The 62,148-nt window shown below is 44.3% G+C and overlaps 2 protein-coding genes across 2 annotated transcripts; both read right to left on the bottom strand.

The window, feature by feature from the left end:
* Window positions 1-3,089: 3,089 nt before the first annotated feature.
* On the bottom strand, window positions 3,090-5,681 carry LOC140722045 (nuclear factor 7, brain-like). Its single transcript, XM_073036861.1, has 3 exons — window positions 5,260-5,681; window positions 5,085-5,180; window positions 3,090-3,284 (listed from the first exon to the last, which is right to left on the bottom strand). The coding sequence occupies exons 1-3, from the start codon at window positions 5,668-5,670 to the stop codon at window positions 3,090-3,092; spliced, it is 702 nt and encodes a 233-aa protein (XP_072892962.1). The 5' UTR covers window positions 5,671-5,681.
* A 5,439-nt stretch (window positions 5,682-11,120) lies between these two features.
* On the bottom strand, window positions 11,121-48,447 carry LOC140720062 (nuclear factor 7, brain-like). The gene is given in 7 exon segments (XM_073034965.1): window positions 11,121-11,776; window positions 40,511-40,629; window positions 40,726-40,748; window positions 47,193-47,426; window positions 47,835-47,930; window positions 48,059-48,201; window positions 48,204-48,447. Coding segments are annotated over 7 exon segments (1,392 nt in total). The 3' UTR covers window positions 11,121-11,243.
* Between the last annotated feature and the right edge of the window lie 13,701 nt (window positions 48,448-62,148).

The following is a 62,148-nucleotide window of genomic DNA, read 5'->3' as shown; positions in this document are numbered from 1 at the left end:
GGACCCAAAGTGTTCCCCAACACATACCTCCGTCACCTGACCTATTTCATTCCTTAACAGGAGATCCAACACTGCCCCTTCTCTAGTTGGAACCTCTATGTATTGCTGCAAAAAACTATCCTGCACACATTTTACAAACTCCAAACCATCCAGCACTTTTACAGAATGGGCTTCCCAGTCTATGTGTGGAAAATTAAAATCTCCCACAATCACAACCTTGTGCTTACTACAAATATCTGCTATCTCCTTGCAAATTTGCTCCTCCAATTCTCGCTTCCCATTAGGTGGTTTATAATACAGCCCTATAAGTGTTACTACACCTTTCCCATTCCTCAATTCCACCCAAATAGTCTCCCTAGACGAGCCGTCTAATCTATCCTGCCAGAGCACCGCTGTAATATTTTCTCTGACAAGCAACGCAACACCTCCCCCTCTTGCCCCTCTGATTCTATCACACCTGAAGCAACGAAATCCAGGAATATTTAGTTGCCAATCACACCCCTCCTGCAACCATGTTTCACTAATAGCTACAACATCATATTTCCAGGTATTAATCCATGCTCTAAGCTCATCCACCTTTCTTACAATGCTCCTAGCATTAAAATAAATGCATTTAAGATATTCTGCACCTCTTCCTCTCTGTTTATCTCTAACAGTACAAAGAACTTTACTGTCTTCTTTTTCTTCCTTCTCCCATACATCTGTTCCTATACTCTGGTTCACTTCCCCCCTTGTATCTAGTTTAAATCCACTGGAGCCTCTCTAACAAACCTACCTGCAAGAATATTTGTCCCCCTCCAGTTCAGATGTAAACCGTCCCACCGGAACAGGTCCCACCTTCCCTGGAAAACTGCCCAATTATCTCTCTGTCCTGCACCATGTCTTCAGCCACATGTTTATCTGCACTATCTTACTATTTCTAAACCCACCTGCACGTGGCACTGGTAGCAATCCTGAGATTGCTATCCTGGAGGTCCTGTCCTTTAATTTGGCACCTAGCTCCCTAAACTCACCTTTCAGGACCTCCTCACTCTTCCTACCCACGTCATTGGTCTCTACATGGACCACGACATCCGGCTGCTCACCCTCCCTCTTGAGAATACTGAGAAATCGATCCGAGACATCACGGACCCTGGCAACAGGGAGGCAACAGACCATCCGGGATTCTCGATCTCTTCCACAGAACCTCCTATCTATTCCCCTAACTATCGAATCCCCTATCACTACTGCTCTCCTCTTTTCCCTCCTTCCCTTCTGAGCTGAGGGTCCAGTCTCAGTGCCAGAGACGCAACCACTGCAACTTGTCCCTGGTAGGTCATCCCCACCAACAGTATCCAAAACGATATACTTATTGTTGATGGGAATGGCCACAGGGGTGTTCTGCTCTTCCTGTCTATTCCCCTTCCCTCTCCTGACAGTCACCCAACTACCTGTCTCCTGACTCCTAGGGGTGACAATCTCCCTGAAACTCCTGTCTATTTCTGCCTCTGCCTCCCGAATGATCCGAAGTTCATCCAGCTCCTGCTCCAGTTCCCTAACTCGGTTTGTCAGGAGCTGCAGCTGGATGCACCTTTTGCAGGTGTAGTCATCAGGGACAGCTGTGCTCGCCCTGACTTCCCACATACGGCAAACGGAGCACTCAACTGCCCTAACTGCTGCCTCCATTACCTACTCCTAAGCTAATTAGATTAATTAAAGGAGTTTACCTGGTCTTACCTCACCTGGAGTGAAGCTCGTACTCAGCCTTTCGTCGCTATTTAAATTCTCCCGCTGCCTCACGGGCAGACTTTCACACGCTTGCGCAGTCGTGCCCCATTCAAACCTCACCTCTGCCTGTTCTCGCCGAAGCCTGATTGAGCCAAAGCCGTCCCACTCTGCCTCAGTCCACTCCGACAATGGCCGCTGTATATGGTGGTCTTTCTTTTAAACCTTTGGCGCGCTATGTCACGTGCCTGCGCAGTCTAGCCTCTTTTCTGCGATCAGTTAAAAAAAAAGCTTCTCTCCGAGCTTCTTTTCCCTCTTTTCCCTCTCCGCCTCTTGCTTCGATTTAAATGGTGAAATAATTAAGGGTGAAAGGTGAGATGAAAAACGGCAAGTGGAATATAATGCAAACAAGAGTGAGGTCAATCCAGTGAACGGAGGGGCATGAGGGAGTACAGTAGAACAGAGGGATTCGAGAATACAGATCCATGGTTCATTGAAAGTGGCATCACAGGTAGACAGGTTCATAATGAGAGCTTTAGGCACACTGGCCTTCATACATCAAAGTACTGAGTACAGGAGATGGGATGTTTTGTTCAAGTTGGATGAGACGTTGGTGAAGCTGAATTCTGAGTATTGTGACAGTTCTGGTTACGACCTACAGAAAAGCTGTCAGTAAGATTGAAAGAGTGCAGGAAAAATTTACAAGATGTTGCCAGGACTTGAAGACCTGAGTTATATGGAAAGATTGAATAGGTTAGGAATTTATTTCCTGGAGCAGATGACAATGAGGGGAGATTTGATAGAGGTATACAAAATTATGATGGGTAAAGATCGGGTAAATCTTATTCCACTTTTAGGGTGAAACTAGAAGTATAGGTCATGAATTAAGGGTGGAAGGTGAAATGTTTCAGGGGAACGTGAGGGAGAACGTCTTCACTCAGAGGGTGGGGAGAGTGTGGAACAAGCTGCCAGTGGAAGTGGTGTACATGGGTTCGATTTTATCATTTTATAGAACTTTTGACAAGTACATGGATGGAAGGCGTATGCAGGGCTATGGCCCAGGTGTGGTCAATGGGACTAGACAAAAGAATAGTTTGGCATGGACTAGATGGGCTGTGGGTCTGTCTTTGTGCTATCGTATTCCATTACTCTATGAATCCATGTACCGTGAAGATTTTGCACATTAAAGTGTATAATAGTTCTCAGAGCAATCCCTGCGATCCCATTTCCTCTCATCTCCATGAAACATATTCTCCCTCACTGGCACATTATCTCCCACTTGATTCACAATCAACCCATCTGTGCAAGGTTAATTAAAGTTGTTATTTATTTACTGTTAACAAGGATTTCTTTGGAATATCATTGAAAATCATCTAGGAGTTAGGTCAAATGAGGTGCTTGAGGAGCATAAGAAATGCAGGAGAACACTTAATGGAGAAACCAAGAGAGCTGAACGAGTAGCTGATGTTTCGCTGGCAGACGATGTGCAGGAGAATTCCAAAGGCTTCTGTATGTATGTTAAGAGCAAAAGGAATGTGAAGGAAAACATTGAAGATCAGTGTGGTCATCTGTCTATTGAGCTTAAAGAAATTGTGGAGATCTTAAAGTATTTTTTTACTTCTCTGGAGACAGACACGGAAACTATAGACCTGAAGCAGAACTGCAGGAAGATCATAGACTGTATCCAAATTACAGAAGAGGAGGTGCTTGCAGGCTTGAGCCAAATTAGGGTGGAGAAGTCCCCAGGGACTGAGCAGGTGTCCAACGGACCTTGTGGCAGGGTAGTGCAGACATTGCAAGGGCTCTGGCAGAGATATTGAAAACATAACATAGTCATGGGTGAGGTGCTGGAAGACTGGATGAAAGCTAATGATGTTCTGTTGTTTAAGAATGGCTCTAACAATAAGCTGGGAAAATTATAAGCCAGTGAGCCTGAAATCAGTAGTGGGTAAGAGCTGGGATACATATTTGGGTAAATAGGACCCGATTAGGAACAGACAGCATGGTTTTGTGCATGCTGGGTCATGCCCAATCAAACTTCTCGAGGTTTTTGAACAGGTTACAAAGATGGTTGATGAAGCAAAGGTGGTGGACGTCGTTCATATGGACTTTAGCAAGGCCTTCAATGCCTGTATGGGAGACTGATCTGGAAAGTCAATGAACTTGGCGTTCAGGGTGAAGTAGTTAATTAGATTCAACACCAGCTTAGCAGAAAGCAAAGAGTGGTGGTAGATGGTCACCTCTCTGATTGGAGTCCTGTGACTAGTGGTGTGCTCTGGGACCGATGTTTGTTGTTTGCCATCTATATTAATGGTTTTGATGATAACGGGGTAAACGGGATCCACAAATGTGGGGATGACACCAGGACCGGAGCAGCAGGGCAGTCTATCAAAGCGTGCAGCAGGATCTGGACCAGTGGAAAAGTCGGCTGAATTGGCAAATAGAATTGAATGTAGACAGTGTCAGGTGTTGCATGGTGACAGGACAGACTTGGAGAAGATCGGTGTAGTGAATGGTAGGGCACTGAAGTGTGCAACAGAACAAAAGGATTTGGGAATACAGATCCAAAATTCCATGAAATCAGCATCAACAGTTGTTTTTGGAACTTTGGTTATAAATCAGGGCACTGAATACAGGAGTTAGAATGTTATGTTGAGGTTGTACAAGATGTTGGTGAGACTAAATCTGGAGTATTTTGTGTAGGTCTGGTCATCTGCCTACTGGAAAGCTTGAAGGCGTGCAGAGAAACTTACACAGATGCGGCTTGGTTAGGACTTCATTCACTGGAACACAAGAGATGGAGGAGATCTTCCAGAGAGCCATATACATTATAAGGGGCTTACATTGATAGAATGCTTGTAGATTTTACCCCAGCAGCTGGCTGAGACTAGAGCTAGTGAGTTAAATCTTTAGGGCTGAGCTACCCAACCTGAGATCCACAGACCCCTCTGTTAATGGTAGGAGTCCATGGCATAAAAAAGATTGGGACCCCCGGGTTTAGGGTGAAGGTTGAAATATTTAACGGGAAACAGAGGCAATTTCTTCCCTCGAGGGTGGTGAAGAGTGGATCGAGGTTCAAGCAGAAGTGGTAGATGCGGCTTCGATTGTAACAATTAAGAGAATTTTGATGAGGGACACGGATCAGAAATGCATGAAAGGCTCTGGGTATGGTTAAGTGGGACTCATCAAGAGACAATGCCAGCACAGACTAGATGGGCTGAAGGACCTCTTTCTGTACTGTAGCTGACTATGAATGTATGTATTCTCCACGCAGACAACACCAGTGGACTAGATTGAAACCAGTTCACTGGTGCTATGATACTCTGCTATTGTATTTTAAATGAAATAAAATTACACAACAGCATCGGAAAATGCCTCACCCGAACTCCAGAGATCTTCTCTTTCTGTTGCTGCTCCATTTTCTCGAAGTCGGATTTCTTTTTTGTGAGAGAGCCCAAGGAAGATTTAATACGATCCTGGAAATCACAGAGTGAAAGAATTAGACAATAAAGATGCGACAGAGTAAAGACGCGATCTAAAGCGGGGTACCTCTACCTTGTAGATTTTAACAGCTTCTTGAATCGACAGGAATCGGTGCTCCCTGTGTTCCTGCGCAGCGGCGCACATCACACAGATCAGTTTCTTGTCCGCTTCACAAAACAGCTTCAGTTCTTCCTCATGTTCCTCACAGTAAAATTTAATTTCCTTCTCCTTCGGAATTAGGGTTAGTCCTTGAAATTTTTCGGACAGACTTGCTAAGGCCCGATTTACCCTGAGGGTGCGGTCTGCAAACTCCTCTTTACACTGCGGGCAGGTGTTTCTCTCCTCCTTTTCCCAACATCGAGTGATGCAGGAGCGGCAGAAGTTGTGTCCGCATTCCGGTGAGACAGGATCGGTGAAGAAATCCAGGCAGATGGGACAAATTGTCTCTTCGGTTAAACTCTCGATCCGTCCTTTCGAAGCCATGTTAACTCCCTCTCCACTTCCTGATTCAGAGGAGCAGGTGAATCCCTGCAGTACCGCGATTGTCCACTACTCGCGCTGCAGTCTCACGGAATGACGAACACGAGGAAATCTTCAGAGGCTGCAAATCCAAAGCCTCACACACAAAATGCTGGAGGAACTCAGCAGACCAGGCAGCATCTATGGAAACGAGTAAACAGCTGACGTTTCGGGCCGAGACTCTTCATCAGGACGGGGAGAAGTCAGAATAAGAAGGTTGGGGGGAGAGTGTGTGATGTGTCTTGGATGTCGGTTGGAAGGGACTGAACCAGGCGGTAAATCAATATCCGTTCACAAGTTCAGTGGGTCAGGAGCAGGGAATGAATGTTATGTTGCTGCAAGTGTTCAGTGGGAAAGAATCGCCACCATTTCCACATCAGGGTGGGATCAGAGACACATTGAACTGGTCGGAACATAAAAAAGCCGGGGAGAAGAGCCTTTTTCAGTCTGAGGCAGGACTGAAAGGGACATGTCCTGAAAAGCAAGACTGACAATCGATGTTCAAGAATTGTGTTGACACAAAGGTTGGGGGCGTTGTGGATAGTGTCATGGCACAAAGGTTGGGATGGTTGGGGTGTTGTGGATAGTGTGGAGGACTGTCAGAGGTTAAAACGGGACATTGATAGGATGCAAAACTGGGCTGAGAAAAGGAAGATAGAATTCAACCCAGATAAGTGTGAGGTGGTTCATTTTGATAGGTCAAATATGATGGCAGAATATAGTATTAATGGTAAGACTCTTGGCAGTGTGGAGGATCAGAGGGATCTTGGGGTCCGAGTCCATAGGATGCTCAAAGCAGCTGCGCAGGTTGACTCTGTGGTTAAGAAGACATACAATGCATTGGCCTTCATCAATCGTGGGATTGAGTTTAAGAGCCAAGAGGTAATGTTGCAGTTATATAGGACCCTGGTCAGACCCCACTTGGAGTACTGTGCTCAGTTCTGGTTCCTTCACTATAGGAAGAATGTGGAAACCATAGAAAGGGTGCAGAGGAGATTTACAGGATGTTGTCTGGACTGGGGAGCATGCCTTATGAGAACAGGTTGAGTGAACTCGGCCTTTTCTCTTTGGAGCGCCAGAGGATGAGAGGTGACTTGATAGAGGTGTACAAGATAATGAGAGGCATTGATTGTGTGGATAGTCAGAGGCTTTTCTGCAGGGCTAAATTGGCTAGCACGAGGGGGCATAGTTTTAAGGTATTTGGAAGTAGGTACAGAGGAGATGTCAGGGGGGAGTTTTTCACACAGAGAGTAGTGAGTGTGTGGAATGGGCTGCCGATAATGGTGGTGGAAGCAGAAACGATAGGGTCTTTTAAAAGATTCCTGGATGGGTACATGGAGCTTAGAAAAATAGAGGGCTATAGGTAAAGCCTAGGTAGTTCTAAGGCAGGGACATGTTTGGCATAGCTTTGTGGGCTGAAGGGCCTGTATTGTGCTGTAGGTTTTCTATGTTTCTAATCTTGCCCTGAAATGTCCACTGTGCATTCCCCTCCACAGATGCTGCCTGTCCAACTGAGTCCCTCCAGCAGCTCAGATTCTGTTTTGCTCGAGAGCAGGCTACGGTGTGAAATGGTGGTTAAATGTAAATATAAATACAGTATCAACTACTAAATTATTTAATGCCATGAAACTGGGGATGTGAAGAGAATATTGTGTTGCGAGGTGACAGATGCTATGGCGATGACCAAGATGAATTTGCTAGAGAAAGCACATGACTGGACGTTATCCATCATAGGGGAAAACTATCAGCTTTCTGGCAAAGTTCTGATTTCCACTGCCCTTCGTGTGAAGTAGTTTCCCAACTCCACCCGTGTGTGGAGTGGTTCCAACTGAAGATTCAGTCTCTGTTATTCAGGGCTGGTTCCATAAGCGGAACCTCTTTCCCTCTACATGTCCTCTGAACCCCTCCAGCTCCGGAGAGCCGGCACGTGGCACTGGAATCTCCATTTGCTGCCCAGCATCACACTGTCCATCAGGCAGTTTGCAGAACAGCGGCTCAATCCAGGAGGTGTTTTGTGAGGTCCAGTCTCCTGCTTAAATACGGGCCAGCACTGAAGGAACATCGCGTCACCAACATTCAGGATCTGAACCATAGAACCATAGAACACTACGGCTCAACACAGACCCTTCAGCCCGCCATGTTGTACTGACCCATATAATCCTTTAAAAAAGTACTAAACCTACACTACCCCATAACCCTCCATTTTTCTTTCATCCATGTGCCTGTCCAAGAGGCTCTTAAATACCCCTAATATTTTAGCCTCCACCACCATCCCTGGCAAGTCATTCCAGGCACTCACAAACCTCTGTGTAAAAAAACTTACCCCTGATGTCTCCCCTAAACTTCCCTCCCTTAATTTTGTACCTATGCCCTCTGGTGTTTGCTATTGGTGCCCTGGGAAACAGGTACTGACTATCCACCCTATCTATACTTCTCATAATCTTGTAGACCTCTATCAAGTCCCCTCTTATTCTTCTACGCTCCAAAGAGAAAAGTCCCAGCTCTGCTAACCTTGCTTCATATGACTTGTTCTCCAATCCAGGCAACATCCTGGTAAATCCCCTCTGCACCCTCTCCATAGCTTCCACATCCTTCCTATAATGAAGTGACCAGAATTGAACACAATACTCTAAGTGCAGTCTCACCAGAGATTTGTAGAGTTGCAACATGACCTCTCTACTCTTGAACTCAATCCCTCTGTTAATGAAGCCTAGCAACCTATAGGCCTTCTTAACTACCCTATCAACCTGTGCAGTGACCTTGAGGGATGTATGGATTTGAACCCCAAGGTCCCTTTGTTCATCCACACTCTTAAGTACCTGACCATTAATCCTGTACTCAGTCTTCTGGTTTGTCCTTCCAAAATGCATCACCTCACATTTGTCCAGATTGAACTCCATCTACCATTTTTCTGCCCAACTCTGCAGCCTGTCTGTATCCTCTTGTAACCTTCGACAACCTGCAGCTCCATCCACAACTCCTCCAATCTTCATGTCATCTGCAAACTTACTCACCCATCCTTCCACCTCTACATCCAGGTCATTTATAAAAATCACAAATAGCAGGGGTCCCAGGACAGATCCCTGCGGCACTCCACTAGTCACCGACCTCCAGGCAGAATACTTTCCTTCCACAACTACCCTCTGCTTTCTTCCTTTAAGCCATTTTTTTTTATCCAAACAGCCAAAGTTCCACTTATCCCATGCCTCATGACTTTCTGGATGAGTCTCTTATGCGGGACCTTGTCAAATGCTTTGCTAAAGTCCATGTAGACCACATCCACTGCCCTACCCTCATCAACTTCTTTTGTTACCTCTTCAAAAAACTCAATCAGGCTCGATCTTCCCTTCACAAAGTCATGTTGACTATCCATGAGTAGCCTGTACTTCTGCAAATGCTCGTAGATCTGATCCTTAAGAATCCTTTCCAGTAGTCTGCATACCACTGACGTAAGACTCACTGGTCTATAGTTCCCAGGTTTCTCCCTATTACTGTTTTTTAAACAAGGGAACTACATTTGCCATTCTCCAGTCCTCCGGCACTTCCCCTGCAGCCAAAGAGGATTCAAAGATCATAGCTAATGCTCCTGCGATCTCTTCTCTCAATTCCCACAACAACCTGGGGTGTATCATATCCGGCCCTGGGGATTTATCAATCTTAATGTTTTTAAGAAGATCCAGCACTTCTTCTTCCTTAATCTCCACATTGTCCAGCACACAGGCCCACTCTACTTCGACCTCATCCTGATCAAGATCCTTTTCACTTATGAATACTGAAGCAAAGTATTCATTTAGGACCTCCCCAACCTCTTCCACCTCCAGGCATATGTTGCTCTCTTTATCCTTTAGCGGTCCCACCTTTGTTCTCGTCATCCTCCTGTTCTTCACATATGCATAGAATGCCTTGGGGTTCTCCTTAATCCTACATGCCAAGGCCTTCTCATGCCCCCCAATTTACTCTCGCTAGTTCCTGCCTCATCCCTTCAAAGTTAGCCCTTCCTCCGTTAAGCACTTTACCATTTCATCTGATTTTATCCCTTTCCATAGCTATGCTGAAGCTAAGGGAGTTGTGGTCACTCTCACCAAAATGCTCCCCCACCAAGAGGTCTATCACCTGACCAGGTTCATTACCCAGAACTAGATCCAGTATAACCTCTCCTCTCGTCAGCCGGTCCACATACTGTGTCAGGAATCCTTCTTGAACACACCTGACAAATTCAGCCCTATCTATCCCCCTTGCACTCAGGAGGTGCCAGTCAATATGAGGGAAGTTGAAATCACCCATAACTACTACCCTGTATTTCCTGCACCATTCTAAAATCTGCCTGCTTATCTGTTCTTCTGTGTCCCAAGGGCTATTTGAGGTCTATAGACTACTCCCAGCACAGTGAGTGATCCCTTCCTATTTCTGACTTCCACCCAGACTGACTCCGTGGACACTCCTTCTGCAGCGTCCTCCCTTTCTATAGCCGGGATACTATCCCTGACCAGCAATGCCACTCCCCCCACTTTTCTACCCCCCTTCCTATTTCTTTTAAAACACCTGAACCCCGGGACATGCATCATCTAATCCTGCCCTTCATCCAACCAAGTTTCAGTAACGGCCACAACATCGTAGTTCCACGTACTAATCCATGCTATAAGTTCATCCTCCTTGTTCCTAATACTCCTAGCATTGAAATAGACACATTTCAACCCCTTTAACTGGCTACAATTATGTTCTGTCCCCTGCCTGTCCTTCCTCATCAACTCAGAACTCTTAGCACCATGCCCTTGTCCTTCTACCTTAATCCCTGCACTCACATTCTGATTCCCACCCCCCTACCAAACTGTTCTCTGGATAGTTCTCGGGCGTCGGAGGCCAGACGACAGATGAGATCCATAAGACCAGAAGACAGAGGAGCAGAATTAGTCCATTTAACCCATCGAGTCTGATACTCCATTCTATCATGGCTGATCCCAGATCTCACTCAACCCCACACTCCTGTCTGCTCCCCATTTCCTTTGATGCCCTGACCGATCAAGAAACTATCACTTTCCACCTTAAATATATCACTACCCCATGTGCCTATCACCCCCTCACTGGCCAGCTCTTATCCTAGCTTTCCTTCCAAATCCTACACCGGTCATCTCCGCTCTCACTTTCAGTCCAGTGGGAGGACATTGAGCAAAAACATCAATTATCCATTTCCCTCTATAGATGCTGCCTGACATGCTGAGATTCTCCAGCCTGTTACCATCACATGTCCCACCTCCCCAAGATTCACCTTGACCTCCCTCTCCTGGTCAGCATCACCACCACTTGTCCCACTTCACCTGTCTCAGTGCGGGTGGACTTTAGCACCCAGGGGAGCCGGGGAGCTCAGGACCCGCCGCCCGCGGCTGCTGCTGAATCCGCAGTGTTTCTGTTCTGTTGACGGATGCGGTGAACGGGTTAAAATTAATGGATCGATAATTCTCACAACGTGTTTATTTCACTCTCCGCACATTTATATTTACACTGACTTACTCCTGACTCCAGTCCCGGATCCGACCCGCTTACAGACGCGGAGCGGAACCGGAGCAGATTCTCAGCCACCGGTTTGTATCCGCAACCCCGAGTAAAGGATAAAGTTTCTCCGTGAATTTATTCCCAGTGAAGGTGTGGAGATGGGAATTGGTCTCCGCGTTGTAAAATGAAACTGTCCCGGACTCGTAACTGAGATAAACTCCCACCCTCCCGGGGATGGGATCGGCAGGGAGACGGGATTCAGGGGAGATGAAAGCCTTCATTTTGCCATTATGCCGCTCGATGATCCAGAATCCAGTCTCCGGACTCAGTCTGACTGCTCTCTTCCTCTCCACAGACTCTGCGGCGACTCCCAGACCCCACCACCGATTCCCTGTCACCTCCACCTCCCAGTAATGTCTCCCCGATGTGAATCCCTCCGATCCCAGCAGACAAATCCAGTATGTGAATCTCTTCCTGGTATCAGGGAGATCCCTGCAAGTCCCGGTGTTTCTCACACTTTTCTGATCCTCAGAAACCTCGAGCCACGGATTCGCCGTTTCCACATCCAGGGTGACAGAGACTGGGGGGAGAAGCAGAGAATTAGAGAGTCCCCGGGGATCAGGGGGAGAGGCTGCAGGGCCTCAGGCACAGTCAGGTGGGCGACAGGAACCTTTCCCGGGGATTTACACAACTGCCGCGGATGGACAACCAGTATCTTCCCCAGGTTTTCCCTCCGTGATGAAGAGCGGAGTTTCAACAGTGCTTTGATACTGATCACAATTCTATCTGCTTTACCATAGCATTGGAGAGAGATAGGAGCAGATAAGTTAGGGAAACGTTTAATTAGAGTAAGGGGACTCGTAATATGAGGCTATCAGGCAGGAACTTGGAAGCATAAATTGGAAACAGTTGTACTCAGGGAAATGTATGGAAAAAATGTGGCAAATGTTCAGGGGATATTTGCATGAGGTTCAGCATAGGTATGTTCCAATGTGACAGGGAAAGGATGGTCAGGTACAGGAACTGTGGTGTATAAAGGCTGTTGAAAATCTAGTCAAAAATAAAAGCTTGTGAGGTTCAAAAAACTAGGTAATGATTGCGATCGAAACGATTATAAGACTCGCAGAAAGGAGCTTAAAAATGCAATTAGGAGAGCCAGAAGGAGCCATGAGAAGGCCTTAGCGGACAGGATTAAGGAAAATCCCAAGGCATTCGACAAGTATATGAACAGCAAGAGGATAAGATGTGAGAGAGTAGGACCAATCAGGTGTGACAGTGGAAAAGTGTGTATGGAACCGGAGGAGATAGCAGAGGTACTTAATGAATACTTTGCTTCAGTATTCACTACGGAAAAGGATCTTGGTGATCGTAGGGATGATTTGCAGTTGACTGAAAAGCTTGAGCATGTAGATATTAAGGAAGAGGATGTACAGGAGCTTTTGGAAAGCATCAAGTTGGATAAGTCACCGGGACCGGATGAGATATACCCCAGGCTACTGTGGGAAGCGAGGGGGGAGATTGTTGAGCCTCTGGGGATTATCTTTGCATCATCAATGGGGACAGGAGATGTTCCAGAGGATTGGAGGATTGCGGATGTTGTTCCTTTATTCAAGAAAGGGAGTAGAGATAGCCCAGGAAATTATAGACCAGTGAGTCTTACCTCAGTGGTTGGTAAGTTGATGGAGAAGATCCTGAGAGGCAGGATTTATGAACATTTGGAGAGGCATAATATGATTAGAAACAGCCAGCATGGCTTTGTCAAAGGCAGGTCGTGCCTTAAAAGCCAGATTGAATTTTCTGAGGATGTGGCTAAACACATTGATGAAGGAAGAGCAGTAGATGTAGTGTATATGGATTTCAGCAAGGCATTTGATAAGGTACCCCATGCAAGGTTTATTGAGAAAGTAAGGAGGCATGGGATCTAAAAGAGACCCGGAACTGGCTTGCCCTGTTGTGGATAGTGTGGAGGTCTGTCAGAGGTTGCAGCAGGACATTGATAGGATGCAAAACTGGGCTGAGAAGTGGCAGATGGCGTTCAACCCAGATAAGCGTGAGGTGGTTCATTTTGGTAGGTCAAATGTGATGGCAGAATATAGTATTAATGATAAGACTCTTGGCAGTGTGGAGGATCAGAGGATCTTGGGGTCTGAGTCCATAGGACACTCAAAGCTGCTACATAGATTGACCCTGTGGTTAAGAAGGCATATAGTGCATTGGCCTTCATCTACCATGGGATTGAGCTTAAGGACCGAGAGGTAATGTTACAGCTATATTTTGGAGTTGTTAAAATACATTAGGACAGATAAGTCCCCGAGGCCTGACGGAATATTCCCCAGGCAGCTCCACAAGCTGAGGGAAGATATTGCTGAGCCTCTGGCTAGGATCTTTATGTCCTCGTTGTCCACGGGAATGGTACCGGAGGATTGGAGGGAGGCGAATGTTGTCCCCTTGTTCAAAAAAGATAGTAGGGATAGTCCAGGTAATTATAGACCAGTGAGCCTTACGTCTGTGGTGGGAAAGCTGCTGGAAAAGATTCTTAGAGATAGGATCTATGGACATTTAGAGATTCATGGTCTGATCAGGGACAGTCAGCATGGCTTTGTGAAGGGCAGATCGTGCCTAACAAGCCTGATAGAGTTCTTTGAGGAGGTGACCAGGCATATAGATGAGGGTAGTGCAGTGGATGTGATCTACATGGATTTTAGTAAGGCATTTGACAAGGTTCCACACGGTAGGCTTATTCAGAAAGTCAGAAGGCATGGGATCCAGGGAAGTTTGGCCAGGTGAATTCAGAATTGGCTTGCCTGCAGAAGGCAGAGGGTTGTGGTGGAGGGAGTACATTCAGATTGGAGGGTTGTGACTAGTGGTGTCCCACAAGGATCTGTTCTGGGACCTCTACTTTTCGTGATTTTTATTAACGACCTGGATGTGGGGGTAGAAGGGTGGGTTGGCAAGTTTGCAGACAACACAAAGGTTGGTGGTGTTGTAGATAGTGTAGAGAATTGTCGAAGATTGCTGAGAGACATTGGTAGGATGCAGAAGTGGGCTGAGAAGTGGCAGATGGAGTTCAACCCGAAGAAGTGTGAGGTGGTACACTTTGGAAGGACAAACTCCAAGGCAGAGTACAAAGTAAATGGCAGGATACTTGGTAGTGTGGAGGAGCAGAGGGATCTGGGGGTACACAGATCCCTGAAAGTTGCCTCACAGATAGGGTAGATAGGGTAGTTAAGAAAGCTTACGGGGTGTTAGCTTTCATAAGTCGAGGGATAGAGTTTAAGAGTTGCGATGTAATGATGCAGCTCTATAAACCTCTAGTTAGGCCACACTTGGAGTACTGTGTCCAGTTCTGGTTGCCTCACTATAGGAAGGATGTGGAAGTATTGGAAAGGGTACAAAGGAGATTTACCAGGATGCTGCCTGGTTTAGACAGTATGGATTATTTTCAGAGATTAAGGGAGCTAGGGCTTTACTCTTTGGAGAGAAGGAGGATGAGAGGAGACATGATAGAGGTATACAAGATATTAAGAGGAATAGACAGAGTGGACAGCCAGCGCCTCTTTCCCAGGGCACCACTGCTCAGTACAAGAGGACATGGCTTTAAGTTAAGGGGAGGGAAGTTCAAGGGGATATTAGAGGAAGGTTTTTCACTCAGAGAGTGGTTGGTGCGTGGAATGCACTGCCTGAGTCAGTGGTGGAGGCAGATACACTAGTGAAATTTAAGAGACTACTAACAGGTATATGGAGGAATTTAAGGTGGGGGGTTATATGGGAGGCAGGGTTTGAAGGCCTGTAATGTGCTGTACTATTCTATGTTCTATATAAGATCCTGGTCAGACTCCACTTGGAGTACTGTGCTCAATTTTGGTCGCCTCACTACAGGAAGGACGTGGAAACCATAGAAATGGTGCAGAGGAGATTTACAAGGATGTTACCTGGATTGGGGAGCATGCCTTATGGGAATAGGTTAAGTGAACTCGGCCTTTTTTGCTTGGTGCAATGGAGGATGAGAGGTGACCTGATAGAAGTGTACAAGATAATAGGAGACATTGGTCGTGTGGATAGTCAAAGGCTTTTTTTCAAGGGCTGAAAAGGCTAACACGGGAGGGCATAGTTTTAAGGAGCTTGGAAGTAGGTACAGAGGAAATGTCAGGGGTAAGGTTTTTTACGCAGAGAGTGGTGAGTGTGTGGAATGGGCTACCGGTGGCGGTGGTGGAGGCGGGAACGATAGTGTCTTTTCAGAGACTCCTGGATGGCTACATGGAGCTTAGAAAAATAGAGGGCTTTGGGTAAAGCCTAGGTGGCTCTAAGGTTAACGACATGTTCGTCACAGCCTTGTGGACCGAATGGCCTGTATTGTGCTGCAGGTTTTCTATGTTTCTATTACATCCTTGCTTGTACATTCCAGTCCTCTTGAAATTAAAGCTGACATCACATTTGCCTTCCTCACCAGATTCAGCCTTTAGGGTATCCTGCACAAGGAGTCCCAAGTCCCTTTGTGCCTCAGTTTTTTGTATTTTCCCTCCATTTAGAAAATAGTCAACACTTTCATTTCTTCTACTAAAGTGCATGACCATACACTTCTTGACACTACATTCCATCTGCCATTTTTCTGTTCATTCTCTTCGTCTATCCTTCATAGCCTCTCTACTCCCTCAAAATTACCTTCCCCTCCACATATCTTCATATTGTCTGCAAACTTTGGAACAAAGCCTTCAATTCCATCATCAAAATCATTGACGTGTAGCATTAAAAAAATCAGTTCCAATGCAGATCCCTGTGGAACACTTCTTGTCACCAGCAGCCAACCAGAAAAGGCTCCCTTTATTCCCACTCTTTGCCTCCTGCCAATCAGCCACTGCCTTATCCATGCTAGAATCTTTCCTGTAATACCCAGGGATCATAGCTTGTTAAGCAGCTTATTGTATGGCACCTAGTCAAGGACCTTCTGAAAATCCAAATATATAACATCAACCAATTCTCCTTTGTCTATCCTGCTTGTTATTTCTTCCAACTATCCCAAAAGGTTTGACAGGCAATATTTTCCCTTAAGGAGATCTTGCTGACTACATTCTATTTTATCATGTACCTCCGAGTACTCCAAAACCACATCCTTAACAATCGACTCTAACATCTTCCCAACCACTGAGGTCAGATTAGCTGGCCAATAATTTCCTTTCGTCTGCCTCTCTCCCTTGAAGAGTGGAATGACATTTGCAATTTTCCCATCTTCTGGATTCTTGAAAGATCATTACTAATGCTTCCACAATCTCTTCAGTCACTCTTTCAGAATCCTGGGGAATGCACCACCTGGTCCAGGTGACTTACCTACCTTCATACCTTTCAGTTCCCCGATATTGTTTCTCTTCAGTAATAGTAACTTCACATAATTTATGCCCCCCGACACCTGAAACTTCAACCACACTGCTAGTGTCTTCCACAGTGAAAAATGATGTAAATAGGTATTCAGTTCATCCACCATTTCCTTGTTCCCCTTTACTACCTGTTCTGCATCATTTCCAGTGGTCTGATATCCACTCTCGCCTCTCTTTTACACTTTATGTATCTGAAGAAACTCTTGGTATCCTCTTTAATATTATTGGTTTGCTTAATTTCGTATTCCATCTTTACCTTCTTAATGACTTTTACAGTTGTCTTCTGTTGGTTTTTTAAAGCTTCCCAATCCTCTAAATTCCCACTATTTTTTGCCCTATTATATGCCTCTTTTTGGCTTTTATGTTGGCTTTGACTTCTCTTGTTAGCCACGGTTGTGTCATCTTTCCTCCAGATGCTTCTTCCTCTTTGGGATGTATATATCCTGCGCCTTCCAAATTGCTTCCAGAAATTCCAGACATTGCTGCTCTGCTGTCACCCTGCCAGTGTTGTTTTCCAATCAATTCTGGCCGACTCCTTTCTCACGCCTCTGTAATTTCCTTTTCTCCATTATAATAATGATATATTTTAGCTTTTCCTTCTCAAATTCAAGGTGAATTCGATCATATTATGTCCACTATTCCCTAAGGGTTCTTTTGCCTTAAGCTCTCTAATCAATTTTGGTTTATTGCACAACATACAATCTAGAATACCTGTAGTTGATCCCTTGGTGGGCTAAAATGCTACCTCATTAGCATTCTAGAAACTCCCCCTCTTGGAATGCAGCACCAACTGCTTTTCCAATCTACCTGCATATTGAAGTCCACCATGACTACTGTAATATTGCCCCTTTGTATTTCCTATCTTCCATAGTAATCTGTAGGCAACATCCTTACTACTGGTTTGGGGTCTGTATACAACTCCATTCAGGGTCTTTTTGCCCTTGCAGTTCCTTAGCTCTATCCACAATGATCCAACACCTTCAAACCCTATGTCACCTTTTCCTAATGATTTGGTTTCATTATTTTTTTTTATATATACACACAAAGCAACGCCACCCCCTCTGCCTTTCTGCTTGTCCTTTCGATACAATGTGTATCCTTGGGCTTTAAGCTCCCACCTATAATATTTCAGCCGTAATTCAGTGATGCCTATAACATCATACCTGCCAATCTGTAACTGCTACAAGTTCATCTGCAGTACCTTATTACATATGCAGCACCATTCAAATATAACACCTTCAGTCCTATAACCATATAACAATCACAGCACGGAAACAGGCCATCTCAGCCCCTCCAGTCCGTGCCGAATGCTTACTCTCACCTAGTCCCACTGACCCGCACTCAGCCCATAACCCTCCATTCCTTTCCTGTCCATATACCTATCCAATTTTCTTTTTTAATGACAAAATCGAACCTGCCTCTACCACTTCTACTGGAAGCTCGTTCCACACAGCTACCACCCTCTGAGTGAAGAAATTCCCCCTCGTGTTACCCCTAACCTTTTGCCCCTCGGCTCTCAACTGTACACAATACTCCAAATTTGGCCTCACCAATGCCTTGTACAATTTTAACACTAAATCCCAACTCCTATACTCAATGCTCTGATTTATAAAGGCCAGCATACCAAAAGTTTTCTTCACCACCCTATCCACATGAGATTCCACCTTCAGGGAACTATGCACCATTATTTCTAAATCACTCTGTTCTACTGCATTCCTCAATGCCCTGCCATTTACCATGTATGTTCTATTTTGATTATTCCTACCAAAATGTAGCACCTCACACTTATCAGCATTAAACTCCATCTGCCATCGTTCAGCCCACTCTTCTAACTGGCCTAAATCTCTCTGCAAGCTTTGAAAACCTACTTCATTATCCACAACGCCACCTATCTTAGTATCATCTGCATACTTACTAATCCAATTTACCACCCCATCATCCAGATCATTAATGTATATGACAAACAAAATTGTACCCAGTACAGATCCCTGAGGCACACCACTAGTCACCGGCCTCCAACCTGACAGTTATCTACCACTACTCTCTGGCATCTCCCATCCAGCCACTGTTAAATCCATTTAACTACTTCAATATTAATACCTAAAGATTTAACCTTCCTAACTAACCTTCCGTGTGGAACCTTGTCAAAGGCCTTACTGAAGTCCATATAGACAACATCCACTGCTTTACCCTCATCAACTTTCCTTGTAACCTCTTCAAAAAATTCAATAAGATTTGTCAAACATGACCTTCCACGCACAAATCCATGTTCACTGCTTCAAATCAGACCCTGTCTATCCAGATAATTATATATAACATCTGTAAGGATACTTTCCATTAATTTACCCACCACTGACGTCAAACGTACAGGCCAATAATTGCTAGGTTTACTCTTAGAACCCTTTTTAAACAATGGAACCACATGAGCATTACGCCAATCCTCCGGCACCATCCCCATTTCTAATGACATTTGAAATACTTCTGTCAGAGCCCCTGCTATTTCTGCATTTACTTCCCTCAAGGTCCTAGGGAATATCCTGTCAGGACCCAGAGACTTATCCACTTTTATATTCTTTATAAGCTCTAGTACTTCCTCTTCTTTAATCATCATAGTTTCATTAACTACCCTACTTGTTTCCCTTACCTTACACAATTCAATATCCTTCTCGTTAGTGAATACCGAAGAAAAGAAATTGTTCAAAATCTCCCCCATCTCTTTTGGCTTCACACATAGCTGTCCACTCTGATTCTCTAAGAGACCAATTTTATCCCTCACTATCCTTTTGCTATTAATATAACTGTAGAAACCTTTTGGATTTATTTTCACCTTATTTGCCAAAGCAACTTCATATCTTCTTTTAGCTTTTCTAATTTCTTTCTTAAGATTCTTTTTATATTCTTTATATTCCTTGAGCACCTCATTTACTCCATGCTGCCTATATTTATTGTATATATCTCTCTTTTTCTGAACCAAGTTTCCAATATCCCTTCAAAACCATGGCTGTCTCAAACTTTTAACCTTTCCTTTCAATCTAACAGGAACATAAAGATTCTGTACCCTCAAAATTTTACCTTTAAATGACCTCCATTTCTCTATTACATCCTTCCCATAAAACAAATTGTCCCAATCCACTCCTTCTAAGTCCTTTCGCATCTCCTCAAAGTTAGCCTTTCTCCAATCAAAAATCTCAACCCTGGGTGCAGTCCTATCCTTCTCCATAATTATAATGAAACTAATGGTATTGTGATCACTGGACCCGAAGTGCTCCCCAACACATACCTCCATCACCTGACCTATCTCATTCCCTAACAGGAGATCCAACCCTGCCCCTTCTCTAGTTGGAACCTCTATGTATTGCTGCAAAAAAAAACTATCCTGCACACATCTTACAAACTCCAAACCATCCATCCCTTTTACAGTATGGGCTTCCCAGTCTATGTGTGGAAAATTAAAATCTCCCACAATCACAACCTCGTGCTTACTACAAATATCTGCTATCTCCTTACAAATTTGCTCCTCCAATTCTCGCTCCCCATTAGGTGGTCTATAATACAGCCCTATAAGTGTTACTACACCTTCCCCACTCCTCAATTCCACCCAAATAGCCTCCCTAGATGTGCCCCCTAATCTATCCTGCCAAAGCACCGCTGTAATATTTTCTCGGACAAGCAATGCAACACCTCCCCCTCCTGCCCCTCCGATTCTATCACACCTGAAGCAACGAAATCCAGGAATATTTAGATTACTACCTTTGCGGTCCTTCTTCTAACTCCCTTCCTAACTCCCTGTATTCTCCTTTCAGGACCTCTTCTCTTTTCCTACCTATGTCATTGGTACCTGTATGTACCACGACCTCTGGCTCCTCACCCTCCCACTTCAGGATATCTTGGACGCGATTAGAAACATCCTTTACCCTGGCACCAGGGAGGCAAACTACCATCTGGGTCTCCTGACTGCATCCACAGAATCACCTATCTGACCCCCTAACTATCGAGTCCCCTATCACTACTGCCTTCCTCTTCCTTTCCCTACCCTTCTGAGCTACAGGGCCAGACTCTGTTGCTTCCCCCAGGTAGGCTGTCCCCCTCCAACAGTACTCAAACAGAAGTTCTTATTGTCAAGGGGTACAGTCACAGGGGTACTCTCTAGTACCTGACTCTTCCCCTTCCCCCTCCTAACCGTGACCCACCTGTCTGCCTCCTGTGGCCCCGGTGTGACCACCTGTCTGTAACTCCTCTCTATCAACTCCTCACTCTCCCTGACCAGATGAAGGTCATCGAGCTGCATCTCCAGTCCCCTAACACGGTCCCTTAGGACCTGGCGCAGACGTGGACGTCCGGGAGGCTAGGAGACTCCAGGACCTCCCACATCCGACACCGAGAACAACAAGCTGCCCTCACACTCATTCTTCCCCTTTCCTCAAATAACAGAAAGTCCTGTATTCCCCCTTTCCAATTTTGCCCACCTTTTATGCTGGAACTCAGCCTGCTGATTGCAATTTGCCCCATCAACAGCCTGTCTCACTACACGTTGGCTCTATTTGCAAACCAGCTACCTCACCCTCAGCACTATTATCTGCCTCTCCGATGATGCATTGAAACATATGTAGCTCAGGACACCAGTTGCACCATGCTCCACCTTGTTTGAGGTCTTACTAGCATCTGCCTCCACAACCTCTCCACTAACTATTCTGGCACTCTGGTTCCCACCCTCCTGCAACTCTACTTTAAACCCTACTGTGCAGCATTAATGATCCTTCCCACCAGGATGTTACTCCCCCTCCAGTTCTGTACAGGTCCCACCTTCCCTGGAAGAGAGCCCAATGATCCAAGAACCTAACGCCCTCCCTCCTACACCAATGCCTTAGCCACTATACCATGTACTGTACCAGCAGTTATGGTCGAAATGACAATAAAAGTGACTTGACTTGACTATATAATCTTCCTAGTTCTAGCTTCACTAGCACAAGGCATGGGTAGCAATCCTGAGATCACAACCCTGGAGGTCCTTACTTTTAAATTAGCACCTGACTCTGAACACTCCCTATGTCCCGTCACTTGTCCTACCCATATCATTGATGCCTACATGGACCACAATCTCTGGCTGTTCACTTCCCACTTAAGAATGCTGAGGATTCAATCCGAGATGTCCCACGTCATGGCAGCCAGGAGGTGACATACCACCCAGGAATCTCATTCTCACCCACAGAACTTCCTGTCCAATCGTCTAACTAATGTGCTTTTTCTCCCTCTCCCTTCTAAGTCACAGAGCTGTACTCAGTGCCAGCTGTGACTCAATACTCAGCTGTGACTCTCCTCTATTAGGTCAACACCCCCAACAGTATCCAAAGTGTGTGTTTTGCTGAGGGGATGGCCACAGGGGTACTCTGCACTGGTTCCTTAACCCCATTCCCCTTCCCGACTGTCACCCAGTTTCCTGTGTCCCGCACATTGGGTGTAACTACCTCTCTATGTGTCCTCTCTATCACCCCTCAGCCTCCCAAACGATCCGGAGTTCATCTAGTTCCAGCTCCAACTCCTTAACACGGATTGTTAGAAGCTGCAGCTGGACACACGTCTCACAGTTGTAGTCATCAGGGACACTGGAATTCTCTATGCTTCCCACATAACCTCAAAAGGAGCAGAGCACTGCACCATCCTGCATGGCATCTCTACTGAGCTAGTCGAGGAGACATAAAGAAGGGAAGGAGAAAAAAATAACCTTGAGCTTTTCTTCTTCTTTTTTATATTTTGCTTTCTCTGGCTGAAGCCTCAAAGAGCTAAAGCCTCAAGATCACCACTCTGACTCTGTCCACTCACACAATGGCTGCTCTGCTTTCCTCTGCCTTTCTTAATTTGCTCTTGCTAATCAATCCCAAAAACAGAATGGTCACTGGTCAAAGCTGTATTTCTCTGCAGTGACCTGCTGCTCCCTTTTCTACTTGGGCAGTGGACCCAAGTGAAATTATCTCCTCTTAAAACTTTCGATGTCTGAGTTGGTTGTTGGTCAAAAGAGACAGAAAAGATTTATCAGGATGTTGCCTGGACTCAGGGGAATGAGTGACGAGTGGGTGAGTAGACTAGGATTTTACTCCCTACAACATAGGAGAATGAGAGGTGAATTGATCATGAGGGGCATATGGTGAAGACTATAAGACCATAATACACAGGGGCAGAACTAGACCATTCGGCCCATCGAGTTCGTTCAGACGTTCCACATTGGCTGATTTATTATCCCTCTCAATGCCACTCTCTTGCCTTCTCCCCATAAACCTTGATGCCCTGACTAATAATCAAGAACCCACGTGAAATATACTCAATTACTTCACATCCGTCTGTGGCAGTGAATTCCATAGATTTGCCGCTTTGTGGTAAAAGAAATTCCTTCTCATCTCTGATCTAAAGGGATGTCTCTGTACTTTGAGGCAGTGCCCTCTGGTCCTAGACACTCCTATTATAGGAAACATCCCTCCACATCCACTCTAGGCCTTTCAATATTTGATAGGTTTCCATGAGATCTCCTCATTTTTCAATACTTGACCATGATTGTTCTTGGCATATATTTCTACAGAAGAAGTTTTCCATTGCCTTCTTCTGGGCAGTGTGTTCACAAGACGAGTGATCCCAGCTATTATCGATACTCTTCAGAGATTGCCTGGCATCAATGATTGCATATCCAGGACTTGTGGTATGCACCAGCTGCTCATACGACGATCAACCACCTACTCGCATGGCTTCATGTCACACTGATTGGGGAGCTAAGCAGGTTCTAACACCTTTCCCAACGGTGACCTGCAAGGTAGCGGAGGGAAGGAGCACCTTACACCTCCTTTGCTGGAAATGCATCTCCACCTTGCCATCCAAGGGGCCCAAAACTGCTCACAATATTCCATGTGTAGTCCGACCAATGCCTTATAAAGTCGCGCACCACATCCTTGCTCTTATATTCTAGTCCTCTGGAAATGGATGCTAGCAATCCATTTCCCTTCCTTACCTCAAACTCAACCAGCAAGTTAAACTGAGGGAATCCTGCACAAGGGAATCCCTTTGCACCTCTGATTTTTTTAATCTTCTCCCCACTTTTAAAATGGTCTTCACCTTTATTTCTTCTACCAAAGTGCGTGGCCGTACACACCCCTGCATTATATTTCATCTGCCACTTCTTTTGTTCATTCTCCCAATCTATCCAAGTGGTTCTGCAGACTCTCTGTTTCACTAACACTACCTGCCCCACCATCTCTCTTCGAAACATCTGCAAACTTTGCCACAAAGCCATCAATTCCATCATCCAACTCACTGACATACAAAATGAAACAAAGCAGTCCTAACACCAAACCTTGCAGAAAACCACTAGTCATAGGCAGCCAACCAGAATAGGTCGACTTTATTGTTATTCTTTGTCTTCTGCCAGTCGATCTTCTATCAATGGTAGTGTGTTACGAACCCGCAGGTTTCACTTTAAAAGAGCGCCTCAGTGAGGCAGGACTATGATGTTATTCACTGACTGACTCGCGAGTTGTTTACCTTTAAAACAAGGACACAGACAATCACAGTCAGAAGTCAGAAGAAGAGAGAGAGAAACAGCCAGTTGGAATGAGAGAGACAGAACAGCTACTCTCGTAGTCTGAGGAGGACTTGGACTTAAGAACTGCCGAGGCAGGTTTGCTCCAGAATGTGTGTCTGTCACTTTGTATTCTGGAGATGGAAAGAACAACCAGAAGACAGCAGAAGAGAGCCAGGAGAAATGCAGCCATGGTTGCAACAAATATCACATCCTGGGCATATAAAATAGCAAATAGAAAGGGCTTGCTATCTTCTTCCTTTGTTTAAGGCAAGGATGCACAAGACAATTGAGAAGGTAAACTCTGTCTGAACTTTAAACTAAGTATGTTTGTTGAATATATGTATATTTGTTGAATATTCAGCTTTGTATTGTCTGTAACTTGGGCAACATGAATGTTTGGTTGAATTTTTACTGTTTGTAAATAAATTGTTAATATACCTATTCAAAGTCAGTGCATTTCCTGTCTCAATTGCCAGACCCACGAAGCTGATTGAACATTACTCCCCTTAAGGAATCAATGCTGACATTGGCTTATTTTATCATTGCCCTCAAAGTACCCGGAAACATCATCCTTAATAATGGACCCCAACATCTTCACAACCACTGACATCTGGCTGACTTGCCTATAATTTCCTTTCTTTTGCCTCCCTCCCTTCTTAAAGAGTGGAGTGACATTTACAATTTTCAAGTCTTCTCGAACCATTGCAGAATCTCATCATTCTTGAAAGGTCATTAGTAATAGCTCCATAATTCTTTCAGTAACCTCTGTCAAAAACCTGGAGCATACTCCATCTGGCCTGGGTGACTCATCTACCTTTCAGGCTCCCAAGCACCCTCTTCTCAGTAATGGCAATTACATTCAATTTTGCTCCCTGAAACTGTTGAATTTCTGGCATTTGGTAGAATTTTCCACAGAGAAGACTGATGAAAAATAGTTATTAAGTTTGTCTGCCATTTCTTTGTTCTCCATTACTAACTGCCCTAATCATTTCCAACAATTCAATATTGACTCTCACCTCTCTTTTACTCTTTATATATCTGAAAATCTTCTGAAAGATTCTTTTATATTATTTGCTAGCTAACTTTCATATTTCATCCTTTCTCTCCTTATTACTTTTTCAGTTGCTTTCTGTTGGTTTTTAAAAGCTGTCAATCCTCTAACTTATCACTAATTTTTTTTTGCTGTATTGTATGCCCTCTCTTGCGTTTATTTCAGCCACAGTTGCCTCATTCTCCCTTTAGAATTCCTTTTTCATTTGGGATGTATCTTCCGAATTGCCACCAAAAACTCCAGCCATTGCTAATCTGCTGTCATCACAGGGCAGCACCCATCATCAGGGACTCCCACCATCCAGGCCACACTCTATTCTCACTGCTGCCATCAGGAAGAAGAAACAAGAACCTCGCCTGTGCAGTCTAGCCTCTTTTCCCTGGGCAGTTTAAAAAAAAGACTTCTCTCTGAGATTCCTTTACCCCGTCACTCTCAGCCTCTTGCTCCGATTTAAAAATTCCTCTCCTTTTTAATCAGGAGGGATAAAAGAAGGCATGAGGAAGCTTTGGCAGTCAAGGTGAAGGGCTTCTATGGGTATATTAAGAGCAAAACGATAGTAAGGAATAAAATTGGTCCTCTTGAAGATCAGAGTGGTCGGCTTTGTATGGAACCAAAAGAAATGGGGGAGATCTTAAATGGGGTTTTTTTTTGCATCTGTATTTACAAAGGAAACTGGCAAGGAGTCAGTGGAAATAAGACAAAGAAGTAGTGAGGTCATGGAACCTATACAGATTGAAGAGGAGGAGGTGCTTGCTATCTTGAGGCAAATCAGAGTAGATAAATTCCCAGGACCTGACAGGATACTCCCTCGGACCTTGAAGGAGACTAGGCCCTGGCAGATATATTTAAAATGTCAATATCTACGGGTAAAGTGCCGGAGGATTGGAGGATAGCTCATGTTGTTCCGTTGCTTAAAAAAGGCTCTAAAAGTCATCCGGGAAATTATAGGCTGGTAAATTTGACGTTGGTAGCAGGTAAATTATTGGAAGGAGTACTAAGAGATAGGATCTACAAGTATTTGGATAGACAGGGACTTTAGGGAGAGTCAACATGACTTTGTGCATGGCAGGTCATGTTTAACCAATCTAATTATTAGAGTTTTTCAAGGAAGTTACCAGGAAAGTGGATGAAGGGAAGGCAGTGGATGTTGTCTACATGGACTTCAGTAAGACTTTTGACAAGGTCCCGCATGGGAGGTTAGTTAGGAAGATTCAGTCGCTAGGCATACATGGTAAGGTAGTAAATTGGATTAGACATTGGCTCAATGAGAGAAGTCAGAGAGTGGTAGTGGAGGATTGCTACTCTGAGTGGAGGCCTGTGACTAGTGGTGTGCCACAGGGATCAGTGCTGGGTCCATTGTTATTTGTCATCTATCTCAATGATCTGGATGAGAATGTGGCAAATTGGATCAGCAAATTTGCTGATGATACAAAGATTGGAGGTGTAGTGGACAGTGAGGAAGGTTTTCAAAGCTTGCAGAGGGATTCGGACCAGCTGGAAAGATGGGCTGAAAAATGGCAGATGCATTTTAATGCAGACAAGTGTGAGGTATTCCACTTTGGAAGGACAAACCAAGGTAGAACATACAAGGTAAATGGTAGGGCACTGAGGAGTGCAGTAGAACAGAGGGATCTGGGAATACAGATACAAAATTCCCTAAAAGTGGCATCACAGGTATATAGGGTAGTAAAGAGAGCTTTTGGGATATTGGCCTTTATAAATCAAAGTATTTAGTATAAGAGTTGGAATGTTATGGTGAGGTTGTATAAGACATTGGTGGGACCAAATTTGGAGTATTGTGTGCAGTTTTGGTCACCTAATTACAGGAAGGATATTAATAAGGTTGAAAGAGAGCAGAGAAGGTTTAGAAGGATTTTGCCGGGACTTGAGAAACTGAGTTACAGAGAAAGGTTGAATAGGTTACGACTTCATTCCCTGGAGCGTAGAAGAATGAGGGGTGATTTGATAGAGGTGTAAAAAATTATGATGGGTAAAGATAGAGTGAATGCAAGCAGGCTTTTTCCACTGAGGCCAGGGGAGAAAAAAACCAGAGGACATGGGTTAAGGGTGAAGGGGGAAAAGTTTAAAGGGAACATTGGGGGGAGCTTCTTCACGCAGAGAGTGGTGGGAGTGTGGAATAAGCTGCCAGATGAAGTGGTGAATGCAGGCTCACTTTTGACATTTAAGAAAAACTTAGACAGGTACACGGATGAGAGGTGTATGGAGGGATATGGTTCTGGTGCAGGTCAGTGGGACTAGGCAGAAAAATGGTTCGGCACAGTCAAGAAGGGCCAAAAGGCCTGTTTCTGTGCTATAATGTTCAGTGGTTATAATCTACGGATTCTCTGTCAAGGACTCTTCTTCCCATATTCTTGATGATGATGATTTTAATTATTTCTTTTTGTGTTTGTTGTCACTGGTTGTCCTCCCTGTTAATGCAGTCTTTCATTGCTTCTATTATGGTTATGGGATTTACTGAGTATGCCCACAAGAAAATGAATCTCATCATTGTATATGGTGACACATGTCCTTTCATAATAAAATTACTTTGAACTTTGAACCATCCCTGAAGGTGTCTCCTTCCCATCAACTTTGGCCAGCTCCTGTCTGATGCCTCTATAATTCCCTTTACTCCACTGTCATGCTAATACATCTGACTTTATCTCCTCCCTGTTAATCTGCAGTGTGAGCTCTATGATATTACAAAATCACTACCTACTGAGGGTTCCTTTACCTTAAGCTCCCTAATACAATGCAGTTCATTAAACAACATCCAATCTCTGTGTGGGCTCAACTCCAAGCTGCTCTAAATAGCCTTCTCATAGGCATTCTACAACTTCCATCTCTTAGAATCTAGCATCAAACAGATATTACTAACCCACTTGCATATTGAAATTCCCCATAGCTATTGTAATATTGCCCGTATTACATGCCTTTTCTATCTCCCATTGTAATGTATATCCCATATCCAGGCTACTGTTCGGAGGAATGTGTCTAACTCCCAACAGGGTCTTTTTACCTTTGCAGTCTCTTAGCTCGACCCACAAGAATCCAAACCTTCCACTCCTGTGTCACCTCTTTCTGAGGATTTGATTTCAATTTTTACCAACAGAGCCACCACACCCACTCTGCCTACCTGCCGGTCCTTTTGATGCAATGTGTATCCTTGGATGTTCAGCTCCCAACTATGATCTTCTTTCAGCCACGATTCAGTGATGCCCACGATGTCATACGTCTCTAACTATGCTACAAGATTATCTACCTTATTCTCTGTCCCTAGTGCATTCACCTTCAGTCCTGTATCGGTCACTCTTTCTGATTTTGCCCCCGTTTGACTGCGGCTCATCCCACCGACTGCAATTCTGCCCCATCATCTGCCTGTTCTTCCTCACAGTCCCACTACACAATGCCTCAACTTGTGTATCAACTGCCCCTTCCTCAGCCCTGTCACTCCGGTCCCCATCCCCTTCCACATTAGGGATTTTCCCCAGGGAGGGTGTGTGAAGAACAGGAGTGCAAAGGTTTATGATCAAAGGCGATGGATTTAAAAGGGACATCAGGAACTTTTCTTCAAACACAGGGTGGTGCATATTTGGAATGAGCTGCTGGAAATAAGCAACGTTTAAAAGAATCTACAGTGGATCGTACATGGATTGAAGAGTTTTATTGGGTTTTGGACCAAACGTGGGCAGATGTCACCAGCTCACTGGGCAAAACAGTCAGCATGGACATTGGGCCAAATGTATGACACCCTGACTTGAACAGGTCACCCTAAGGATCAATGTGGTCATCGATAAAGGAGATGGGGGAGGTTTTAAATGAATATCTCCCAGGGAGAGGGTCATGGAAGCTAAGGAATTAAGGAAAATGAGCAGTAATGTCTTGGAACATATCACAGTGCAAAAGCAAAGGTGCTGGAGGTATTAGAGGTGGATGAGCCCCAGACCGTGATCTGCTCTGTCTGATACCTCCAGACTAGGGAACGAATTCCAGGGCCCTGGAGGATAAATTTGTTTCACATTTCACCACAGATGAGATGATGGACGACAGGAACTCAAGGCCACCGAGCCTAACATTAGTGGTGGGACAATTACTGGAATGGACACCGAGAGACAGATTTACCAGCATTTGGAAAGGCAGGGACTGAGTCAGGATAGTCAACACTGTTTTATGCCTGGGAAATAGTGACTCACAAATTTAATTAATTTTTCTTTGATGAGGGGACAGAAAGGATTGTTGAGGATAGGGTGATGGACATTGTCCACATGAACTTCAGCAGGGCCTTTGACAAGGTTCCATGAGGAAGGCTCATAGAGAAGGTTTGATCACATGGGATTCACGGTGACCTATCCAATTGGATGTAAAATTTGTCTGGCGGTAGGAAACAGAGGGTGGTGGTGGAGAGGTGTTGTCCAGACTGGGTCACTGTGATCAGTGGTGTTACCATGGGGATCGGTTCAAGGTCCACTGTTCATAGGTACTAACGATTTGGGAGAGAATATAGATGGCATGGTTAGTGAGTTTGCAGATGACAGCAATATTAGTGGTATAGTGAGCAGTGGAGGAGTTTATCTAGATCACAATAGACAATAGGTGCAGGAGTAGGCCATTCGGCCCTTCGAGCCAGCACCGCCATTCAATGTGGTCATGGCTGATCATCCACAATCAGTACCCCGTTCCTGCCTTCTCCCCATTTCCCTTCACCCCGCTATCTATAAGAGCTCTATCTAACTCTTTCTTGAAAGCATCCAGAGAATTGGCCTCCACTGCCTTCTGAGGCAGAGCATTCCACAGATCCACAACTCTCTGGGTGAAAAAGTTTTTCCTCAACTCTGTTCTAAATGGCCTACCCCTTATTCTTAAACTGTGGCCTCTGGCTCTGGACTCACCCATCAGCGGGAACATGTTTCCTGCCTCTAGCGTGTCCAGTTCCTTAATAATCCTATATGGTTCAATCAGATCCCCTCTGATCCTTCTAAATTCCAGTGTATACAAGCCCAGTTGCTCCAATCTTTCAACATATGACAGTCCCACCATCCCAGGAATTAACCTTGTGAACCTACGCAGCACTCCCTCAATAGCAAGAATGTCCTTCCTCAAATTTGGAGACCAAAACTGAACACAATACTCCATGTGTGGTCTCACCAAGGCCCTGTACAACTGCAGAAGGACCTCTTTGCTCCTATACTCAACTCCCCTTGTTATGAAGGCCAACATGCCATTAGCTTTCTTCACTGCCTGCTGTACCTGCATGCTTACTTTCAGTGACTGATGTACTAGATCTCGTTGTACTTCCCCTTTTCCTACCTTGACACCATTCAGATAGTATTCTGCCTTCTTGTTCTTGCCACCAAAGTGGATAACCTCACATGTATCCACATTAAACTGCATCTGCCATGCATCTGCCCACTCAGCCAACCTGTTCAAGTCACCCTGCATTCTCCTAACATCCTCCTGACATTTCACACTACTACCCAGCTTTGTGTCATCTGCAAATTTGCTAATGTTACTTTTAATCCCTTCATCTAAATCATTAATGTATATTGTAAATAGCTGCAGTCCCAGCACCGAGCCTTGCGATACCCCACTAGTCACTGCCTGCCATTCTGAAAAGGACCTGTTAATCCCTACTCTTTGTTTCCTGTCTGCCAACTAATCTCCTATGTAGGACCTTATCAAAGGCTTTCTGAAAGTCCAGGTACACTACATCCACTGGTTCTCCCTTGTCCATTTTCATAGTTACATCCTCAAAAAATTCCAGAAGATTAGTCAAGCATGATTTCCCCTTCAAAAATCCATGCTGACTCGGACCGATCCTGTTACTGCTATTCAAATGTGCCGTTATTTCATCTTTTATAATTGACTCCAGCATCTTCCCCACCACTGATGTCAGGCTAACTGGTCTATAATTCCCTGTTTTCTCTCTCCCTCCTTTCTTAACAAATGGGATAACATTAGCTACCCTCCAATCCTCAGGAACTGATCCTGAATATATAGAACATTGGAAAATGATTAACAATGCTTCCATGATTTCTAGAGTCACCTCCTTAAGTACCCTGGGATGCAGACCATCAGGCCCTGGGGATTTATCAGCCTTCAGTCCCATCAGTCTATCCAACACCATTTTCTGCCTAATGTGAATTTCCTTCAGTCCCTCCGTAACCCTAGGTCCTCTGGCCACTATTACATCTGGGAGATTGTCTGTGTCTTCCCTAGTGAAGACAGATCCAAAGTACCTGTTCAACTCGTCTGCCATTTCCTTGTTCCCCATAATAAATTCACCCGTTTCTGCCTTCAAGGGCCCAACTTTGGTCTTAACTAATTTTTTTCACTTCACATACCTAAAGAAGCTTTTACTATCCTCCTTTATATTCTTGGCTAGCTTACCTTCGTACCTCATCTTTTCTCCCCGTATTGCCTTTTTAGTTATCTTCTATTGCTCTTTAAAAGTTACCCAATCCTCTGGCTTCCCACTCATCTTTGCTATGTTATACTTCTCTTTTATTTTTATACTGTCCTTGACTTCCTTTGTCAGCCATGGTCGCCCCTTACTCCCTTTAAGATCTTTCTTCCTCTTTGGAATGAACTGATCCTGCACCTTCTGAATTATTCCCAGAAATACCTGTCATTGTTGTTCCACTGTCATCTCTGCTAGGGTATCCTTCCAGTCAACTTTGGCTAGTTCCTCCCTCATGGCTCCATAGTCCCCTTTGTTCAACTGTAATACTGACACTTCCGATTTTCCCTTCTCCCTCTCAGATTGTAGATTAAAACTTATCATATTATGGTCACTACATCCTAATGGCTCCTTTACCTCGAGCTTGCTTATCAAATCCGGTTCATTACATGATACTAGATCCAGAATTGCCCTAACAGGCAATCCAGTACAAGCTGCTCTAAGAATCCATCTCAGAAGCACTCCACAAACTCCCTTTCTTGGGGTCCAGTACCAACCTGATTTTCCCAGTCGACCTGCATGTTGAAATCCCCCATTACAACCGTAGTATTACTTTTGCGACATGCTAATTTTAGCTCTTGATTCAACTTGCACCCTATATCCAGACTACTATTTGGGGGCCTGTAGATAACTCCCATTGGGTTCTTTTTGCCCTTACAATTTCTCAGTTCTATCCATACTGACTCTTTTCTAACTTGACACCATTCAGATAGTAATTTTCCTTCCTGTTCTTGCCACCAAAGTGGATAACCTCACATGTATCCACATTAAACTGCATCTGCCATGCATCTGCCCACTCACCCAACCTGTCCAAGTCACCCTGCATTCTCCTAACATCCTCCTCATATTTCACACTGCCACCCAGCTTTGTGTCATCTGCAAATTTGCTAATGTTACTTTTAATCCCTTCATCTAAATTATTAATGTATATTGTAAATGGCTGCGGTCCCAGCACTGAGCCTCGCGGTACCCCACTAGTCACTGTCTGCCGTTCTGAAAAGGACCCATTAATCCCTACTCTTTATTTCCTGTCTGCCAACCAAATTTTTATCCATGTCAGTACACCAGCCCCAATACCATGTGCTCTAATTTTGCCCACTAATCTCCTATGTGGGACCTTATCAAAGGCTTTCTGAAAGTCCAGGTACACTACATCCACCGACTCTCCCTTGTACATTTTCATAATTACATCCTCAAAAAATTCCAGAAGATTAGTCAAGCATGATTTCCCCTTCGTAAATCCACGCTGACTCGGACCGATCCTGTTACTGCTATCCAAATGTGCCGCTATTTCATCTTTTATAATTGACTCCAGCATCTTTCCCACCACTGATGTCAGGCTAACTGGTCTATAATTCCCTGTTTTCTCTCTCCCTCCTTTCTTAAAAAGCGGGATAACATTAGCTACCCTCCAATCCTCAGGAACTGATCCTGAATCTATAGAACATTGGAAAATGATTACCAATGCATCCACGATTTCTAGAGCCACCTCCTTAAGTACCCTGGGATGCAGACCATCAGACCTTGGGGATTTCTCAGCCTTCAGTCCCATCAGTTTACCCAACACCATTTTCTGCCTAATGTGAATTTCCTTCAGTCCCTCCGTAACCCTAGGTCCTCTGGCCACTATTACATCTGGGAGATTGTCTGTGTCTTCCCTAGTGAAGACAGATCCAAAGTACCTGTTCAACTCGTCTGCTATTTCCTTGTTCTCCATAATAAATTCACCCGTTTCTGCCTTCAAGGGCCCAGGTTTGGTCTTAACTAATTTTTCCTCTTGACATAGCTAATGAAGCATTTACTATCCTCCTTTATATTCTTGGCTAGCTTACCTTCGTACCTCATCTTTTCTCCCCATATTGCCTTTTTAGTTTTCTTCTGTTGCTCTTTAAAAGTTTCCCAATACTCTGGCTTCCTGCTCATCTTTGCTATGTTATACTTCTTCTCTTTTATTTTTATACTGCCCTTGAACTCCCTTGTCAGCCATGGTCGCCCCCTACTCCCCTTGGAATCTTTCTTCCTCTTTGGAATTATCTGATCCTGCACCTTCTGTATTATTCCCAGAAATACCTGCCTTTGTTTTTCCACTGCCATTCCTGCTAGGGTATCCTTCCAGTCAACTTTGGCCAGTTCCTCCCTCATGGCTCCATCTTCCCCTTTGTTCAACTGTAATACTGACACTTTCGATTTTCCCTTCTCGCTCTCAAATTGTAGATTAAAACTTATCATATTATGGTCACTACCTCCTAATGGCTCCTTTACCTCGAGTTCCCTGATCAAATCCGGTTCAATACACAACACTAAATCCAGAATTGCCTTCTCCCTGGTAGGCTCCAGTACAAGCTGCTCTAAGAATTCATCTCAGAGGCACTCCACAAACTCCCCTTCTTGGGGTCCAGTATGAACCTTATTTTCCCAGTCTGCCTGCATGTTGAAATCCCCCGTTACAACCGTAGCATTACCTTTGTGACATGCTAATTTTTAACTCTTGATTCAACTTGCACCCTATATCCAGGCTACTATTTGGGGGCCTGTAGATAACTCCCATTAGGGTCTTCTTGCTCTTACAATTTCTCAGTTCAATCTATGCTGACTCTACATCTCCTGATTCTATGTCACCCCTCGCAAGGGACTGAATTTCATTCCTCACCAGCAGAGCCACCTCATCCCCTCTGCCCATCAGTCTGTCCTTTCGATAGGACGTAACAACAAACGGGACTCTGGCACTCTGCCCAGTGCCGTGATCAAGAGAGTAAGGAGAAATGCCGTCGTTATAGGGGATTCCATTGTGAGGGGAACAGACAAGAGATTCTGCGAGCCAGACAAGGATACCCGGATGGTGTGTTGCCTCCCTGGTGCGAGGGTACCAGATATCTCGGATCGGGTCCGGAGTATTCTCAGGAGAGAGGGTGAGCAACCGGAAGTCTTGGTACATGTTGGTACCAATGACATAGACAGAAAAAGAGAGGAGTTCCTGAAGGAAGATTACTGGGAGCTAGGAAGAAAATTGAAAAGCCGGACCTCCAGAGTAATAATCTCAGGATTACTGCCTGAGCCGTGTGCCCATGATGGTAAGAATAGCAGAATTAAGCAGATGAATGTGTGGCTAAGTAACTGGTGCAGAGGGCAGGGCTTCAAATTCTTAGATCACTGGGATCTATTTTGGGGGAGGCATGACTTATACAGAAACGATGGGTTACAGCTGAACTCCAAGGGTACTAATATCCCAGCGGGATTGTTTAATATAGCTGTTAGGGAGGGTTTAAACTGAGTTGGCAAGGGGAAGGAAACCAGGGTGTTAGGGTCAAGGAAGAGGAAAATAGAAATAAGTCAAGGAAATCCTGCTGTTCAGGAGGATTTAAACTAATGTGGCAGGGGGATGGGAACAAGTGCAGAGAGACAGAGGGGTGTAAAATGAGGGTAGAAGCAAAAAGTAGTAAGGTGAAAAGTAAAAGTGACAGGCAGGCAAATCCAGGGCAAAAATCAAAAAGGGCCACTTTTCAACAGAATTGTATAAGGGCTAAGACTGTTGTTAAAACTAGCCTGAAGGCTTTGTGTGTCAATGCGAGGAGCATTCGTAACAAGGTGGATGAATTGAATGTGCAGATAGTTATAAATGAATATGATATAGTTGGGATCACAGAGACATGGCTCCAGGGTGACCAAGGATGGGAGCTCAACATCCAGGGATATTCAATATTCAGGAGGGATAGACAGGAAAGAAAAGGAGGTGGGGTAGCATTGCTGGTTAGAGAGGAGATTAACGCAATAGAAAGGAAGGACATTAGCCTGGAGGATGTGGAATCGATATGGGTAGAGCTGCATAACACTAAGGGGCAGAAAACGCTGGTGGGAGTTGTGTACAGGCCACCTAACAGTAGTAGTAAGGTTGGGGATGGCATTAAACAGGAAATTAGAAATGCGTGCGATAAAGGAACAGCAGTTATAATGGGTGACTTCAATCTACATATAGATTGGGTGAACCAAATTTGTAAGGGTACTGAGGAAGAGGATTTCTTGGAATGTATGTGGAATGGTTTTCTGAACCAACATGTCGAGGAACCAACTAGAGAGCAGGCCCTTCTAGATTGGGTATTGAGCAATGAGGAAGGATTAGTTAGCAATCTTGTCGTGCGAGGCCACTTGGGTAAGAGTGACCATAATATGGTGGAATTCTTCATTAAGATGGAGAGTGACATAGTTAATTCAGAAACAAAGGTTCTGAACTTAAAGAAGGGTAACTTTGAAGGTATGAGACGTGAATTAGCTAAGATAGACTGGCAAATGATACTTAAAGGGTTGACGGTGGATATGCAATGGCAAGCATTTAAAGATCGCATGGATGAACTACAACAATTGTTCATCCCAGTTTGGCAAAAGAATAAATCAGGGAAGGTAGTGAACCCGTGGCTGACAAGGGAAATTAGGGATAGTATCAAGTCAAAAGAAGAAACATACAAATTAGCCAGAAAAAGTGGCACACCTGAGGACTGGGAGAAATTCAGAGACCAGCAGAGGAGGACAAAGGGCTTAATTAGGAAAGGGAAAAAAGATTATGAGAGAAAGCTGGCAGGGAACATAAAAACTGACTGTAAAAGCTTTTATAGATACGTGAAAAGAAAAAGATTGGTTAAGACAAATGTAGGTCCCTTACAGTCAGAAACAGGTGAATTGATCATGGGGAACATAGACATGGCAGACCAATTGAATAACTACTTTGGTTCTGTCTTCACTAAGGAGGACATAAATAATCTTCAGGAAATAGTAGGGGACCGAGGGTCTAGTGAGATGGAGGAACTGAGGGAAATACATGTTAGTAGGGAAGTGGTGTTAGGTAAATTGAAGGGATTAAAAGCAGTTAAATCCCCAGGGCCAGATGGTCTGCATCCCAGAGTGCTTAAAGAAGTAGTCCAAGAAATAGTGGATGCATTAGTGATAATTTTGCAAAACTCTTTAGATTCTGGATTAGTTCCTGAGGATGGGAGGGTGGCTAATGTAACCCCACATTTTAAAAAAGGAGGGAGAGAGAAACTCAGGAATGCTAGAGTCGGTTATCAAAGATGTGATAACAGCACATTTGGAAAGTGGTGAAATCATCGGACAAAGTCAGCATGGATTTGTGAAAGGAAAATCATGTCTGACAAATCTTATAGAATTTTTTGAGGATGTAACTAGTAGAGTGGATAGGGGAGAGCCAGTGGATGTGGTATATTTGGATTTTCAAAAGGCTTTTGACAAGGTCCCACCTGGGAGATTAGTGTACAAACTTAAAGTACATGGTATTGGGGGTATGGTATTGATGTGGAAAGAGAATTGGTTGGCAGACAGGAAGCAAAGAGTGGGAATAAACGGGACCTTTTCAGAATGGCAGGCAGTGACTAGTGGGGTACCGCAAGGCTCAGTGCTGAGACCCCAGTTGTTTACAATATATATTAATGATTTAGAGGAGGGAATTAAATGCAGCATCTCCAAGTTTGTGGATGACACAAAGCTGGGCGGCAGTGTTAGCTGTGAGGAGGATGCTAAGAGGATGCAGGGTGACTTGAATAGGTTAGGTGAGTGGGCAAGTTCATGGCAGATGCAATTTAATGTGGATAAAAATGAGGTTATCCACATTGGTGGCAAGATCAGGAAAACAGATTATTATCTGAATGCTGGCCAATTAGGAAAAGGGGAGGTGCAATGAGACCTGGGTGTCATTGTACACCAGTCATTGAAGGTGGGCATGCAGGTACAACAGGCAGTGAAAAAGGCGAATGGCATGTTGGCATTCATAGCAAGAGGATTCGAGTACAGGAGCAGGGAGGTTCTATTGCAGTTGTACAAGGCCTTGGTAAGACCACACCTGGAGTATTGTGTGCAGTTTTGGTTCCCTAATCTGAGGAAAGACATTCTTACCATAGGGGGAGTACAAAGAAGGTTCACCAGATTGATTCCTGGGATGGCAGGACTTTCATATGAAGAAAGACTGGATCGACTAGGCTTATACTCACTGGAATTTAGAAGATTGAGGGGTATCTTATTGAAACGTATAAAATTCTAAAGGGATTGGACAGGCAAGATGCAGGAAGATTGTTCCCGATGTTGGGGAAGTCCAGAACAAGGGGTCACAGTTTAAGGATAAAGGGGAAGCCTTTTAGGACTGAGATGAGGAGAAACTTCTTCACACAGAGAGTGGTGAATCTGTGGAATTCTCTGCCACAGGAAACAGTTGAGGCCAGTTCATTGGCTATATTTAAGAGGAAGTTAGATATGGCCCTTGTGGCTAAAGGGATCGGGGGTATGGAGAGAAATCAGGTACAGGGTTCTGAGTTGGATGATCAGCCATGATCATACTGAATGGCGGTGCAGGCTCGAAGGGCCAAATGGCCTACTCCTGCACCTATTTTCTATGTATACCCTTGAATATTCATTTCCCAGCCCTGGTCCTCTAGCAGCCATGTCTCTGTTATTCCCACAACATCATACTTGCCAATTTCCAACTGAGCCTCAAGCTCATCCACTTTATTTCTTATACTTCGTGCATTCATATATAATACTTTTAATCCATTACTCCCCTTGTTTCTCACATCGATACCCATTGCACTTGGCCATACTCTCCGATCCCTTCCTGAGCTTTCTGCCCCGTCAATTCTGTTGTCTTTCTTAACTTTTCTTATTCTCTCTTTTCCTTTAACTCCATCCTTGTATTTCCAGTTTGACTCCTCCCCCCCACCCCACTTATAGTTTAAACACACCCATGTAGCAGTGGCAAACCTGTCTGCCAGAATGCTGGTCTCCCGCCTGTTAAGGTGCAACCCGTCCCTTTTGTACAATTCATCCCTACCCCAAAACAGATCCCAGTGGTCTAAGAATCTAAAACCCTGCTTCCCGCACCAGCTCCTCAGCCACACATTGAGATCCCCTATCTCCCTGTTCCTGCCCTCACCAGCACGAGGAACTGGAAGCAAACTGGAGGTAACCACCCTGGAGGTCCTGCTTTTCAGCCTTCATCCCAGTTCTCTGAAGTCATACTGCAGAATGTCCTTGCCCTTCTTCCCGATGTCATTTGTGCACTACCACCTCCAGCTGTTCACCTTCACCCTTGAGGATTCCCTGCAATCGGTCCGTGACATCCTGGATCCTGGCTCCAGGGAGGCAACACACCATCCTTAAATCCTACTGGTTGCCACAGAAACCCCTTTCTGTACCCCTCACTAAGGAGTCCCCTACTACCACGGCTCTGCCTGACGTCTGTCTCCTCGGCTTTCCTTCAGTGCCGATTTTTGACTCGCAGACCTGTCCGCCTCTCAGACTGGCAGTGTCTTCTGTCCCAACAGCTTCAAAGCCTTCAAAGAGGGTGAACCTGTTTTCAAGAGGCACATCCCCCGGGGTCTCCTGTACTTCAAGCTTCCATCCCTTCCTCATTGTCGTCGCCCCCCCCCCCCCTCTTCCGGTATCCTTGGTGTAACGATCTCACTGTAGGTCCTGTTCAGAAAACTCTCGGTTTCCCGGATGAACCTGAGGTCATCCACTTGCCTCTCCAGTGCCCCAACATGTTCCTTCGGGAGCTGAACCTGGACACACTTTTCACAGTTGTAGCAGCCGGAGGCACCATCAGTGTCCCTGACCTCCCACATCAGGCAAGCATCACACTGAATCAGTTTACCTGTCATCTCTTCACCACCTCTCACCCTCTCCAGCTGTGGCGTAGTCTCCTCCCTCAGCCTCCTTGCCGTAGACTCCTCAGCCAAAGACTCGCACTTTTCTCACAAGGCCCTTCCCTCGACAAGGCCGTTCCCCGAGTCAAAGCCACAAAGCTCCTCTCCTTTACTGGCCACTTTCCACTACAGGATCACTGAAACATTTTTGATTATTTATAATGTTTTTTATCCTTCTCTTGATTTATAATTACAGTATGGACAAGGTGGGCCGAAGGGCCTGATTCCATGTTTATATCTCAATGACTGGAATGAGATATCGACAGAGGATGTGGGGGTGTTGCTGCAGCTTTTCACTGAATGTCCTGTTTCTCAACTCGATAAAAGATCCACCCGAGGGGAGGGAACGAGGATCTGACAGCCGCAGAAACACTGGGGATTCAGTGTAGGGAGGTGCCGGCTTCTGAAATGATCAGATCTCCGTGCAGTCAGATTTGTGGGGAGAGGAGAAATAAAGTGAACGAAAGCTGTAACTGGAGCCTCAGTGAACAACCACAGAAGGTTCACAGTTTACTGGCCACAAATGTGTTGTTGTCCCTGTGAATAAACTTCTGCCAAACCCCTTCCCAGATCATCCTCCTGAGGCATCTCACCCTGGAGCCTGGCTGTGTTGAGGAATTCCATGGAAAGGTATAAATTTCTAACAAGGCTCGACGGGCTGGATGCAGGGAGAATGTTTCCCTTGGCCGATGAGTCTGGAACCAGGGCTCACCGACTCTGAATAAGGGAAATGTCATTCAGGATTGAGAAGAGGAGAACTTTCTTCTCGCAGGGGGGTGTGAATCTTTGGACCTCTCTATCCTGGTGGCTCTGGAGTCTCAGTCACTGGGTTCACTCACAACTGGAATCTTGCCGGCCACACACACAAAACGCCAGACAAACTCGAGTCACGCACAGTTTACAGAGGGAAATGAACAAGTTCACACTTCAGCCTGAGACCCTTCACCCGGACTGGAAAGGAAGCAGATGGGTGAGGGGATGAGCAAAAGTTGTAGGGTGATTGGAGAGTCCAGGTGAGATAGAAGGCAGATGGTGTGAGGAGGCGGAATGATGTGAGAAGCTGAGATGGGATAGGTGGAAGAGTCAAAGGCCTAAAGAAGAAGGTATCTGATAGGAAGTATCACTTAAAATTGTTCACAAACAAGGAGAAAGGAAACTGTAAATGTTTACCTCGCTTAATTGTATCAGACATTTCTCTCAACGTTGTGTTCAACAGAAAGGGGTGATCGAATTTTTCAACAGGTAGGGTGCCATGTGTCACCGACAGCACATGTTCATCATCACTGATCCTGTAAACATTACACAGCTGGTCATAAACTGAGCATCAGTGATATTGGAACTATTTTACAAATCCACACTGTTTTTCAGTAAAGACCATGTCCTACCTCCTCTTCCAACGAGCTTCCTCCTGAAATAAATAAAACACAGATCTCAATTGACTGACTGTGTGCATCCCAATATCATGAATTTGAGCCAAGTTATTGAAATTTCCCACTTCCCAGCTCTCTCTCACTGACACACATGGAGAAAAGGGAGACTGTAACAAGGGGCACAGAACCCGGGAGAAAGTTGCTAATTATCCCATAACTGAGAGGATGGAACTGACGGGAAAGACTGGACAGGCTGTGAATGTTTTTCTGGATATGATGTCAGGGAGGATCAGATGCCGGAATTTAAGATTAGTGATGGATTGGATTGGGTGTGGGTGGAGAACGCATCTCTGCTTGAAATGTAGTGAAGGGAATGTGGAACTCACTGTCATAGGAGAGGTTGAAGTGGAACAGCAGAGATTGAATGTGATGGGGAAGCCGGATAAACACATACAGACTCCGGTCCAACTCTGCGTGTTGTTGGGGAGAGTGTGAGAGTGAGAGAAAGAGGTTTGGCTGGTTTGGCCTGTAGCATTCTTTTGTTCTATTTTAAATCACAGACACGACTGCTTCTATAACTTGTGTTTGGTCACCTTACAGGGGCAGCAAAGGAACTATCTCTTGTTTTGAGCAGCCAGTTTTTTCACCTTTGCATAAGCAGTTTGCTAGTGCCTGTGGTAACAGAGGCACTTAGTGTGTTTTGCAAAGGGAGAAAGTAAACCAATAATTAGAATAGTGATGAAGCTATTGTAGGACCAACAAGGCAGGACTTACAGTTGCTTCGTGGTATAGATTACCAATTTTGACTCAAGAAGCTTTGGTGAGGAAGCACAGTTGAATAGGTTCAACAGATCGGAGAAGTATGGAGAAAGTAAAAGAGAAAAGCAAAGATAAAGATAAAGAAAAAGAAAAAGTTAAAAAGGGCAGAAAAGACAAGTGCAAAAGATGCAAAGGTTACTGGATTGTAAGGACATTTTACCTGAATGCCCAGAATATTCGTAACAAGGTCAGTGAGTCGTGGCACCAGTCAGTATAAAGGGGTATGGTTTAATGGCCATTACAGAAACATGGTTGCAGGGTGGAGAGGATTGGGAATTTAATATCCAAGGATATCAGGTAACACGGAAGGATAGGCAGGAAGGTAAGGGAGGTGGGGTAATGCTCTTATTTAAGGATGAGATCAGGGCGACAGTGAGAGACGATACAAGATCTAAGGAGCAGAATATTGAATGTTAGATGGGGGTAGCGATTTGGAATCGTAAAGGGAAAAATCACTGGTGGAAGTTGTCTATCGGCCACTGAACAATTACATCACAGTGGCACAGGCAATAAACAAAGAAATATCTGAGGCACGAGCAGTTATCGTGGGGTACTTTAACTGGGTGAATCAAGTTGGTCCAGGCAGTCCTGAGGAGGACTTCACAGAATAATATGTGATAGCTGTCTTGAACAACATGTTACTGAACCTACAAAGGAACGTGCTGTCTTGGATCTGGTCTTCTGCAGTGAGAAAGGTAAAATTAGCAATTTGTAGTTAAGGATCATTTTGGGAAGAGTGATCATGCTATGGGTGAGTTTCTCATACAAATGGAGGGTGCAATAGTTTCATCTAAAACCAGTGTATTCTGCCTAAACGAGGGTGGGAGGAGGGAGAAGTTGTACAGGATAGACTGGGAACACAGGTGGGATGGTTGAGGAACAGTGGAAGACTTTCAAACAGATTTTTTATGGTGCTTAACAAAACTATATTCCAGTTAAAAACAATGGCAGTAATGGTGGGGAGAGTCATCAATAACTAAGGAAATAAAGGAAGGCATCAAACTGAAAGCTCGTGCGTACAGGGTCGCCAAGAGTGGTGGGAAACTGGAAGTCTGGGAAAACTTGAGAAAGTAACAAAGAACCACAAAGTGAGCAGTAAAGAAAGGGAAGATAGATTATGAAAATAAACTGGCACAAAATATAAAAATGGATAGTAAAAGATTTTATAATTTTGTAAAGTGGAAAAGGGTGGCCAAAGTGAATGTAGGTCCCTTGGAGGATGAGAAGGGGAATTGATATTGGGTGATGAGGACATGGCCGAGGCTTTGAATGATTATTTTGTGTCAGTCTTCACGGTGGAGAACACAACTAACATGCCAAAGAGAGATGTTATGGATGCGATAGGAGGTGAGGACCTCGACACAATAGCTATCACTGAAGAGGTAGCGCTGAGCAAACATTTGGACCTAAAGACAAGGTTGGATAGAGTTTGGCATAGTTGGAGAATTAAGGGTTACGGAGAAAAGGCAGGTAGGTGGAGATGAGTCCAGGATCGATAGGATCAGACATGATCCTGTTGAATGGTGGAGCAGGCTCGGTGGTCCAGATGACCTACTCCTGCTCCTAATTCTTATGGAGTTCGGGCACTGTTGCCAGCAGTGGTGATAGGTGGGAGGTTGCTTGTGAAGCAGAGAAGTTGATAGGAGGAGAAGGGTTGAAAGACCTGTCTATTGTGTAAAATGGGATATAATCCAATGAAGAATATATCTGAAAAAGAAAGACAGGGTAATAGTCTCTGAAACGATGAGCTTGATGTAAGCTGGATATAGACATTAATAGGATGCAAAACTGGGCTGAGAGGTGGCAGATGGAGTTCAACCCAGATAAGGGTGAGGTGGTTCATTTTGGTAGGTCAAATATGATGGCAGAATATAGTATTAATAGTAAGACTCTTGACAGTGTGGAGGATCAGAGGGATCTTGGAGTCCAAGTCCATTGGATGCCCAAAGCAGCTGAGCAGGTTGACTCTGTGGTTAAGAAGGTGTATGGTGTATCATCCGGGTCTCTCTTCCCGCCATCATGGACATTTACACTACACGCTGCATCCGCAAAGCAAACAGCATTATGAAGGACCCCACGCACCCCTCATACAAACTCTTCTCCCTCCTGCTGTTTGGGAAAAGGCTCCGAAGCATTCGGGCTCTCACGACCAGACTGTGTAACAGTTTCTTCCCCCAAACTATCAGACTCCTCAACACCCAGAGCCTGGACTGACACCTTACCCTACTGTCCTGTTTATTATTTATTGTAATGCCTGCACTGTTTTGTGCACTTCATGCAGTCCTGGGTAGGTCTGTAGTCTAGTGTAGTTTTTTTCTGTGTTGTTTTTTACGTAGCTCAGTCTCGTTTTTGTACTGTGTCATGTAACACCATGGTCCTGAAAAAAAGTTGTCTCATTTTTAGACCAGCAGTTATAGTCAAAATGACAATAAAAAAGTGACTTGACGACTTGACTTTAAGATTCAGGGGAGCAAATTTCGGACAGAGATGAGGAGGAACCGCTTTTCCCAGAGAGTGGTGAATCTGTGGAATTCTCTGCCCAGTGAAACAGTGGCGGTCACCTCAATAAATATACTAAAGACAAGGTTGGATAGAGTTTGGCATAGTTGGAGAATTAAGGGTTACGGGGAAAAGGCAGGTAGGTGGAGATGAGTCCAGGATCGATAGGATCAGACATGATCCTGTTGAATGATGGAGCAGGCTCGATGGTCCAGATGGCCTACTCCTGCTCCTAATTTGTTAGGGTCTGGTCTGGAGCCCGCATTCCAGGTCTTGCTCCGGTCCGCGGACTCCGGACTCCGGGCCTTGCAGCCAGCCCTCCTGTCACACGGAGCCATTGGATCATCTTGGCTTAAGGAGGTACACCTGTTGCCTATTAGGGGGCAGGTGTTTATAAGGGGCTCGGGGACTAAGCCTAGTTGTGGGGTTGTTCTGCTCTGAAGCTGGTTTAACCTGCTCTGTACCTGGACTGCTGGCTCTGAATCCTGGCTGTATCCTGTTCTACCCTGGTTGCTGCCCTGCTCGGAATCCTGCTCTACCCTGGTTGCTGGCCTGTTCTGTATATGCTCTATCAGGTTGGTCTTGTTTCCCTGCTTCTCTCCTGTGTGCTGGTCCTGCTGTTCAGCTTTATTCTCCTTGCTTGTGCTGCCACGCTGTTGGTTGCCTTTCCCAATTTACCGGTGTATCACGGTAGTCCTGCTGCTCACCCTGGACCCAGCTTCCTTCTGATCCCTTGCCTCCATCGGGCAGGTCTGGCTGGACTGCTGCTGCCTGGTGGGGGTTTCTGCCCTTTCCACCTATTGCTACCTGCCCTGCACCTGCCCAGGTGTCTGTGACTGGCCCAGGCCTCCGTGTTTCTGCCTGGGAGGTGGCCCTGCCTGGGATCCATGCAGCCTGCCATGAGGGATACTCCTGCCTGCCTTGTCTGAACTCTGGGATCCTCCTGCCTTCCTCGCCCCTCACATGCCATGGCATCCCCATCCTGTCCTACCCCTAGTACTTCAGTGTCTGCGTCCTGCATTTGGGTCCAATCCTGCCCCCGTTCCTGACATAATTCTTATGTTCTTATGGAGTTCGGGCACTGTTGCCAGCAGTGGTGATAGGTGGGAGGTTGCTTGTGAAGCAGAGAAGTTGATAGCAGAAGAAGGGTTGAAAGACCTGTCTGTTGTGTAAAATGGGATATAATCCAATGAAGAATATATCTGAAAAAGAAAGTCAGTTCAATTGTCTGTAAAACAATGAACCTGTTCTAATCTGGATGTACAGTCTATTAAAAAGTATTCACCTGTTTTCATCTTTTACTGTTTTAAAACATTATTTCACAGTGGATTTAATTTGGCTTGTTTGATGCTGATCAGAAGAAAAACTCTTTTGTGGCTCAGTGAAAACAGATCTCTACAAAGTGATCTAAATTAATTAAAATACAAAATAATTGATTGCATTAGAACTCCTCCTCCTTTAATATAACACACCAAATTATCACTCGTGCAGCCATTTGGTTTTAGAATTATAATTGTTTCAATGGGGATCTGTTTTTAGAGAACTGTGTACAGTGAAGGTGTTTCAATTGATTGTAGTAAAAATACAACTGTCTGGAAGCTCCAACTGTTGGTGAGTCAGTATCCCGGCAAAAACTACACCATGAAGACAAAAGAACACTCCAAGCAACTCTGCAAAAAGGTTATTGAAAAGCACAAATCAGGAGATGGACAAAGAGAATTTCAAAGTCACTGAATTAAGTCAATCATCAAGAAATGGAAACAATATGGCACAGCTGTAAATATGTCTAGAACAGGCTGTCAACTGAACGACCATGCAAGAAGGACTCGTGATCTATCTCAACTCTGGATGAGATACAAGCTTCAATGACTGAGAGGGGAGAGACTACATATACAACAATTGTTCACCAGTCACAGCTTTATGGGACAGTGGCAAAGAGAAAGCCACTGTTGAAAAAAACCTCATGAAATCTGAGGAAGAGTTTCCAGAAGGCATGTGGAAGACTCTGAGGTCAGCTGGAAGAAGGTTCTATGGTCTGATGAAACCAAAATTGAGCTTTTTGGCCATCAGACTAAATGCTATTTTAGGCGCAAGGGAAAAACTGCACATAATCAAAAACACACCCTACCGTGAAGCATATTGGTGGCTGCATCATGCTGTGGGGATGCTTCACTGCAGCAGGCCCTGAAAGGCTTCTATGGTAGAGGACAAAATGAATGCAGCAAAACACAGGGAAATCCTGGAGGAAAACCTGATGCAGTCTGCAAGAGAACTGTGACTTGGAAGAAGATTTGTTTTCCAGCAAGACAATGACCCCAAGCATAAAGCCAAAGCTACACAGGAATGACTTAAAATCAACAAAGTTAATGTCCTGGAGTGGCCGAGTCAGAGTCCAGTCTCAATCCATTGAGAACTGTGCCTGGATTTGACGAGGGCTGTTCACTCACGATCCCCGTGCAATCTGACAGAGCGTGTGCAGCTTTGTAAAGAAGAATGGGGAAAGATTGCAGTGTCCAGATGTGCAAAGCTGATAGAGACCGATCCACACAGGCTCAAGGTTGTAATTGCTGCCAAAGATACATCTACTAAATACTGACTTCAAGGGGTTGAATACTTATGCAATCAGTTATTTTGTGTTTTATATTTCTAATTAGTTTAGATTAATGCAGAGATCTGTTTTCAGTTTGAGACAAGAAACATGAAAAACAATGAAACTTCCAAGCCGGGGGAGGGGGTGGTGGTGAATACTTTTTATAGACATTGTGGATGTTTAATCTGATGTGTGGGTCACAATGTGAAATTCAATCTCAGTTCCCACTGATCGACAGAGTGACCCTCACACCCACCACACCAGACACACTCACAGCCTGTGACTGTAACTGGGTGTTACTCTGAGTATTGGGGATATTATACATGGGAATCACAGAAACGATCACCAGCTCAGTGCTCTGATCAGAGTAACTCATTCCTGAGAAGGCTGCAGACTGTCCTGTGATGTACAGATGCTATGGGAGGCCGGTTTGAGGAACACAACAATCCTGAACCATCAAAACATCTGTCGGGTTTAAATCTGTTTACAATGATAGTGTCTGTAAATACCACACTGAGTTAAAATACATCATTTTGAGACAGTGCACTTTTACAGAACCAAACTGAAATCTCACCATGAGAAATGTCACATTGTCTTGTTGATCCATCCGTTCCTGTAACTTTGACATTTTCTCCCAGATAGAATTTAAATTCTCTTGAATCTCTCGAAGATTTTTCTCCATCGGATTCGGAATCCTCTCCTCCTCTTCCCTGAGATCTCGGAGTAAACGCTGCTCTTTCTCGGTGATAATCCGGCGCAGTTCATCAAACTGGGATGTGATGTGGGACTGAACACTGTGTGACTGTTCCTGTCGAATGAAAGGAGAGGCTCGTTTATTATTTGGCTGTAAAGTATTTCCCTGTGACATGGAAGGAGACCATTCAGCCCACTGACCCTATGCTATTTCTCAGATATTCAATCCCATTCATTCACGTCTCCCTTAAACCGATTCTTCCTCACTGATCCATCAACTCCCACCTGATTCACAGACCACCCGCCATCACAAGGTTAATTACAGCCCCGAATTATACATTCGTCTAGATTTCTTGACAATGCCGGCCCACTGTGATCTCAAGGAGAACATGCAAACTCCACGCAGAGAGCACCAGAGGTCAGGATCGAATCCAGGTCACTGGAGCTGCGATACTCTGCTACTCGGCATTAAAGGGAACAAAACTACACAGTATTATTGGAAATGCTGCTCAGGAAGCCTCACCCGAACTCCGGAAACCTTCTTTTTCTGTTGCCGCTCCATGTCCTCGAGCTCGCATTTCTTTTCTGTGAGAGAGTCGAACGCAGATTTAACCCGGCGCTGGGAGGCAGAGAGTGAAGGAATTAGACAATAAAGATGCAGTGCTGAGTCAAGCCAATTGATTGTCATATACAAATAAATATAAAATGAAAAAAAACATCAGGTGATCAAAATCGATTTGATTTTACCTTGTAGACTTCAACAGCTTCTTTAATCGGCAGGAAGCGGTGCTCCTTGTGTTCCCGCGAATCTTTACAGATCAGACAGAGCAGTTTCTTGTCGTTTTCACAAAACAGCTTCAGTTCTTCCTCGTGTGCTTCCCTTTGGGATTCAGGTTTAGTTTTCGAGCTTTCTCAGACAGATTTGCCAAGGCCCGATTGACCCTGAGGGTGCGGTCTGAAAACTCCTCTCTACATTCCGGGCAGGAGTTTCTCTCCTCCCTTTCCCAACACCGAGTGATACAGGAGCGGCAGAAGTTGTGCCCACAGTCCAGTATAACCGGATCGGTGAAGAAATCCAGGCAGATGGGACAAACTGCCTCCTCGGTTAAACTCTCGACCTGTCCTTTCGAAGCCATGTTAACTCCCGGTACTTCCGGGTTCTGGATATTTTCCCTTTCGGGGAGCCGCTGAACCCTGCGGTACGGGGATTGTCCACCTGGGGCGCTGCGGTCTCGGGGATGAACGTTGTGTTGTTGCCGGTGAAACCACTTCACTGGGCGTGTCTGGAGCTCCTCGCAAACAGCCACCGGACTCAGCGGCGAGAAAAACACTTCTCCCACTCTCTGTATCTCTAGGGTAGATTTCACTTGGTCCCCTAAACCCACCCGAACCTCGATCTGTGTGACTTGCTGTTCCCATGCAATCACTCGGCAGCAAAAATACACTACATACGATTATAATGAAAGATATTTATGAATGTTTATCAACTAAACAGTTATCAAAGAAACACAAGGGCCCATCATAAATTGCACGTAAGTTGGTGCTCATCCTGAAGTTGTCTTTACTCACACGTTGGACCCGCGGTCTGTGTGAAATCACGCACCACCTTCCGAATATCTCTCGAAATCCATCTCGAACAAACGGACTCTCCCTCGGGAGCACAGGTCCTTTCTCCTTGAAGCCATTCAACTCCATGAACAACATTGTGCAACGGGGACGGCATCCTCAGTCAGCTTCCCTCCTGTCTTCTCCCAGCCCCCGCCAGAAAGACCTCGACCCACACCAGTGTCGGCACAAAAACCTCTCCGCCCGGCCTTCTCTAGAACCTTCTCCCAATTCCACCATCCTGATTGGCTGACACAACATTTCCAAGTTGAACATCAAAGCCCCTTATCTTAGCTCAAACCCAAACAGGCCAGAAAGCAGAACAGACTGATCTTCCAGAACTTCCGAAATGAATCACCTACAGATAGCGGTAAAAATCTGAACCAGGGCGTTATCCACGTCCTCAGTGGGAAGGAAACGCTGCCATTCCCACCTCAGGGTGGGATCTGAATCACTCTCGGAAGCTTGGCCATGGACTGCCCAAGCCCGGCTGCAAAACGAGGTCATGGGGTAAACACCCCATCCTGTAAAAACAGTGAACGTCAGCTGAATCTCCAAAGGCCACATCCCCGGGACAGGAAGGACCTTCGCCTGGGAGACGATTGAAGTCGTGTGGGGAAAGGATAAGCCACAGGGCTGAACAAGCTTCGGCCCAGTAGGTGTGCTGGGATTAAGAAGAACATGAAGGGGTCATTCCAAGGCAGGACCAAAAGAGAAGAGAGGCACAAGAAATGCAGATGATGGAAGCTCTAGTAAGAAACAAAATGCTGGAGCAACTGGGTGGGTCAGGAAGCATCTGTGGAGAGAAATGATCAGTCAAATTTCCGGGTCGAGATCTTTCATCTGGGCTGTCTCAACCCAAAATGTCGATTGTCCATTCCTCCTGACAAATGCTGTTCCTCCAGCAGCTCTTTTTTTACATTTTTCTCCAGGTCTAAAGAGAGTCAGACTGGGGTGTAAGATGGTGGTTAAGTAAACATTTAAAGCAACTGTTAAATTAGTTCATGCTATGAAACCGGGATGTGAGGAGAATATTTTGCTGTGGGGAGACGGGTGGTGACCCGTGGCTGCAGGAAAAAGGCACTGGACTGGATATTATATGTCACAGGGTGGAAAGCATTCAGTTTCTCAGTGACGTTCTGCTTTCCACGGCCCTCCCTGACTTCAGCCATGTCTGTCCTGGCTCCGATGGAAGGCCTGGTCTCCCTCACTCTGGACACAGACCACAAGTTGCATTCTTTTTTATCAAAATAAACTTTATTCACCGTTGCCACTCATGTGACCCCTGGGGTGGTTCACTACTACAATAATAGAGAGGCTTCCTCACCCAACCCGGCCTCTCCCTGTCCAGTGGCAGAGGAACCCTGTCCGTTTTCCTGAGCGTCCTGGGAACAGCCTGAAGATCAGTGTCACTCGGCTGCCGTGGCTCAGACCCTTGCATCTTTCTCCACATCCGTCCGCAAAGAGCTGAGAGACGGTCTCATCTCCACTGCATCAATCTCGGGGCAGCGCGCTGAGGGAGTGATGCTCCAGTGTGCAGCAAGGATCAGACTGGGAGGGCTCCTCTCACCGCCGGCCAGGCGAGGTCTTGGTGACTGACGGTGAGATCTGCTGATGGTCCGGACTGTCGCTCAGGGAACCACCACACCAGGTACATCCAATCGTTGTCCTGCAGTAACTGCGGGGCATTCCGTGCTGACCACTGCCTGATAGACCTGTGGTCAACGTGCTGGTCTGAATGAATGTAACCCATTTCATTAACACACGGTTCACATCGAGAGTGCGATGAAGCTACAAAAGGTAGTGGATTCGGCCCAGTACATCACAGGGAGAGCCCTCCCAACCACTGAGCACATCGACATGAAATGCTGCCGGAGGAAAGCAGCGTCCATCATCAGAGATCCTCACCACCCAGGCCGTGCTCTCTTCTCGCTGCTGCCATCAGGCAGGAGGTACAAGAGCCTCTTAAAAGACCCTATGGTATCCCATCCACGCACTCACCATTCTGCACAAAAAACTTACCCCTGACATCTCCTCTGTACCTACTTCCAAGCACCTTAAAACTGTGTCCTCTCATGATAGCCATTTCAGCCCTGGGAAAAAGCCTCTGACTATCCACACGATCAATGCCTCTCATTATCTTGTACACCTCTATCAGGTCACTCCAAGGAGAAAAGGCCGAGTTCAATCAACCTATTCTCATAAGGCATGCTCCCCAATCCAGACAACATCCTTGTAAATCTCCTCTGCACCCTTTCTATGGCTTCCACGTCCTTCCTGTAGTGAGGTGACCAGAATGGAGCACAGTACTCCAAGTGGGGTCTGACCAGGGTCCTATATAGCTGCAACATTACCTCTTGGCTCCTAAATTCAATTCCACAATTGATGAAGGCCAATGCACCGTATGCCTTCTTAACCACAGAGTCAACCTGCGCAGCTGCTTTGAGTGTCCTCTGGACTCGGACCCCAAGATCCCTCTGATCCTCCACACTGCCGTCTTACCATTAATACTATATTCTGCCATTATATTTGACCTACCAGAATGAACCACCTCACACTTACCTGGGTTGAAATCCATCTGCCACTTCTCAGCCCCATTTTGCATCCTATCAATGTCCCACTGTAACCTCTGATAGCCCTCCACACTATCCACAACACCCCCAACCTTTGTGTCATCAGCAAACTTACCAACCCATCCCTCCACTTCTTCATCCAGGTTATTTAAGGTTGGAATGACATTTTGTAATTTTCCAGTCTTTAGGAACCATTCCAGAATATAGTGAATTCTGAATGATCATTACTAATGCCTCCTCATTCTCTTCAGCTATCTCCTTCAGAATCGAATCCTGGGATTTAGTCCCATCTGGTGCAGGTGACTTATCTACCTTCAGATCGTTCAGTTTCCCAAGCTCCTTCTCCCTAGAAATAGCAATTACACTTATGTCTGCCTCCTGATATTCTTCAACTTCCAGCATACCACAGGCCCTTCCACAGTGAAGAATAATGCAAAATATAGATTGAGTTCATCCACTATTTTCCATGTCCCCCATTACCACCTCTCCAGTGTCGTTTTCCAATGATGCAATATGTACTCTTGCCTCTTTTTACTCCTTATATTTCAGAAAAAAGTTTTAGTATTAGTTTTAGAACTAGTTTTAGTTCATATTGTTGGCTAGTGTTACGTACCCGTGACACGTGACAGTGGTACCCTTGTCACGTGACTGGGGTTGAAGTTATACTGGACATGAGGTAATGGTCTTGTGATGGTGGAGTGATGTCATTTTCCCGCCAGTAGAGGTCATGTGACAGGTTTTTTTTACAGGGTATAAAAGGAAGACCCACCCTGTCAGGTGGGGCAGTTCGTGGCTAGATTTGCCAAGATGACTTCATGTCACTGCGTGATTTAATGTGATGACGCAGTTTAGTTGAAAAATGAAGTTTTATATAATGCCTGAAGTTTAAAAGGTCATCGCCAACAGTTTCTTTGCTGATGGAGAGTGAAGATAAGAATTTGGAAGATAAAGATCGAGGAGAATCGATTTTCAACGGTGGAAAAGTTCGACTTTATTTGATCCTCATTCGGAAGGATTTCGTTGACTATTCTTGCTGTTAATCCCTGGGTTGACCAGAAAGGATTTGAGAATAGTGTGGAAGGAAGGTCAGTGCATTTAAGCCGTTATATTTTATAAAATTCTTCGTGGGAAAGTTCGACGCCGGGGGAATCGAAGGACAACGACGTGGAAGAGAATTTAAATCGCTTTAAAAAGTCTCTCCTTTTAAAAGGACTGTGAACTGTTTTTTTTTCGGCATACCGCTCTAAAGAACTGTTTTTTTTCAATACCGCTTTAAGAACTGTTTGAACATGCAACGCTATTAAGAACTGTGAATCTGCCGTACAGCAGCTGAGTTCCGGTTACGTTTGAGTTTGTTTACTTTTGAGGGGGTTTGTTTTCAGTGTTTAATAAACGTGTTATTTGTTATAAAAACCCTTGCCTAACTCATATATATTTATTGTTGCCTGAATACATAACATAATTATGGGGGCTACGTCCGGATTTGGATCGTTTGAGTTTCAATGCTTTTTGAATTTTGAATCGGTGTTTTGGTAACGGGGATTGCTCGATTCTTTTGTTTGATTGGCTTTTGAGTGGTATTCGGCAACGATGAATATTGATGAGTTTCTGGATTCGCCAGACGCGGATTTGTTAGCGAAGGCGAAAAAAACTGAAGTATCTGAGATTGCTAAGAGATTGCAACTTAAAGGTATTTTGGCGACTACATCAAAAGCTGTAATACAGAGAAAAATCGCATCACACTTTGTGGCTTCAGGTGATTTTGATGAATCGATTTTAGAATCGTTTCCAATAAGTAATCTGGAGATACAGTTGCAAATTGAACAAATGAAGTTGGAACAAAGTAAAGCAGAATTGGAGCGTTATAAATTGGAATCTGACCAGAAAAAGAGAGAGTTTGAATATGCAATTGAGAATTTAAGGTCTGAGAATCAGTCTTCTGATTTTGGAAAACCGTTTGTTGCTAGCCAAGAAATTAAATTGGTCCCTCCATTTAGTGAAACAGAAGTGGAAAGATATTTTCAACATTTTGAAACTATTGCTCGGATGTCAGAGTGGCCGAAAGATAAATGGTCAGTGTTGTTACAGAGTGTGATTAAAGGCAAGGCACAGCAAGTTTACACAGCTTTAATTGCTGCGCAAGCATTAGATTATGATATTGTGAAAACAAATATTCTCAAAGCATACGAATTGGTCCCAGAAGCGTATAGGGAAAGATTCAGAAGTTTGAAAAAGTCTGTGGAAAAGACTTATGTGGAATTTGCCTATGATAAAGCTATGTGTTTTGAGAGATGGGTTTCTTCTAAAAATGTAAATGAGGACTATGATACATTGAGAGAGCTGATTTTAATGGAGGAATTTAAAAGAATCATTCCTGTTGAAGTAAGGACCTACTTAAATGAGAGGGATACTGATAAATTGCAGGACTGTGCTAGATTGGCTGATGAGTATGTTTTAATCCATAAGAATAAATTTCCTCAGGGTAGAATTTTTAAGAGGAAAAATAATATGGAGACTCAAGGTAAATCAGAAATTAAATCAGAGGTTAATGAGAGAGGTAAGGAGGAAGGAAAACCTGTGAAGGAAAGACAGTTTGGTCTTATTTGTAACTATTGTAAGAAGCCTGGCCATGTAATAGCTAACTGTTTCAAATTGAAAAAGAAAGAGAAGGAAGCAGTTCCAGATGCTTGTGTGCAACATACTGAAGCACCTGTAAAGTTACAGGGTTTGGTAAACACAAATGAGGATTTGTTAGAGTCTGACCAAGTTAGAAAGGGATATGATCATTTTATAACTGAAGGGTTTGTATCCTTGAAAGATGGTTCTACTCCGGTGCCAATAAAAATCCTTAGGGATACTGGAGCTTCTCAATCACTGATGTTAGATAGTGTGTTGAAGTTTAATGAAGAGAGTGATACTGGTGAGGTAAATTACATAAGAGGTGTTGGAAGTGATTTTATGCCTGTACATTTACATAAAGTAAATTTAAAGTCAGGGTTAGTTACAGGATTTGTAAAGTAAAGTAGGATTACAGCATAGCTTACCTGTGAAGGGTATTTCTTTATTGTTAGGTAATGACTTGGCAGGTGGACAAGTTTTTCCTGAAGTGCATTTGACAATGGAATCAGAGGAACCAGAGATGAATTCTAACACAGATTCTTCCTGTGTTGTGACTAGAGCTTTGGCTAAAAAGATTAATGTGCAGAATGAGGTTGTTACTCATGACTGTTCAACTCAGGATTTGAGTTTTGAGGATGTGTCAGAGACTTTCTTACCTTCGTTGTTTGAACAAGATTCTGGGAGTAAGTCTGACTATGAAGATTTATCTCTGTCTCGGAAGGAGATGATAGCAGAGCAGAATAGAGATCCTGAGATTATAAAATTAAGGGAACAAGCTTTACTAGGTAGTGAAATTGAGAAGGTGTCAGTAGGATATTATTTGGAAAAAGGAGTGTTGATGAGGAAGTGGAGGTCGCCTACAATTCCTGCAAGTGAGGAATGGAATGTTGTTTATCAGGTGGTTGTTCCTAAAGTTTATCGGAATGAGATTTTGACTTTAGCTCATAGTGTGCCTTTAGGTGGACATCAAGGGGTAAGGAAAACTGTGGACAAGATTTTAAAACATTTTTACTGGCCTGGTCTAAGAAAAGATGTGGCGATGTTTTGTAAAACGTGCCATACTTGTCAAATTGTGGGTAAACCAAATCAGGTTACACCAGTAGCTCCATTACAACCTATTCCAGCATTTGGTGAACCGTTTTCTAAAGTTATTGTAGATTGTGTTGGTCCATTACCAAAGACAAAAACTGGTTATCAGTATTTGTTGACTATCATGTGTACTTCGTCTAGGTTTCCAGAGGCAGTACCACTTAGGAATATAAAAGCTAAAACTGTGACGAAGGCTCTTATAAAATTCTTTACTTATTTTGGATTGCCTAAGGAAATACAAACTGATCAAGGTAGTAATTTTATGTCTGGATTGTTTCAACAGATAGTTTATAAATTGGGAGCTAAGCAAATCACTTCGTCTGCATACCATCCAGAATCGCAAGGTGCCTTGGAGAGGTTTCATTCTACTCTCAAGAATATGATTAGGACATATTGTGTGGAAAATGAAAGTGACTGGGATGAGAGTATAAACTTACTTTTATTTGCAGTAAGGGAATCGGTACAGGAATCTTTAGGTTTTAGTCCATTTGAACTTGTGTTTGGGCATAGAGTTAGAGGACCTTTAGCTTTATTGAAGGAACAGTGGATTAGTAAGGAAGTGCACACTAATTTGTTGGACTATGTTTTGAAATTTAAGGACAGGTTACATAAAGCTTGTAGTTTAGCCAAGGAAAATTTAAAGTTGGCTCAGGAGAAAATGAAAACTTGGTATGATAAAGAAGCTAGGATGAGGATGTTTAAGCCTGGAGATAAGGTGTTGGTTCTTTTCCCAGTGCAGACAAATCCTTTACAAGCTAGATTTCATGGTCCTTATGAAATTGTGTCTAGAATCAATGATGTGGATTACGTGATAAAAACTCCAGATCGTAGAAGGTCAACACAACTTTGCCATATAAATATGATTAAACCATATTTTGAGAAACAATCTGATACTGTGACTGTTGTGGTTAGTGAGAATGAGTTTGATTTAACTGGGAACATGATAGATGATTCATCTGACTTTCATTCTAAATCTAACATTGTTTCTGTTAGGTTACCTAATTTGACCATTTTGGAAAATATGGATGAGAAATTAGCACATTTACAGTTAGAGCAGAAACAACAGATGAAGGAATTGATTTTTAAATATAAGGATTTGTTTCCAGATGTTCCGAGAAGGACTATTATAGCTTCACATGATGTAGATGTTGGAGATGCCAAACCTATTAAACAACATCCATATAGGATGAACATGGAAAAATGTGAACTTGCTGAGAAAGAAATTGAATACATGTTAGAGAATGATATTATTAGACATTCTAACTCGAATTGGAGTTCGCCATGTGTTATGGTGCCAAAACCTGATGGTAGTATTAGGTTTTGTACAGACTATAGGAAGGTGAATGCTGTAACGAAAACAGATGCTTATCCAATTCCTAGAGTAGATGATTGTGTAGATAAGGTTGGAAAAGCAAAGTTCCTTACAAAGATTGATTTATTGAAAGGGTATTGGTGTGTTCCATTAACAGACAGAGGTAGAGAGATTTCTGCATTTGTAACTCCATCTGGGTTATATGAGTATAATGTTCTTCCATTTGGGATGAAGAATGCCCCAGGTACTTTCCAGAGAATGATTAACTCTGTGATTCAGGGATTGAAAGATTCTGATGCTTATATTGATGATTTAGTGACAGGAAATGATACTTGGGAAGCACACATAATTGCGGTGGAGAAATTGTTTGAAAAGCTTTCAAAAGCTAACTTGACTATTAATTTAGCCAAGAGTGAATTTGGACATGCCACTGTGACTTACTTTGGTTATGTTGTAGGTCAAGGTAAGGTAGCTCCTGTTCAGGCAAAAGTTCAGGCAATTTTAGAGATTCCCACTCCGACGGGGAAAAAAACTCTCAGAAGATTTTTGGGAATGGTAGGATATTATCGAAAATTTTGTAAGAATTTTGCTAATGTTGCCCTTCCATTAACTAATCTTCTGCAGAAGAATGTAAAGTTTGTGTGGACAGTGCCTTGTCAGGAAGCATTTGAAAAATTGAAAACAATGATATGTCAACAACCTGTGCTTAAGGCACCTGACTTTGAAAAACCTTTTTCATTAGCTGTAGATGCTAGTGATGAAGCTGCGGGAGCAGTATTGATGCAAAGGAATGAGGGTAATGAGGTTGATCATCCAGTAGCTTACTTTTCTAAGAAATTTAATAGGCATCAAAGAAACTATTCAACAATAGAGAAAGAATTGTTATCTCTTGTTTTGGCTTTGGAATATTTTGAAGTATATGTTGGTACAACTCAAAAACCACTTATTGTTTACACTGATCATAATCCGTTAGTTTTTCTGAGTAAGATGAAAAACAAAAACAGAAGATTGTTAAATTGGAGTTTGATGTTACAAGAGTACAATATTGTGATAACTCATATTAAAGGTAAAGATAATGTGGTTGCTGATTGTCTATCTCGATGTTGAATGTGAATGTAATTTTTTTTTTTGGAGTGGTTTTTTTTATTGTAACACTCCTGTATTGTATATTGTGTATGTTATATAATTTATACATTTGTTTTTTTTTTGTAAGAAATTGTTAAAATTTTTGTTCTTGTCAGACCAAAAATGTTTTTTTTTTGGAGGGAGGTGTTACGTACCCGTGACACGTGACAGTGGTACCCTTGTCACGTGACTGGGGTTGAAGTTATACTGGACATGAGGTAATGGTCTTGTGATGGTGGAGTGATGTCATTTTCCCGCCAGTAGAGGTCATGTGACAGGTTTTTTTTACAGGGTATAAAAGGAAGACCCACCCTGTCAGGTGGGGCAGTTCGTGGCTAGATTTGCCAAGATGACTTCATGTCACTGCGTGATTTAATGTGATGACGCAGTTTAGTTGAAAAATGAAGTTTTATATAATGCCTGAAGTTTAAAAGGTCATTGCCAACAGTTTCTTTGCTGATGGAGAGTGAAGATAAGAATTTGGAAGATAAAGATCGAGGAGAATCGATTTTCAACGGTGGAAAAGTTCGACTTTATTTGATCCTCATTCGGAAGGATTTCGTTGACTATTCTTGCTGTTAATCCCTGGGTTGACCAGAAAGGATTTGAGAATAGTGTGGAAGGAAGGTCAGTGCATTTAAGCCGTTATATTTTATAAAATTCTTCGTGGGAAAGTTCGACGCCGGGGAATCGAAGGACAACGACGTGGAAGAGAATTTAAATCGCTTTAAAAAGTCTCTCCTTTAAAAAGGACTGTGAACTGTTTTTTTTTTCGGCATACCGCTCTAAGGAACTGTTTTTTTTCAATACCGCTTTAAGAACTGTTTGAACATGCAACGCTATTAAGAACTGTGAATCTGCCGTACAGCAGCTGAGTTCCGGTTACGTTTGAGTTTGTTTACTTTTGAGGGGGTTTGTTTTCAGTGTTTAATAAACGTGTTATTTGTTATAAAAAACCCTTGCCTAACTCATATATATTTATTGTTGCCTGAATACGTAACACTAGCATACTTTCATATTTCATCTTTTCCCTCCTTATCGCTTTACAGTTGCTTTTTCAGTTGTTTTTAAATTTTCCCAATTCTCGAACCTCCCACCAATGTTCGCTCTGTTTTACACCCTCTCTTTTACTTTTTGTTGGCTTTAACTTCCCTTGTCAGCCATGGTTGAGTCATCCCGCCTTTAGAATAATTCTTCTTCTTTGGAATGTATCTATCCTGTCCTTCCAAAGAGCTCCCAGAAACTCCATCTGCTGTTATCCCTGCTCGTGTTCCTTTCTAATCAAATCTGGCCAGCTCCTCTCTCAGACCTCTGAAATTGTCTTTACTCCATGTAATACTGATACATCTGACTTTCACTTCTCCCCCTTAAATTGCAGGGTGAATTATTTCATATTATGATCACAGTCTCCAAAGGATTCCTTTACCTTAAACTCCCGAATCAAATCAAGTTCATTCTAGAACACCCAGTCTAAGAATAGCAGATTCCCCAGTGGTCTCAACCACAAGCTGTTCTTGTAAATATATCTGGTGTCATTCCACAAATATTCTCAGAATTCTGAAAACTTCCCTCTGACATCTACCCTGAACTTTCCTTCAGTCGCCTCAAATGGATGTCCACTGGTGTTGGCCACTTTCACTCTGGGAAAAATGTGCTGGCTTTCCAATCTATCTGTGCCTCTTATCATCGTGCACACTGTTATCAGTCTCCTCTCATCCTCCTTTGCTCTGTGGAGAAGGAAAACTCTGATTTTAAACCTCCATCCGCTGCCTTGTGGCCATACCCACCCATAGAAAAGGCTTTGGGAGTAAACCCCGAGGAAGAAATCCGGAGCCGGGGTCCTGAGGCAGTTTGATGTTGTTTACAACTTCACTCTGGCAACCCCTGTGATGACACTGGTGCCGAGCTGTATCGGTGCTTGCCCTTCCCTTGGACTCCATCAATGACGTGGACGGGGCAACAGCCGGTTCTTCAAATGTTCCCACCCAGACTTGTGCCCTGGAGAGGACACAGTTCACCAGGGGTGCAAACCCGCGATGCCCTGGGACCGATGGCTGCCTACTACTATGTCCAATATATGACGCTGGGCACAGGAGTGTCGGTACAGGAGGTGACTCTGACCGGAAATGATAAAGTAGTGCTGGTGGTGGATGTGCAGGGGTGTCGGTACAGGAGGTGACTCTGACAGGAAATGATAAAGTGGTGCTGGTGGGGATGTGCAGGGGTGTCGGTACAGGAGGTGACTCTGACAGGAAATGATAAAGTAGTGCTGGTGGAGGATGTGCAGGGGTGGAGGTGTTGATCAGCCTTGGGGAAAGTAACTGTTTTTGAGTCTGGTTGTCCTGACGTGGATGCTACGTAGCCTCCTCCCTGATGGGAGAGGGACAAACAGTTCATGAGCAAGGTGTGTGTGTTCCTTCATGATGTTCCTGGCCCTTTTCCTGCCCCTTTCTGAATATACATCGTTGATGGTCGTGACTCATTGGGCAGTTTTGACTGTTGTGAAATCTATCTCGCTCAACCTTTCCTCATTAAACATACTTCCTACTCGAGGCAGCTTCCTGTAAATCTCTGCACTCTCTGCACATCTTCAGCTACATTGCAATAGACAATAGACAATAGGTGCAGGAGTAGGCCATTCGGACCTTCGAGCCAGCACCGCCATTCACTGTGATCATGGCTGATCATCCACAATCAGTACCCCGTTCCTGCCTTCTCCCCATATCCCTTGACTCCACTATCTTTAAGAGCTCTATCTAACTCATTCTTGAAAGCATCCAGAGAATTGGCCTCCACTGCCTTCTGAGACAGAACATTCCATAGATCCACAACTCTCTGGGTGAAAAAGTTTTTCCTCAACTCCGTTCTAAATGGCCTACCCCTTATTCTTAAACTGTGGCCTCTGGTTCTGGACCCCCCCAACATCGGGAACATGTTTCCTGCCTCTAGCATGTCCAATTCCTTAATAATCTTGAAAACACAAAATGCTGGCAGAACTCAGCAGGCCAGACAGCATCTATGGGAGGAGGTAGTGACAACATTTCGGGGTTGACTCCTGATGAAGGGTTTTGGCCCGAAATGTCATCACTACCTCCTCCCATAGATGCTGTCTGGCCTGCTGAGTTCTGCCAGCATTTTGTGTTTTTATTTATTTCCAGCATCTGCAGATTCACTCATGTTGCCTTAATAAGATGTTTCAATCAGATCTCCTCTCATCCTACTAAATTCCAGTGTATACAAGCCCAGTTGCTCCAATCTTTCAACATATGACAGTCCCGCCATCCTGGGAAACAACTGCGCTGCACTCACTCAATAGCAAGAATGTCCTTCCTCAAATTTCGAGACCAAAACTGAACACAATACTCCAGGTGTGGTCTCACCAGGGGCCTGTAGATAATAATAATAATAATAATAATAAAAAACTATTAAATAACAAGAAGAAATGTGTATAAAATAAAAATTAGTACATAGTTCAAAAAGAGAAAAAGTTGAGGAAGTGTTCTGGGATTCACTGTCCATACAGAAATCTGATGCTGGAGGGGAAGATATTGTTCCAAAAACATTGAGTGTGTGTCTTCAGGCTCCTGTACCTCCCTCGTGATGGTAGCAATCAGAAGGGGGCATGTCCTGGGTGACTGGGGGTCCTTAATGAAGGGTGACACCTTTTTGAGGCATCACCTGCGGAAGATATCCTCGATGCTGGGGAATCCAATGTCCATGATGGAGCTCGGTGAGTTTACAACTTTCTGCAGCTTTTCCCGATCCTGTGTAGTGACCCCTCCATCCTCGATGGTGAGGCAACCCGTTAACGTGTTTCCATTTGTGATAGTCTTTGGCATCTGTGTCCCTCACAATTTTACACACTTCGATAAGGTCACCCTTCAGTCTTCTGCGCTGTGAAGAATAAAGTTCAGCCTGGTCCACCTTTCCCTGTGACTCAGTCCCTTGACCACCGACAGTGTCCTTGTAAATGTCTTTTTGTCGTGCTGGGCTCATCAGGAGTCATTCACTGTGGGGACGACACGTGACTCCCCGGCGTGAAGCACAGGGTAATGTCGACGGAGTTGAGGGAGGCTCGAGAAGAATGATAAATGTAAGTGATTCTGTAGATCCCTGATATCCAGAGCAACACACACACTCACTCACGCACGCACACACTCACTCACTCACTCACACACACACTCACTCACTCACTCACACTCACACACTCACACACACACACACTCACACACACAGACACACACACACATACTCACTCTCACACACACACACACTCACTCACTCTCACTCTCACTCTCTCTCACACACACACACACACAGAGACACACACACACTCACACACACACACACAAAAAACAGAGAGAGAGACACACACACACACTCACTCACTCTCACACACAGACACACACACACTCACTCTCACACACACTCACTCTCACTCTCACACACACACACACTCACACACACTCACTCTCACAAACACAGACACACTCACTCACTCTCACACACACACA

This window comes from Hemitrygon akajei, chromosome 2 (genome assembly GCF_048418815.1).
Source record: "Hemitrygon akajei chromosome 2, sHemAka1.3, whole genome shotgun sequence".
NCBI lineage: Eukaryota > Metazoa > Chordata > Chondrichthyes > Myliobatiformes > Dasyatidae > Hemitrygon > Hemitrygon akajei.
The sequence above is the reverse complement of the archived record's forward strand: the minus strand, read 5'-3'. Positions and strand labels throughout refer to the sequence as shown.

What these genes read in the sequence shown, in the direction of transcription:
- LOC140722045 (XM_073036861.1), bottom strand. Translation starts at nt 5,670, where the DNA reads ATGGCTTCGAAAGGACGGATCGAGAGTTTAACCGAAGAGACAATTTGT. An exon ending in AAGCTGTTAAAATCTACAAG is followed by an intron (nt 5,181 to 5,259) that starts GTAGAGGTACCC and finishes TGTGATTTCCAG; the next exon opens with GATCGTATTAAATCTTCCTT. An exon ending in AGAAGATCTCTGGAGTTCGG is followed by an intron (nt 3,285 to 5,084) that starts GTGAGGCATTTT and finishes AATTTCTTTAAG; the next exon opens with CTCAATAGACAGATGACCAC.